The 63,589-nt window shown below is 41.7% G+C and overlaps 4 protein-coding genes across 7 annotated transcripts in view; 3 read left to right on the top strand and 1 right to left on the bottom strand.

Annotated features, from left to right (window-relative positions):
- The window catches only part of Rbbp9 (RB binding protein 9, serine hydrolase), an 8,233-nt gene extending 3,301 nt beyond the window's left edge, over positions 1-4,932 (bottom strand). Inside the window, exons 1-3 of the mRNA XM_028755505.1 lie at positions 4,760-4,932; positions 3,403-3,445; positions 2,092-2,197 (exon numbers count right to left, since the gene is read on the bottom strand). Of these exons, the coding sequence (XP_028611338.1) occupies positions 2,092-2,197; positions 3,403-3,445; positions 4,760-4,858 (248 nt within the window). The 5' untranslated portion in view covers positions 4,859-4,932. The remainder of the gene's footprint in view (positions 1-2,091; positions 2,198-3,402; positions 3,446-4,759) is intronic.
- Positions 4,933-9,457: 4,525 nt separating this feature from the next.
- Sec23b (SEC23 homolog B, coat complex II component) lies at positions 9,458-46,277 on the top strand. 4 transcript variants are annotated; one of them, XM_028754258.1, is made up of 20 exons: positions 9,458-9,553; positions 12,276-12,499; positions 14,725-14,782; positions 17,057-17,143; positions 19,375-19,611; positions 19,712-19,797; positions 20,541-20,685; positions 21,116-21,274; positions 21,592-21,707; positions 24,713-24,836; positions 26,675-26,755; positions 29,744-29,833; positions 30,702-30,808; positions 33,475-33,628; positions 36,558-36,635; positions 40,147-40,308; positions 41,786-41,872; positions 42,289-42,444; positions 42,934-42,999; positions 45,838-46,277. In XM_028754258.1, the coding sequence occupies exons 2-20, from the start codon at positions 12,279-12,281 to the stop codon at positions 45,925-45,927; spliced, it is 2,304 nt and encodes a 767-aa protein (XP_028610091.1). In that variant the 5' UTR covers positions 9,458-9,553; positions 12,276-12,278; the 3' UTR covers positions 45,928-46,277. The 4 variants fall into 4 exon arrangements, with proteins under 4 accessions (XP_028610091.1, XP_028610075.1, XP_028610099.1 ...); XM_028754242.1 differs by having other exon boundaries at positions 12,265-12,499; XM_028754266.1 differs by having other exon boundaries at positions 9,458-9,571.
- Positions 46,278-49,528: 3,251 nt separating this feature from the next.
- On the top strand, positions 49,529-51,328 carry Smim26 (small integral membrane protein 26). Its single transcript, XM_028756487.1, has 2 exons — positions 49,529-49,693; positions 50,511-51,328. The coding sequence occupies exons 1-2, from the start codon at positions 49,579-49,581 to the stop codon at positions 50,711-50,713; spliced, it is 318 nt and encodes a 105-aa protein (XP_028612320.1). The 5' UTR covers positions 49,529-49,578; the 3' UTR covers positions 50,714-51,328.
- A 4,323-nt stretch (positions 51,329-55,651) lies between these two features.
- Dtd1 (D-aminoacyl-tRNA deacylase 1) overlaps positions 55,652-63,589 on the top strand; it is a 160,340-nt gene continuing 152,402 nt past the window's right edge. The window contains exons 1-2 of the mRNA XM_028755796.1: positions 55,652-55,797; positions 59,760-59,850. Of these exons, the coding sequence (XP_028611629.1) occupies positions 55,755-55,797; positions 59,760-59,850 (134 nt within the window). The 5' untranslated portion in view covers positions 55,652-55,754. The remainder of the gene's footprint in view (positions 55,798-59,759; positions 59,851-63,589) is intronic.

Below are 63,589 nucleotides of genomic sequence, written 5' to 3'. Positions count from 1 at the left end.
GAGAGAGAGAGAGAGAGAGAGAGAGAGAGAGAGAGAGAGAGAGAGAGGGAGGAGTGAGTGAAGAGAGAATGTGAGGTGTGTGTGGAGTGAGTGGAGAGTGTGGGGAGAATGTATGGAGAGTGTGTGTGTGAGTGAAAGAGTGCATGTGTGTATGAGGTGTGTGTGAAGAGTGTAAGAGTGAAAGGAGAATTCACAGAGGTTTGTAAGAGTGGGAGTTTGAGAAAAGAAAAGTGCACAGGAGAAAAGCAGACTGCACAAGAGAATACAGAGTGTGTGTAGCCTCAAGCTGCAAGATAGAGAGAAAGAGGGAGAGCGAGAGAGAGCGCAACGCCTGGAAAATTGCCTGTCAGTTTTACCTGAAAAGTTGTCTCTGTGTGTTTACTATGCGCCTTCCAAATATCCCTGCTTCCAGTTGAGAACTCCGATCCTGTGTCGAGGCTGGTCCCCAACACCTTTCCCCCCATCTGGTTACTCAGAAACAGCAAACCCACAGAAGAAATGAAAAGCACCCAGATTCACTGTGGTAAAGGCTACCACACTTTACACTTATCTTCGTGTGGGTCTCCCATGAATAACCTTAGTGACATTATCACACTCAGTACATTTAGCGCTGCCTGTATTCTCATACAGGAGTTTAGGTCAGTTTCCTAAACTGAACTTGTTTTCTCACTATAAGACTGAGATTAAACATTTTTCCCAAGGTAGTCTTGCCGTCACTTTGGGGACACATGTTCATGTGTCCCACTATCAGTGACACTAAGTTTGATTGCTTGTTAAGGTGTTTCTAGCACTTTCTATTGAAAAGGCTCAATCTAAGTATTCCTTAATAATAAGTCAGTTAGCTGGCCCCTTATGACTTTATCAGTGTCCTCTTTCTTCATACCCTTACACTGACAGTTCAGGCTTTTTCTTTTCTTTTCCTTTTTTTCCCTCTCTTAACTTTAGGAGTCTAGTCTTAGAAGGTTGTTGACAGTCCTAATGAATTCAGAAGACTTACATAAAAAAAATACAGCTTTACCAATAGCTGGTAAACAAGGAAGACACGGACAGATCATGTTTCCACTTTTGAGGTCAGCACCGTTCCCCCTGCACATTTGTAAACATCCTTTTTGCTATTACTGCACCATTGTTTTCTGGATCTGAACTCAAATATATTATCCCCATTTCCTTGACCCTGTAGTGTAGCTATAAGGTGATAAAATCTGGCAAGATTCCATGACATACAATTCATACAGTATCTTGAATGACTGCTTGGAACAGCCTTTGTTACCAGGGTAGGACCTATGGAAAAAGCTCAACCTTAAACAGCGGGCAGCTAATTCCTTACTCAATAGGCTAATGGAGAAGACAAGAGATTTTGATAGACGCATTATTTAATGGGTGTACATGTGAACCGCAAGGATTAGGGGGTTGTGGGTAGGTAGGGAAAGCAGCCTCTATTGTCCAAGAGGTTATTTGTTGAACATGTTGGGCTTTTTCCTAGGCACTGTGATGCCTTGTCACTGAACAAGGCCCCACCTCCATGGAGCTCCTCTTCTATTAATAGGGACAGAGAAGAAATCAGTGTATGTTGGATGATAAAACGCTGCAGATAAACGAACAAAAAGCACAAAAAACCCTGTAGGTAATAAAAGACAAAGGAGATCGGAGCCAGTAGGGCAAGGCTGGTCTTTTATATGGACAGAGTATAGATCTCATCCAAAAAGGGACATGCATGCAGAGAAGGCCAGGCGGCTTGTAAGATGACGTCCCCACTAGAAGGCTGAGCAGGAGGAGGCAGGTGTGTACTTGGAATATTCCAGGAACTACAATGACATCACTATGCCTGGTTAGGAGGAGAGAAGAGGTGAGAGCTGAGAAACAGGAAGGTTCTTTGGGGCCACAGAAGCTTTTAAAGGATCACTGCACCTGGTAAGAGCAACCAGTTTCTTTCAATCCCTTAACAAACAAGGAAGAAATTAGGACAGATTATGTTACCACTTTTGAGGTCAGGTCTGTTTCCTTCCTCTGCAATGGAAACTTAAGAAACAACTATTTCCCAGGCAAGCATGTTTACAACCCACACAGGGCAGCAATTCAACAGGATCATACCTCATGGCTGCAATGGCCCCGGAACTGTGGCCTATGATGACAGTCTTCTCGTCACAGTGCAGCTCTGTCTTCATGAAGGGCAGCCAGATGCTCTCTCGAGCTGTAACTGTGGTCAGGGTAAAATAGTCTGGTACCTGGGGCAGTCTGTAAGTCTGATGCTGTCCCACCTCTCTAAGTAAAGAGCAGCTCACAGCTTTTAAATGGAGGCTGAGTCAATGAGGCTGTGTTAGCAGATTTGTCCTGTGGGTTAGTAGAGTTTTACTCTCTGCCTCTCCCTTCTACACTTACTATGTTCTTAAAAAAATTACAACTGAAGTGAAGTCTCCCTCCCACCCATTTTTCTTTTGTGAGATAGAGCCTCCTCATTGTGTACCATACACTAGTGTGGGATTTGCTGTGTAGCCCACACCAGAGTCCTCTTGCCTTGAGCTCCCAAGTGTCAGGATTAAAGGCATCATCACTGGCCTCAACTCTGATATTTTAATGTGAAAATGTAAACTTGGCAAATACCCAGCTGGAGGTATAACTCAGGGGCAGAGCACTCCGTCTAGGATGTGTGAGATCCTGGGTTCAGTCCCAGCACTGAGAAAAACAAAATGCACAAAAGAAACTCGACAACAGGGCTGGAGGGATGGCTCAGTGGTTAAGAGCACTGACTGCTCTTCTAGATGGTCCTAGTTCAATTCCCAGCAACCACATGGTGGTTCACAACCATCTGCAATGGAGTCTGATGCCCTCTTCTGGTGTGTCTGAAGATAGCAATGGTGTACTCATACATAAAAATAAATAAATAAATCTTAAAAAAAAGAAAAGAAACTCAACAACATTCCAAAATCCATATATGATTTATATTACTTCTTTCCTGAACCAAGGCACAGATGGAGCCTTCCCCACAAAATGGGCAATCTTATAATTTTAAATACATAGGAACTCAACTAGATACTGTAAAGCTTTATTTTACCTGTTTCAAATAGAACACCTGAATTTTGCCTAAAAATGTCTATGGACACTTATACATGGAAAATACAGTTGCTACCTTACAAAGTTAAAAGTTAAATTTTATCATTTCCCAGGTGATTTTCTTATTACTGAAATCTTTCGTGTGTGTGCGTGTGTGTGTGTGTGTGTGTGTGTGTGTGTGCGTGTGTAGGCTTAGACCCACCACCTCGAGCTCCTTGCTTTATTTGTTCTTAGTGTGTGTGTATTTTTGTCCTTTTTTTCTATGACATCCCTGCTTCCAAGCTCCACCCTACAAATGGTGAGCTCAAAATCTAACAGATGAGGCTTTTCAAAAACAAATTTCAAACTTACTTGGGTCAGGCATGTTTTTAGCCAAACACTGGAAACCAGGAATCTGTGATGTAAGGGAGAAGAAAAAACTATGATAAAGAGCTTAAAAACGTGACACCTGATGTGACCTCACTTAGTTCAGTAAATATTTGCTAATATTATGACGTGAAATAGATTAAGTAGTGTTATAGGATGAGTATATGGTCACACAGTTCTCTATCCAGCTTTGTAGAACTCTGCAGAGATTGGTTTCTTCACTTGCAATCTATGCTCATCTCCAAGTAATGTATCTATAGAGAAGACCTAAGTGAATGTGCTAGAGAAAGAATGACCTGAGCCGAATGGTGTGCCCCAGAAAAAACAGTCAAAAGGAACAGAGACACCACTGAGAAAGCAGGACATCCCATCCTACTGGCCATTTCCAGCTTGACTGGTGAGTTGGTAGCTTTGCCCATAGCTCTCAGCCACAACCCTGAAGTTTTATTTCAAGCAGACTTTTATTTTCTCCTGAAATTCTATTCTAGAGGCCAAAGCAGGAAACTAACTCAGGGCTATGGAAGAGGGATTTTTTTTTTCTTTTATTAAAAGTTAAGCACAAGACAACCTAGGGTGCAATGATTTTTCAATAAAGTTCACAAAGAAGCCAAATTAAACAATATGTTGTTTAAAGATTATATGCATGGTTGTAAAAGAATACATTTAAAGTTTTAAAAGGTGTAGCAAAAAGACCAGAAAAGCAGCCCAGCTGGCAAAGGCACTTGCAGTACAAGTCCGGTGACCGGAGTTCGATTCCCAGAACCCATGCAAAGGTATAAAGACCTGATTCCAAAAATGTCTTCTAACCTCCATATGACCCCTGCACAAAATAATTTAAAGAGAAGCAAAATAAACTTCAGAATGTCACACAGATGGGACGGGGGGCAGACTATTCAGAAGTTACTGACAAGGTTCTAGAGTTTAATTTGTGCTGGGAGTGTAGCTCAATTGTACAGGACACACAATCAAAGACACCTTGGGTTTAGACAGCACAGGAAAAAAATCTGAGTTTGGTAGTTTATTGTACATTATACAATTCTTTGTATATATCAAATATCATACGGTGAATTAAAAAAATTAATGAGTATAAACAAAATATTTGGAAAGTCTGGATTCTGAAGTAGTAGCAGATGGGGGTGGGGAGGGGGCATTCTCTCCAGTTGTACAACAGGTTGTCCTTTTAGTCTCAAAAGCTGAGCCCTCAGCTTTTTGAGCTGCTTCGCCAAGAAGGATACTGACCACATCTGCGGTAGGGTGGGCACAGGCGCGAGCCTCGCCCTTCGTTCTTTCTCCCTTCACTCCAAGCTAAGCTGATCGAAGAGCAGGGGCTACCATTCCTTACCTGCTCCAGCCCCTTTCTCACCCAGCCGTACCAGCCGTGGGTGGCCACATCCCCGCCTCCGTTCCCGGGAACAATCACTGCCTTGTTAGGGGACGCCATGAATGTAGACGTGGGAGACCCTTGCCCAGCTTGGACTAGCAAGTTTCAGACCAAGACTACATCCGGCCTAGAGTCCGCACTGAAGCCTTCTGGGAATTGTAGTTCTTGGATACTCGCAGGCCTATGCCTTCTCTGGCTAGAGCACAAGGAGCCAACACTCAAATTCTGTGAATTACCGTCAAATATTAATTACTTTTGATTTATCCTTTTCCAGTGTTCTCATAGTCCACATCCTTTATGAAGGACTGGCAACAGCATGCTCAGAATGTGTTATCTTTTTATTAGTTGTACCAATAGTTCTTTAAGGAAGGATTATTTTTCAAATGAACTTTCATTAATTTGTTTATGACAGTTTCTTTATGCAGCCCTTACTGGCCTGGAGCTGTCTGTGTAAACCAGACTGGCCTAGAACTCACAAAGATCTGCTTGCCTTGTCTCCTGAGTGCTGGCCTTAAAGGAGTGTCACCATATTCCGCAAGAATTACTTATGTGTATATTCATAACATATGCGGGAGTGCCCGAGGAATCCAGAGGAGAGTGTTGCGTCTTCTGGAACTGGATTACAGGCATTGGGCCAAATGCGAATGTTGGGAATTGAACTCCAGTCTTCTGAAAGAGCAGTCTCTATGTTTAATGGCTGAACCATCGCTCCAGCCCCATTATTGCTTTAAATGATCATGTGTGTACACACATGGTGTGTGTTGTGTATCTTTGAGCATAGATGAGTGTATATGCAAAGGTCCCTGACGTTGAACTCAGGTTGTCCAATCTGATTGTGGCTGGTTTCCTTCACTCTTATACACTTCAGAGCCTGCCTAGTTTCAGTGTCTAAGGCATGCAGAAGCCATGACTTCTGTGGCTCACCAGGATCTGCCTGCATCTGAGTGGCAGCAGAATTTAGGGTTATGTTCATGTTGTGTTGTGGACCAATAGATGGCCTCTACTGAATTTTGTTCAGTCAAATTTTCAGGACACAGTGAAAACACAGCCATAGCCTTGTCAGACTGCCACACCAATGATCTCTTGTTTATTTCTCAGCAGTCTTTGCTCCCATCTGAAACGCCATGAGCAGACCTTTTGGTGTTCATGTTTCTATTGACATTCCAACCTTCCAAAAATCTCATTGGGTGAGATTCATCAATGCTTACAACTCTCTAAATCTGTGGCCTACAGCTTCACATTCTTCAACACTGTTCTGTAAACACAGTTCAGAAAGGCCCAGGAAATACACTGATCATGTTCCTCACAGAATAAACTTACTTCTCAGTACAGTATTGTTTTGTATAGACTTTTATTGTTGTTGTGATGAAACATCTTGACAAAAAGCAACTTAGGGGAGGAAGGATATATTTTAACTCTGAGTTTGGAGAAACACAGTCTATTGTAGTGGGAAGGCATAAGGGCTCACAGTTCTGAATCTATTATGCTGAAAAGACATGGAGGCAGGATGGCTTAGTCTCTAGTGTCAACCACAGAGAAAGGGAAAACCAATACTCATCTGGCCATCTCTTTTCCCCACTTTATTCTGTCTGGGCCCCCACCATAGGAGATGGTGCCAGCTATTTTCGGGTGGATCTTCCTTCTTCAGTTAATCCTGTATGGAAATGTTCTCTTAGATATATCCAGAGTGATGTTTCCTAGGTGGTTCTAAAATCCAGTTTAGTTGAGAATATTAGCCATTACAATATGCTGGGAGTCTTGTAAAACATTTTGAAATAGACAAAGGAAATTATATTTCATGGACTAACTGGCATTTTATGAGATGTACTGGTGTCATCTGAGGGATGTGTACTTTTATACCTTGACTATGTCACTATACAAGTTGATAGAGACAGAGATTAACTTTAGAAAGTTGATAGGTACACACACACACACACACACAAAAAAAACTGATCCCCATAACAATGTATATAATACTGTATGGTAGAGAATATAAATTTTTATAAATGGAATTTTCTTAAAACCAATTTTAACATCCCATTTGGTCTCCTCATTAATAGGTGAGTTAAGTAAGTTATTTGGAACATCTTGTTTGTATAATATTATTTCTTTTAAAAAACTTTATTGTATTATCATTATCATTATTATTGTGTGGAGGGTGCATGTGCCATGGCATGGGTGTTGGGATCAGAGGACAACTTTGTGGAAATGGTTCTCTTCTTCAATAGTTACGTGGGTTCCAGGGATGGTCCTCAGGTCCACAGGCTTATAGGTAAGCATCTTCATCTGCTGAGCCATTTAGCCATGGTCTACACTTAATCATTTTCACTAAGATTCCAGATAGGACCTGGATTCACATTACTGAAGAGCACATTACAGGCCGTTGAGGCTAAATTGTTTCTTTCTCCCTTGGGTCCTAGAAGGCAAACGCTAAGTAGAGGGGACTGTTCTTTTAGCTTTCTTTCTAATAATTTTCAGTTCTTCTTTCTGATTGACTCATGGCTGGTTAGTTTACTCTTCTCCTACTGATTGTAACAACAATCAGAAATTTCATTTTACCAGCCATTTGGTACTCCCTTTAACTGAACTAAGGTTTACAGAGGTATTCTTCTAGGTAAGAGGTGGCAGCAAATCTAGTTTCTGACTCTCTGTCATTCTATAAGACTGCCACACCAATGGGGAAGAACAGTGTTGTCTTCTCTAGTGGACCAAACTTTTTCTGAATTTCTTTTTGACCTGGGGCTGAGACTGTAGAACTAAAGCTGTCTGTTCTTTATATGTCAACATGTCTGCCTGGGCTAGAATGAAAACAAAAAAAGACTTACATCCATTCCTGTGAGAGAACAGGGCATCTTGCCACCCTTGTGTGGAGTCAATCACGTTAAGTTGTTATATTTCTCCAATTGAAAAGATCTGTGTTACAGAAACAAGTACCTTTGGTTTTTTTTTTCTTTTTTTTTAGTTTTTCATTGTTTTGCTTTTCATGACAAGGTTTCTCTGTGTAACCCTGGCTGTTCTGGGATTAACTCTGTAGACCATGCTGGCCTTAAACCCACAGACATCTCCTTGACCCTGCCTCCTGAGTGCTGTGATTAAAGGCATGCACTGCTACTGCCCTGCAAGTATACTCTTATATAAATAAAATACTTCAAAAATTCCCCCAAGTAAGGACATTCAATCTTTTATACTTTGAACATGCAATTAAAAAAAATCCTCTCTACAGAAATTACTAGTGCAGAAATAAGCCAGGTTCAAAAATTGAAAGGGAAATCTTTGACAAATAAAATCACATTTGTACTTGTCATTTAAAAAGCTATTTCTTTTTCTCAGTGTTAGATATAATGAACATGTATATTTTACTTTACTTGGACATTTTTCCTTTGGAAGAGATAACTGCCTTCCCCAAACATATTTAAGGTTTTAAATATGCCATTAATAACATTACATTTAAGATGATGAAAAATGTAAATTTATTTTTAAAATATTTTAATGCAAATAGTAATATTTCATAGTAACAACTATTTAAATTAAGTGCTATGACTTGTAGACTTCAAAAAGTTTGATTTATCTGGGTGTGATGGCCTGTGCTTTTAATCCCAGCATTCAGGAAGCATAGGAAGACAGAGAGGAAAGCAGAGCTCTGTGAGTTCCAGGCCAGCCAAACCTACAGAGTTAGGCTCTGTTTTAAAGAAAAGTTTGCATTAATAGTAAATTGGGTTACTTAATGGATACTTTTTGAATGTCTAAACATGTCTTAGTATAAATATAAGATTTTAGAGTTTGGGGTATGAAGAGTTGGTTGAGTGGTTGAATGTATACTGCTAAGAGTTCAATTCCCAGCACACACGTTAGGGTGTACACAACAGAGGGTAACTCTAGCTCCATGGGATCTCATGTCTTCTGGCTTCTGCAAGCACCACACACACGCTGAATTTGTTTGCTTGCTTGCTTATTTATTTATTTATTTATTTATTTTTGCCACTTGTAAGAAAGTATAAAATGACTGCAGCGGTCACAAAAGTTATGTTACCCATCAAAATAGACTCTGTTATTTTCCTTAAATGCTTGAATAAGACCGTTCCCAATTACTCATTTCCTTGGTGGTGAATGGCAGGAAGATGCTCACCAGAAACAGTTTCTATTGAGCGCAAAAACCATAGCAGCAATGAGAGGGGAAAGTTTTGTAAGGCGAAGAGAGTAACTGCACCTGCTGAGCCCAAAAAAAACACCAACTAGCGGCAGAGACTGTCACCTCCTAGACCCTTCCCGGAGGCTGAGGGCCTCTTCCGGACAACTTCGGGTTCCTCTGGGGCTACGCGTCACTCTTCTCGCTTCCCGGTAGCTAGGTGATGAGGGGGACTTCCACCTGAGGCAAACAGACGTCGTGTTGTGTCAGGGCGGTCCTCTGAGAAGTTCTGGATGCGTTTGGATGATGGTTCCGTAGGCGCCGAGGTTCTGTGTAGGAAAAAATTTTAAGGATATATTCGAGAAAGTATGTATCCTAAGGAACTCTACATTCTAAAGGTTTTAGGGTGAGAAAGTACAGCCTTGCCCTATTCAAAGATGGAGGCGCAGCTTTCCTGACTGTTTCACTTTCTTGTGTCAGCCAGAGAAGCTCTCTCTGATTGGCTAGAGCATGGCGCCTAGAAATGACGTTTTGGAGCACCGACCAATCGACTGTGAGCTGAGGTGGACTTGGCGGTGGAAGCCGGAGCTGAGCGCTGGTGTCCGTGGGGCGCGGAAGGCTCTATCCAGGTGAGCGGCTCCGGACAGGTGAGCGGCTGGCTCTGCCGTGGTGAATGGGCGCTTAGGAGGAGGGCCAAAGCCAGAGATGCCAGAGCAAGGTGGGCTTGCTTATGGGAGGAATCAGAGGGAATTTGATGACCCAGAAGCCGGCTGAAAGTGACTGGTCCGCGCCATGCCTGATAGCAGACGGCTGGTTTCTGACTCTTTAGCCCTCGGAATTGGCGTGTTGGTGGTCTTGAACATCCGGAAGGACTGAATCCTCTTGAAAACTTTGAGTTTTACTTTGTGATAAGTGAAACCAGAAACCAGATCTTCAGTACAGGATTAGATATTTAACTGTGTCTACAGATGGTTACTAAGTCCTGGAAAGTTATGTCCTGGAGAGAGTATAGTGAGATTATCCACTCACTCACTCACTCACTCACTCATTCTCTCCTCATTCACTCATTCATCCATCCATTCGGCTATTTACCTCTTCAGATACCCTTACTTGTTAGAATTTGATGGGAGCAGTGGAAAATGGACATTTATCAGCACATAGAATTTAATAAAAATACATAGAACTTTAGAGGATTCATGAATTCACTGAAATCCTCTGTGGATTACGTGTCCAGGATTAAGAAACTGGTTTAGAAGGTCAAGGAAAGGAGGCAGTGGGAAGTAGGGAGTGGATGTTAATATGTAGATACGTGGGGACTTGGACATTTAAGTAAAGGACTTTATAGAGGGGTTACCGTTGTATAATGGGGTTTGCTGAAGTAACTGCTGTAAATGGTGAAGTTAGAATGTGCTGTGATCTATTTACTAGTCTCCCACCCAGGTGCCTAAGTGCTTTCTGTGTAGTCAGGGTTTCATCTTCCTGTGTTTGCCAGAACTAACTAGTACATGTGTTAAAGTTTCAGTAGGAACAGACATTTTGGGATGTTGTTGTATAGATTCTGTATGGTAGAATAACTAATTTGCTTTTCTGGGTATGTAAAATTGCCCAATTGCCCTCATCCAAATTATTTGCAGGATATATATCTATCTATCTCCAATTTTTTATTTTGAATAGGATCTCCCTATGTAACCCAGGAGGCTTTGAACTCCCTTGGTTCTTCTTGCCTCAGCCTCCCAAATATGAAAGTTACAAGAATGCTTCCATTCTCATCTCATAGGTTCTGTTTTCTTGCTTTCTTTTTTTTTAAGGTTTACTTGCTTCAACATGTGCTTTGTGTGTGTGTGCACCTGTCAAGTCACTCATGTTGGGGACAGAGGCAACTTTTGTGATATTGGGTCTTTCCTTCCATCTTTTCGTGGTATCTGAGGATCTCTCTCAGGTTATCAGACTTACGTGGCAAGCACTTTACCTCCTGGGCCATCTTGCTAGTTCTTTTTGCTTTCCTGATTGGCTTGTTCATTTGACCTTCAGTCACTCGTGTATCAATGCATTTTAGATCACAAACAGGATGCATTTGCTTAACAACATTGGGTTATCTGAGTCTGAAAGCTTAGTCTGAAAGACTAATTGTTAGAGAGTCAGAGTCTTTCAAGGATGAGCATCAGCAAACATGGTGAGGAAGGAGAACATGGTGAGACCTAATACAAAAGCAAACTTCCTTTCAGAGTTTTGGTATGCCCATTAGAAATGCTTCAGTGCCAAGCTGCTTCCTGTTAATAAACGGATTCTCAGAGCAGCATACAGTTCTTTTCTTCTTGGTTAGCAAAGTGGTGGGGGTGGCAGGGGACACAAAACGATGACGGACACACAGAACTCAAGGTTACTTGGAATGTGACATTTCGAACAGCTTTTACTTTGATTGATAAAGAAAGGAAGGGAATCAGGAAAATTGTTGGATCATGAACCAGAATTTGAGACTTACCTTTGGATACATGGTTAAAACTGGCTTGTCTGAGAAATTTAGCTCAGTGTTTGAGTGCTTGCCTAGCATGCACAAGGTCCTGGATTTGACCCTTAGCATCACAAATAAATAATTACTAGTAATATCCAACTATACCCAGTTAACAAATGTTCAACCTCTAACCTTTTTGATTAATTTTTTTTTAAGTACTACAGAGATGGTTTGAGAAAGTAGCCTGTTTATTTTATTTTTTGCCAACTTAACACAAGCCATGGTCATTTGAGAAGAGGGAACCTCAGGTGAGAAAATGTCCCTATCAGATAGGCCTGTGGGCATTTTCTTGATTGATGATTGATGTATGAGGGTCCAGCCCACTTTGAGTAGTGCTACCCCTAGACAGGTGGTCCTGAATTGTATAAGAGAGCAGGCTGAGTATGTCTTGAGGAATGAGCCAGTACACAGTGTTCTTCCATGGCCCCTGTGTTAGTTCCTGTTCTGCCTTTCCTGGAAGATGATACACACTACTCAGAAAGCATTTGGGCACCTTGGGGGTGGGGTAGTGTAAGTTAAATAAACGCTTTTCTTCTCACATTACTCTTGGTTATGGTCTTTATGATAGCAGTAGAAAACTAGGCAGAAAGGAAGAGTGATCAACTTTGGGGGTCTGAGAGAAGGTAGTTACCCAAAGATAAATCCTGTAGTGACAGGCTTTTCTAGGCTGGGTATTTGTGAAATAGCATGTTATAATACCGTTTCTTTGTTTGAGACTAAGCACTGGGATTTCTGGTCTGAACCACTGCACCTGGCTTGGAACCATCTTTTTTTTTTTTTTTGAAGATGAGCTGAGAATTTTGCATATGATTAAAACTTTATCTTTAGTTTCCTTTTAGACCATGGCAACGTATCTGGAATTCATTCAGCAGAATGAAGAAAGAGATGGTGTGCGTTTCAGTTGGAACGTGTGGCCTTCTAGCCGCCTTGAAGCCACAAGAATGGTTGTTCCCTTGGCTTGTCTCCTCACTCCTTTAAAAGAACGCCCAGACTTACCTCCTGTACAGTATGAACCTGTGCTTTGCAGTAGGCCCACCTGCAAAGCTATTCTCAATCCACTTTGGTAGGAATTCTTTTTTAAAATGGTAAAAATGATGAATATAGTAAATTGTTGTCTTTATGCAAGTCCTTTGAAAATCACTTGAGTTGGTTTTTTTTTTCCTTTTTTGTGTTTCGTTTTTTTGTTTTTTTTTGAGAAAGGGTTTTGTGTGTGTGTGTGTGTGTGTGTGTGTGTGTGTATCCCTGGCTGTTCTGGGACTTACTCTGTAGACCAGGCTGGTGTTGAACTCACAGAGATCTGCCTACCTCTGTATCCCAAGTGCATGTGCCATTTCCTCCACCTCCATACCATCCCTCCCTGGTGAGAGTCACTAGCTTCCTATAGGAGAGTTTCCAGTGTGAGATGAGAAGTAGATGGTGAGATCTTAGAGGATGAAACTTCCTTGGCAGATGTCCCAGACAAAATTGGAATCTCTTTCTTTTTTCTTTCTTTGTTTCTCTCTCTCTCTCTCTCTCTCTCTCTCTCTCTCTCTCTCTCTCTGTCTCTCCCTCCCCCCCTCCCTCCCCCCCCCCTCCTTCCTTCCTTCCTTCCTTCCTTCCTTCCTTCCTTCCTTTCTTTCTTTCTTTCTTTCTTTCTTTCTTTCTTTCTTTCTTTCTGAGTCATGTAGCCCTGGCTATCCTGGAACTTACTATGGAGACCCAGCTGGCCTCTAGCTCACAGAAATCCTCCTGTCTCTTCCTCCCAAGTACTGGGATTAAAGGCATGCCTGGAAGAAAATTGGAATTTTATGTGAACAAGGGGAGGATAGAAAGGAAGTATTTGGAGTTGTCCCTTCTTCCATCCCTTTCTTTTCTTTCCTCATTCCTTTTTCCCATCTCAGATTATCAGTTTGCTTCTGGATTGATTGTAGACTTAAAGGTGTGTCCTTTGAAGCATTAAAAAAAAAATCTAAAAACTTTGCTCTTTTTGTATATACCTTAATGATGACATAGTATGTCTAGAAGAAGTACGAGGCAGAAGAATTGGGTTTTTTTTGGCAAAGATTATTTGTGTGTGTGTGTGTGTGTGTGTATGTGTGTGTACAGACGTGCTTGCACAAGTGCACATGCATATGTGCATACCATTTGTTGTGGGTGCCTGTGGAGGCAAAAGAAGGAGTAGAACTTCTTGGTGCTAAAGTTCCAGGTGCTGTGGGCTGCCTGGCATGGATGCTAGGACTAAATTTTGTTCCTCTGGAAGAAAGAACTGTAAGTGCTGTTAGCCACGGAAGCATCTTTTTAGCCTTGGCAGAAGAAATTTTAACTCTCATCAATTTTATTGTTGAGTGTATTTTTTTTTATCTGAGATTCTATTAGTATATTTGGATACTATTGGAAATAATTTTTATCCATCATTTTTGAGATAGAGTGTGCTATGTAATTGGGTCTCACCTTCTAGTGCTGTGTGACCCTCTAGCGTCGTGGGGAGGATATAAGACTGCACCACCGGGCGTGGCTGAAGGAATTTTGAAACAAGTTGAGAGTGTCAAGATTTTTGTATGCTGGAGCACCTTCCTTAACTTCCCTTTGCTTTTATTTTTCAAGCCCATGTTAGGAATGTTTCAGCTCTGCTTGTAAAATGATAGCTGTTGGCTATGAATATTCTAGGTACAGAAAGGAGGAGGCAGCAATAGGTGCTTTATCTTGGACCATTTCTACCGTGTTTATCAATGGCCCAAGTGTGAAATGTGCTTTTATTATTGAAATTAAGGGGTTTGACATAGGGGCTGAAAATTGGTGGCTCAGTGGTTAAGAGTACTTGTTCTTCCAGCTGAGACCCAGGATCATGGTCCCAGCACCTAGGTGTTAGCTCAATTCCAGAACTAGGGGATTCTTTGCCTTCTTCTGACCTCTGCTAGGCATGTGTGAACATACTGGTAAAATCCACATGCACAGAAATAAAACTAAACATCTTTTTAAAAAAGCTTTACATTGTTGAACAATAAACATGTTGGATAAATCATTACAACCAGGTTAAAATAGAAGGCAAAAGTGAAGAAATTTTAAAACAGGATCTTGGAATCGGAAAAGACAAAACAGAGTTTACTGAGTGCAAATATTTGTGGGAACCTCTTGATGTACTTGAGAGCCAGTTTTCCCTGCAGTGCAGTTCCACGAATCCTTCTGTGTGTGCACACTCAGAAACATACGACTGTTTAGTTTATAAAACTTTAAGTCCACATTTGCTTGCTTTCTAGTTTGACAATATGTATGATACCTGTTTGTAATATTTATTTATCTATCTTACAGTCAAGTGGATTACCGAGCAAAACTTTGGGCCTGTAATTTCTGTTTTCAAAGAAATCAGGTATGTAATTTAACGAATCTGATTTTTTTTTTTTTTTTTTTTTTTGGTTTTTTTCAAGACAGGGTTTCTCTTTATAGCCCGGGCTGTCCTGGAACTCACTCTGTAGACCAGGCTATCTTGGAACTCAGAGATCTGCCTGCCTCTGCCTCCCAAGAGCTGGGATTAAAGGTGTGCGCCACCACTGCCCAGCCAGGTATGTAATTTAAAATTATATTTGTTTTTGTTGACTGCTCTGGGAAAGATTACATGAATTTAAATTTCTGTCTGTACTTGCAGTTAGCAGTCTTCGGTGCTCTCACGTCAGCTTTTGTGAGGTACATTGGTGTTGAGTCGTAGAGGATGTAGCAGTGTCCTTTCTTTATGGTTTCGATGGCAAGTGAATATGTTACCTGAAGAAAATAGATCTGTTCATATTTTACTGGATGACATTGAATTTTCATCTTCAGTGTCAGTATTGAGCTTCTTCTGCTGTAAAAGTTTGTTGTTGTTTTCTTTTGGGTTTCTCTGTGTAGCCCTGGCTGTCCTGGAACCCATTCTGTAGACCAGGCTATCCTGGAACTCAGAGTTCTGCCTGCCTCTGCCTTCCAAGCACTGGGATTAAAGGTGTGCGCTGCTATTCCCAACAGCTAAAGATTTTAAACTACTAAACTAAAAGAAAGTCGTTGAATGCCAATGGAGTGTTTGTTCTCTTTCTTTCTTTTTTTTTATTTTTTTATTTTTATTTTTTGGTGTTTAGATTAAATCTCTGACCTGTGTATACTAACTGAACAATACCCACAACTAAGACCTCCTTTTAAAAGTAGCTGCCGTAGGATAAAATTGATCTAAAACTGGATTGTAGTAATTATTGCATGACTTACTTCTTAAAACTCATAGAACTATGCACTTAAAATGGGTAACTTTTATAATTTGTAAACTATACCTAAATAAAGTTGATAACACTAATTATATTCAACAGGTATACAGAATTCAAACAGTTCCTAAGGTATTAAGGACATGTATTTACTAACTACTAATCATAACTATGATTAATTTCATTTTCAGATATAGCACATACTAGGTTCAAGGATGATAGGATGATAGTTAGTAACTGTTTTCTCTTTCCTGAGCTTGTGTGTTTTTCTTCATAGAGCATGTACATATCTTAGTTAGGGTTCTACTGCTGTGAAGAGATACTATGACCACACAACTCTTATAAAGGCAAGCATTTAATTGGGGCTGGCTTATAATTTCAGAGGTTTTGTCCACTATTATCATGGAAGGAAGCATGGCAGCCCACAGGCAGACATGGTGTTGGAAGAGCCTAGAGTTGTATATCTCCATCTGAAGGTAGCCAGGAGGAGGTTAGCATAGGCTGGGTGGAGCTTGAACATATATATAAGACCTCAAAGGACCCCCAGTAGTGACATACTTCCTCCAACAAGACCACACCTACTCTAACAAGGCCATAGCTCCTAATAGTGCCACTCCCTATGGGCCAAGCATGCAGACGTATGAGTCTATGGGGCTATAACTGCTCAAACCACCGCACTGTATTCTATTGATAATAAACCTAAATAAAGGCTTTATATCTATATATGCTTTTTTTCCTCCCAGAGCTAAGAGCCTTGTGTGTTCTGAGGAAGTTCTGTACCATTGAAGTATGTCTTCAGCTTTTTACAGACTATTGAAGACAACCTCAGAATATAATTTGCAGGGCAAAGCTTAAGCAATGTATCTTTCTTTTTTTAATGATTTATTTATTTTTATTTCATGTGCATTTATGTTTTGCCTGCATGTCCATATGAGGGTGTCAGATGGCCTGGAACTGGAGTTACAGAGTTGTGAGCTGCCATGTGGGTACTGGGAATTAAACCCAGGTCCTCTGGAAAAGCAGCCAGTGCTCTTAATCACTGCGCTATCTCTCCAGATTTTTTGAGTAGTATATTTTAAAGCCTGTGAACGTGGCTGTATGGATGGGTGAACAGGCCTTTTCTAAGTAGTAAATATTTTTTAAGGTTTTAAAATCATAGACATGTAAGAAAGTTAGAAGCTTTAAGTGCTTATATTTGTGTTTTAGCAACATGTTTTATATTTTGTGCTTTCAGAATTAACACGGTCATGAACCAGTTTTATAAATGGAAAATAAATGTACCACACATAGCTGGAGCTGAAGCTCAGAGGTGGTGCGCTTTCCTAACAAGGAAACTAGGCGTAATCCCCAGTCAGAGGAAACCGTGGAAGTCCAGTCACTTATAGCCCTAAGTAAATGTTGTTCTTCTTTCTTCTTGTCAGTTCCCCCCAGCATATACAGGCATATCTGAGGTGAATCAGCCTGCTGAATTGATGCCCCAGTTTTCCACAATTGAGTATATGATCCAGGTAATTTTGTCATGTATTTAATGAATACTGTTAGATTGAGTGTCTTTTGAAATACTCAGAGTTCTGTGTCTCTCACCTGTCCTCAAGAGGTAAAACTGGTGTCCATGGGAGCAGGATTCTAGACGGTATGTTCTAGAATATTTGTGTTACTGGCATTATTTTCAGGTCTTGACCCAGGCTTCAAAAAGGATAGACCTGACCAAATTTAAAGCCTATCCTCTATAGCCATCCACATCTCAGCTGAAGATGCTTCATATTCTAGGTGGTCAGCTTAAACAGTAGCGTCTCCCTTCCTGCCACTGGTCTGTGTATGCTAGAAGGAGAGATAGCTTTGCAAGGATCATCTTACTCTGAATTAAATCCTGCAGTCTGTTTCCTTTCCTACCTACCTGCTCTTAGCTGCAACCTCTGTTTCTCCCTAAGCATTCTGGGATGTAGGTCCCTCACCTACCCTTCCCATTGATCTCCCTTTCTTGAACATGATTTCAGTGAAATCTAACAACCAAATGCAGCTGAAGAGATGAACAGTGGTGGGAGCTAGCCTGGGCTAGAAAGGTCAGACCCTTCCTCTTAAGAGTGACTTCTTTCTTCCACATTCCCTTTCTCACTTGGATAGAACATCCTTTGACAAACTATTCAGAACATACCTAGACTCCACCCACCACTCCTCTCCCAACCCTAGCCATCCTGGGCCATGTGCCTTCTCTCACTAGATACACTGATAGTCTCTTAGTTGGTCTCCCTCAGTTTTCTTTGTTTATGTTTTATTCTTAACCCAACAGCCAGTGTAACTCTGTAGACACATATGTCCAGTCACTGATGGACTAAATGGGCCCCTCTCCACCCAAAGCAAAACCTAATCTTCAAGACCATATCTTATCTCCCCCTAGTGTCCTTGTTCAGTTCCATGAGCCTTCCTGACCCGTCAGGTGTCACACCTGCAGGAGGGTGTTTGATTTATCTTTCCCTCAGAGTCCTTGGGACTCTTTTTGCTCTGCAGTGCTCCCCATTCCCTCCCTCCTCCCCACAACCATGATTTGTTTATGTGTTTGTGTGTATGCATGCATGTGTGTTTGCATACATGTATGTGTGTATGTATATATGAGTGTGTTTATGTGTTTTTTGCATGTATGTGAGTGTGTATATATGTGAGCATGTGTATTTGTGTGTGTGCATGCATACTCGTGCGTGCATGTGCATGTATGTTTGAGTGTCCGTATGTGTTTGTGCATGTGTGTGGGTGTATATATGCATGTATGCATATACTTTTGTACGAGTGTGTATATGTGTGTGTGAGGTCAGAGGACAATTTGTGGAGCCAGTACTTATTTTTTGGGTCCTGGGGATTGAATATAGGTCATCAGGCTTGGTTTGGCCTTTATCTGCCGAGACATCTTGTCACCTCAGCTTTTACCTTCTTAACGAAGCTGCCCTCATCTCTCTTTATTTTTTTTTTATTGACTTTTTGAGACATGGTCTCACTATATAGCTCTGGCTGTCCTAGGACTCAGTATATAGACCAGGCTGACCTCAAACTCACACAGATCCATCTGCCTCTTCCTCCAAAGTCATGGGCCAGCATCCGCAGCCATGATCTCTGTTTAACAAAGGGACCTGGCCCCTTCCTCCATCTTAACTATTGCTGCTCCCTGGCTTCCTCCCCAGGGTTGTTCCTTTTTACTGGCAGGAATCTTTGTTTCTTCTGTTCAGTGATGTGTCCCAGGGTCTTCAGTAATGTCTGGCACATAGTAGGTATTTAATATTGAATACATTTTTAGATGAATGTTTGTTTTGATAGACTTTGCATGTATGTGAGTGTGTATATATGTGAGCATGTGTATTTGTGTGTGTGCATGCATGCTCGTGCGTGCATGTGCATGTATATGTGTTTGAGTGTCCGTATGTGTGTGCACATGTGTGTGGGTGGATCCTCATCATTTGATGATAGTCAATCAGTTGATGAGGTAAAGCTGATGAGATAATCAATCAGTTGATGAGGTAAGGCTGATGTAGATTCTTACCTACATAGCCCTTATCCTCCTGGATATTTACAGGCATAGAGACTTATATATTGTACCTGATTTGTCCTGTGGAATGCAGGGTTGTCCCTTACGAAGATGTTCATTATTTACTTTTTGTGTTAATGAAAATTATGGAAATTGGATCTTTCTGTGCTCGCTGATTATGTCTATGTGTATACTGATCATCACGCTGTTTTTCTTTTCTCAAAGAGAGGTGCTAGGTCCCCTCTGATCTTTCTCTATGTGGTTGACACATGTTTGGAGGAAGATGACCTTCAAGCCCTCAAAGAGTCCCTGCAGATGTCTCTGAGTCTCCTTCCTCCAGATGCCCTGGTTGGTCTTATCACTTTTGGGAGGATGGTGCAGGTTCATGAGCTAAGCTGCGAAGGAATCTCCAAGAGCTATGTCTTCCGAGGGACCAAGGATTTAACTGCAAAGCAAATACAGGTTAGTGCCTTATAAAGAAGCAGGAGCAAGGGTAGATCTGCAGTGGTATTATTTACTTTAGTGTTTATGAAAATTGGATCTTTCTGTTTTTCCCTTTCAGGAGATGCTGGGCCTGACCAAGTCAGCTATGCCTGTGCAGCAAACCAGACCTGTTCAACCTCAGGACCAACCCTTTGTTTCCAGCAGGTGAGACACCAGTATACAGTGTGCTCTGTGGTGGACATGTCTAACAGCTCAGACTAGGAAGAGCAAGCCTAGGACTTCTGGGTCCATAGTTCTAAGAGAAAAAAAATTAAAGAGTAAGCCAGTAGACATTCAGTTTCTCAGAGAGATGTTTAGACACTATTTATCCCATCTCCTCCTCATTGGCTGCTATCCTTGATCTTTAAGTAAAACTGACAAAACCTAAAACACTTCTTTGGTTATTTTTAAATTAGCCTGTGAGGAAGCACTCACTTCCTTCAGTGTATTGAAAGCTTCTGGTTGCTGGAGACAGCCTCTACTCTCTTCAGAAACCAGAGTGTTTCTTTCTATGTAGCTTCTAAGTCTCAAGGGGCATGCAGACAGAAACTTCAGCCTGAAGAAGACTGTCCATGTAAACGGACTCAGACAAACTGGAACCACACTATGTGTATCATTAGGATTCCCTTGCTGCTTAAAATTTAATTAAACTTACTTTCTTTTACCTTTTCAAAAAATTTTTTTTTATGATACATGTGTAAATGTGTGATTATTAGATTTTATGGCATATTTCGCAGTAAAATTGCTTGGAATTGCTTCTATATTTATAGAGATAATTTTGAAGGAAAAAGTTTTGTGTTTTTCTTATTGGATAATTGTTTTAAAGAGTGGTTAATTGTGTGACCTAGGGTTGCAGGTCAAGGTACTTTATTAAATCACAGCTGATGTTCCCTTTTGAAATCATACAGATTTCTACAGCCCATTCACAAGATTGACATGAACCTCACAGATCTTCTTGGGGAGCTGCAGAGGGACCCATGGCCAGTAACTCAGGGGAAGAGACCACTGCGATCCACTGGTGTTGCTTTGTCCATTGCTGTTGGCTTGTTGGAGGTAACTCAGATTTTTATAGAGACCTATCCAGCCATTCAGGCTGTTCTTGTTAGGTTTGTTGGAAATTTTCTTGTGCCTTAAGTCAGCCCTTTGTTTATGGATCAGAAAATGTTTTGGTTATTATTATCTACATTGATGAGGACCTCAGTATTTGCAAATACCAAGAAGTTTTTATGAAAAAAATGAGGGAATTGGAGCAGTGGAGAGTGCTTTCACCGAAGTAATAGAAGTCGAAACCGTCTGGTTGGGAGAGAGTAAGAGCCGCTCCTCTCCCACCCCTCGTGTGTGTTACTCCGCAGCAGCACTAGGGTCAAGAACCTGTGAGGTGGCCAGAGAAGAGTTGTCTTTAGACAACTTGAATATAGAAACTGCAGCCGTGCTCAGAGGTGGAGCTGTGTGTTTCTGCTACAGTCTTTAACTCTAATTTTAGGGTACTTTCCCAAATACTGGAGCCAGGATCATGCTGTTCACTGGTGGGCCCCCGACCCAAGGGCCTGGCATGGTGGTTGGAGATGAATTGAAGACTCCCATTCGTTCCTGGCACGATATTGAGAAAGATAATGCTCGGTTCATGAAAAAGGCAACCAAGGTAGGTACCCTCGGGTTCCAGCTGTAATTACAGAGACTCAGGATCAATGATGGCCACCTGCTGAGGTCAGTGGGATGCTTGTGTAGTGACACTCTTCCAGACCTTGCCTCCTTTGAACTTTCTGAGCTACCTGACTAGTTAGAGTGAATGGCTTTAGAGTGTTTAAGGAGTTTTGACTCTAAAGCTGCATTTTGATGTTACACGGCTGTATTAGAGGCAGTGAACTCCATGCTTCTGTTGTTGATTACATCCTTAGGTGTGGTAAGACGAGCCTTGGGAGCTATGCTTCTGCTCCTAATAGTTTCTTTTCTTTACAGCATTATGAGATGCTTGCTAATCGGACTGCTGCAAATGGTCACTGCATTGATATTTATGCTTGTGCCCTTGATCAAACTGGACTTCTGGAGATGAAGTGTTGTCCAAATCTTACAGGGTATGTTGACATTGAACAACTGGGAAATAAGAAGGAATGAATGATGGCGTTACAGGGGTGAGTGAATGAATGATGGAGTTACGGGGTGAATGAATGAATGATGGAGTTACAGGGGTGAGTGAGGCCAGCTTTGGAGTTTTCAGGTCACTACAAGATTTGGATTCATTGACTGGAAAGGGACTGTAGGCCCTGGTGAGGAAGAAGCAGTACTTAGAAAGGGTCTCAGGATTTCACTGGGAACAAGTCGCATCCAAGTAACTTTGTTTCTTCTTTGGAGTTGTTAGACTTGTCTGCAGACTAGGTCATCAATCAAGTGTGGAGTACCTGGCCTTCAGTAGTACACTTCCTTGCCATAATGAGTAAATGCCGTCTGAGTGTCAGTGTTAAGTAATTAGAAGAAACTTGACAAGGGTAATGACTCTGTGACTAGTGCCAGTCACTGTCTCCTTATGGGGTACACTTGTCACGAAGTCATATTGTCCTCAAGTGAAAATGTAGAATGGATTCTCAGCTTGCAGTGATGGTTTGACCAGGAACCTTAGGGGTTTATGGGAATTGATTAGGAATGGTCTTTGGGTTTCCTCAGACCTTCTGCCTCAGAAGCTCTTGGGGAGCGGCGGTCTAGATTTGGGTGCTCATGAAAGTGCAAGAAGCACTGAGGTGGAGCGCTGGATCTGAAGCTCAGCTGCACACTCGTGTCTCCTAGGGCACTTTAAAGGCTCTAGTCAGAGGACAACAAAACAAGCTGCTTTGTCACGTTCCCCATCCCCAGTCCCCAACAGCCTAACATAAAGAACTCGGGGTGTGGCTTGGGTGTCAGCATTCTTCAGGTTCCCTCCTGTGATTCTAACTAGAACAAAGTTTGAGCACACACAGCCTTGGTTTCTCTGGGAGCTCATGAGAAGTGCAGCCTCTTAGACCTCATTTCCCACTTGCTGAATCAGAACCTGCCTACATTTGCCCAGGAGCCCATGACTGGAATACATGGCACAGTCTGAGGAGCAGCATCTACAGAGAGCCAGCCGTGTGTAGGGGGCTGGAGATCCTGCATATCTCTTCTCTCTAATTTAACATTTATTTATTTGTTTGTTTATTTGTTTATGTGTGTATGTGTGTCACATACACACACACAAGTTGTGTGCACATGAGTCAGTGTACACATGTAGAGGTCAGAATCAGGCTTAGTGGTACCGTTACCCACCGGGGCACCTTCTCAACCCCCTAGCACTGTTCTAAGGGTTCTTTAATGTTTTTGAGATAGTTTCTTCTCCAAGTACAAACTGAACTGAACTTGTTTTTCATTTAAGTTAATTAGTAACACCTGTGTGGACATGGTAACATATTCTCTCTCTCTCTCTCTCTCTCTCTCTCTCTCTCCATAAATTGGTTTTTGTTTTTTTGTTTCAGATGTTATTCTCTTTCCCCCATTTCCCTCCCCACCGAAACCTCCTATCCCATTCCCCCTCCTCCTGCTTCTATGAGGGTGTGCTCCCACCCATCCACCCACTCCCATCTCCCTGCCCTCAAATTCCCCATACAGTGGGGCATCCAGCCTCCATGGAACCAAAGACTTCCTTTCCCACTTCCCACTGATGCCCGACAAGGCCATCCTCCTCTACATATACAGCCGGAGCCATAGGTCCCTCCCTGTATGCTCCCAGGCTGGCGGTTTAGACCCTTGGAACTGTGGTTGGTTGGTATTATTGTTCTCCTCATGAGGTCGCAAACCCCTTCAGCTCCCTCAGTCTTCTCTCTAACTTCTTCATTGGGAACTCCATGATCAGTTCAATGGTTAGCTGTGAGCATCCGCCTCTGTATATGTCAGGCTCTGGCAGAGCCTCTCAGGAGACAGCTATATCAGGCTCCTGTCAGCATGCACTTCCTGACATCCACGACTAAGTCTGCCTTTGGTGACTGCACGTGGCATAGATACCCAGGTGGGGTACTCTCTGGACGGCCCCTCCTTCAGTCTCTTCTCCATACTCCATATTTGCTCCCGTGAGTTGTTACTCCTTCTAAGAAGGACTGAAGCACCCACACATTGTCTTCCTTCTTCATGAGCTTCATGTTGTCTGTGAGTTATATCTTGGGTATTGCAAGCTTCTGGGCTAATATCCACTTATCAAGCGAGTGAATACCATGTGTGTTTTTTTGTGATTGGCTTACCTCACTCAGGATGATATTTTCTAATTCCATCCATTTCTCTAAGAATTCATTGTTTTTAATAGCTGAGCAATATTCCACTGTGTAAATGTACCACATTTTCTGTATCCATTCCTCTGTTGAAGGACATCTGAGTTCTTTCCAGCTTCTGGCTATTATAAATAAGGCTGCTATGAACATAGTGAAGCATGTGTCCTTGTTATATGTTGGAGCATCTTCTGGGTATATGCCCAGGAGTAGTATAGCTGGGTCCTCAGGCAATACTATGTCCAATTTTTTGAGGAACCGCCAGACTGATTTCCAGAGTGGTTGTATCAGCTTGTAATCCCACCAACAATGGAGAAGTGTTCCTCTTTCTCCAAGAACACATCAAAACAGTCATCCATCATGATCAAGTAGGCCTTATCCAAGAAATGCAGGGATGGTTCAATATATAAAAATCCATCAATGTAATCTACTATATAAACAAACTAAAAGAAAAACCCTACATGATCATCTCACTAGATGCTGAGAAAGCATTTGACAAAATTCAACACCCCTTCATGGTAAAAGTCCTGGGAAGATCAGGAATTCAAGGCGCATACCTAATCATAGTAAAAGCAATATACAGCAAACCAGTAGCCAACATCAAACTAAATGGTGAGAAACTTGAAGCAATCCCACTAAAATCAAGGACTAGACAAGGCTGCCCACTCTCTCCCTACCTATTCAGTATAGTACTCGAAGTCCAAGCCAGAGCAATTAGACAACAAAAGAAGGTGTAAATTGTTTGTGAATCTTAAGGGAACAACCAAATGGCTTCCAATCATTTTAAATGTATACTTTCCTCCTTTCTTATCTAGAGGCCACATGGTGATGGGAGATTCTTTCAACACTTCTCTTTTCAAGCAGACATTCCAAAGAATTTTTAGTAAAGACTTCAACGGAAATTTCAGAATGGCGTTTGGTGCTACATTGGAAGTAAAGGTGCAGTAGGCTTTTAGAAAAGTTTTATTTTAAATTAGCTTATATAATTAGCTTATAGAATTTTCATATGTACATGATAAATATTTAATTATTTATTATTTATCTGAGGCAGGTTCTCACTGTGTGTATCCTCAGCTGTCTTGGAACTCAGTATATAGACCAGGCTTGCCTCAGATTCTTAGATCTGCCTGCCTCTCCCTCCTGTGTGCTGCACTGTACTCAGCCATATTACAGACTTTAGAAACTTTACTGGGATTAGTGTGTTTCAGTTTAGACACTGTAGCTTCAGCTGCTAGACATAAGCTTTAGTGACCAGTTAAAAGGATCCAATAAGATGGTTATCACAAAGTATTTGCCCACCGCATTCCTTTGCTTCTCAAGGATTACCCATGTGTTTATTAAAGCTCTAAATGTAAAGTTTCTCTTTCCTCTCAGGCCCTGCTGTGTTGCACTCTGGTTTAGCATAGGCAGAGTCAGTGAGTGGGGTTTGGGGTGGGCGTGGGTTGCTGTGCTGGGGCTTGATTACAGGCAAGTCATACATGGTCAGTATCCACCCAGCCATCGATGTGAGTCACTGCTCGAAGTGGGGTTTATATTTAAGAAGAATCCAGGTGTTCTAATACTGTGTAGGAAATCAGAGTCCTAGACAACTGAGTCTTAAGTCATTGAGACATCATTAAAAGGGGCTGTTAGAAACATCATTAGAGAATTAGAGAAAAGCATTAAATTATCTAGGATAAGCTTGAAACATCGTTTTACATGTTTAAGGGGTTTGCTTGATTGCTTATTTAGCAGAGTTGGAGGTTGTTAAAAAAGAGATAGGAGGCTGGCTCAGTGGATGTAGTAGTGCCTGTGTGTAAGGATGCGAGCCTTGAGTTAGTACCTCAGCATCTGTGTAAAGCAGGAGTGGACTGAGCACACGCCTTTAATCCCAGCACTATGGAGGCAGAGGCAGGTGGATCTCTGAGTTTGAGGTCAGCCTGGTCTACACAGCAAGTTCTAGGACAGCTAGGGATACACAGAGAAACCCTGTCTCAAACCACCCCTGCCCCAAAAGAAAAAGAGGTATGGACTGAATTTATTTTATTGAAATGAACTCAGATTTCAAAATATTTATTTATTTATTTAAAAAAAAATCCAGAGGCAGAAGAATCTGTGAGTTCAAGGCCAGCCTGGTCTATGTAGGGAGTTCCAGAACAGCCAGGACTACATAGAGATAGATGCCCTGCCTCAAAAGAAAAGAAAGAAGAAAAGAAAAGAAAAGAAGAGAGAAAAGAAAAAGATCTCCATTGATCTTGTCATTATGTTACAGTTTGTGAGAGTTGTTACCTTTCACATATATAATAGTTTCAAAGGTTGAAAATGCCATCTGACCAGGTATGGTGGTGCCAATCTGTATCCCAGCATTTCAGCAGAGGTAGGAGGATTGTGAGCACAAGTTCACTTGGGCTGTCTATGGATTTCCAGGTTAGTCTCAGCTTCTTCTTGGGGATCCTGCTTCAAATCAAACAAATGAATTTTGTCCTTTTTGTTTTGATTTTGAGACAGTCTCATGAACTCAATGTGGCCACAAATACAGTGAGGCTGGCCTTGAACTCTTCCTCTTTTGCCTCAGCCTGCTAAGTATTGTACCATTACACCTGGTCTTCTTGATGTATTTTCTAAGGTGGATTTTGTTGAAACTTTAATGAGCAACTAGTGTTCTTGGAAAAGCCTGAGTGGGCATTTAGATAGTGTAATTCATTAGCGATTTTCTCTGTGGGAATTTTCCTCCGAGCTTTTATTGTCATTGTGGTGGCAGTAGGCTGGCTCTTAACTAATTGTGTGATCTGTTTTAGACCTCTCGGGAGCTGAAGATTGCAGGGGCCATTGGTCCATGCGTATCTCTGAATGTGAAAGGACCATGCGTGTCAGAAAATGTAAGGAAGCCCTGAGTAAACTCATTAGCTAAGTTAAACCCTGGTGATGTTGCTTTGTGTTACCTGGAAGGTGTATTTGTATGAGAGGAGCTCTAACCCTCAGTGATGACAACTCCAAGAGGTAGTATCATCTATCCTTCTGCCCATTGATCTGTCTTTGACCAGAGAAGAAAATGTGGAGTCAGGGAGGTTAAGTTAACCCTTGCTCAGGGTTGAAGCTGATCCAGAGGACCCAGATCTCGGATTCCTCCCACTACATCTGATATGTGGATGCTATCTCACTGAGAGAAAAAAGCAATTCCCTACAGCAAAGACAGACATTCAGAATTCTTCCAGAGTAACCTGTGTACTTCATAACTTAGAGTTAGTACCCTGTCTCACTCAGCTGATAGTGAGCTTGGGACAAGGGACCACTTAGTTGGTCAGACAGTGGATGTTACAAATGCCTATGTTTTGTTAGTATATGAGGGCAAAGTGCAGACATCCCTTTGGATGAGTGGCTTTGCTGATGGCCCATATGCTGTGAGTATGCTTTAGCTGCCAACAGACACAGCATCTGATTGATGAGATCTCTTTTGCATTGGTTACATGCACTAAGTATAACAGAGTATGCAAATGCATCAGTGAGTGTTGCATCAGGGATGAAATCACAGACTTCCTCTTGGATTCAATTGACCCAGAGCAAGCCAGAGTTTGAGTTCTTCACTTCTCTCTCTGTCTTCTGTCTGTCCATAGTTACTGGCCTATTTGTAATCTCCATGGGTATCTGTGTCTGCCTGTCTGAATGCTGTCTGATGTCTCACTTTCCCTTTGTCTGTCTCTGTTCTGTATTTATTCAACACCACAGAAAGGATCCTGTGGAAAAGGAATGGGGTTTCTTTACAGAAATCGCTAACAGTTTTACAAGCGGGAGCGGTCATTTTATGACCCCAAGTAACACAGAAGCACTCAGTACTGCAAACAAGCTATGTCTATATGTTGTTTCTAAGATGTATGGTGAATATTTGTTGTATAAGGTTGTTTCTAACATGCTGGCAGTTGTTAGCAACATGTACATATATGCACATGTATATATTACTGTGAGTAAGGGCATGGAAGAATATGTATGTTAAGATTAAATCTATGCATTAACTTATGTTAAGTTATATTAAGCTGATTCATGGGCTAGCCAAGGCAAGTAAGGTTAATTGTTACATTGTTATTTTAAGGTTGGATTTCAACAGACTGATTACACAATAGGATAGCCTGTGGTCAAGAGGTGTATTGGGTCCAGTAAAAGTTCAGTCCTTTTGAATGTAAGAGTTTTTTTTTCCCCCATAAAATTGTCTCAGTGCAGCCTCTGAGGTAACCTGGGATGTAGTTACACAGGTGGACTACATAGCTGTTGTGGATTTAGGGTGCATAGCTACTACTTGCTAGCTGAGTGGCCTGGGTACAATTCTTAAACCTCTTTAATTCAGTGCTTTTAGAAAATGGGAAAATAGCAGTACTTACTTAATGTTAGGATTAAATGAGGTTGGTTAGGTGACACACTTCGGACAAGGACACACTGGAACCCTATACAAGTTGCTCATTATCTCTTGTATGTCAGAGCAGACGTTGACAGGGACTATATAAATGAAAGTTTTGCCTAGCTTGGCAGGGGGTTACTATTTGTATACACGCCTCTGTAGTCCTTGGATAGGGCAGTTTCTGCCCCAAAGCCCATCTGACTTAGCACACGACTTGCACCACTCCTGTTTGCATGGGAGGGCTTTGGAAAGCTGCCCCATGCAGAATACTTTCTGTGAGCTTTAAAGTCTCTCTGACAAAGCTTCGTGCAGTAGTTTTACAAAGATACTTTAAAAAATTGCACCACACTAATTAGTCTTCCATTTGAATTCAGCATTGAAAGTTTTGGTTGGAAGGTGAGGGTGTTCTCAGGGTTAAGGCAAGCACAGCTTCAAGCATACAGTGGTCTTAGGAAGAGTACAGTGTGTTCCTGTATACCCACCCTCTAGCACCACTGGGTGGTACTTGCGGCATTCCACAGCTGTTGGTGCCGCATTCCCCCCCACTCTACTACCCCCCCCCCCCAGTGTAGTTAAGATCTCCTAGCATGTTTGCTTTACCAACATTATTTACAGAAACCTTGGGAAATAATTCTCAGATGTCATGACACTTGGTTCTTAAGTAATACAATGTGTGTGTCCTAAAAATAAGGATGTTGTGCCATTTCCTCATTGTCAAATCTGAGAAAATACTACACCTAGCCTGTGTTTTCTCCCCAGTTGCCTCCTAATTGCTCTCTGTGGCGGTTGCCCATCCCACCAGCATCACTTTCAGTTCCACAGCCTTCATTTCTCAAACCCTAGCCTTGTCCTCACCTTTTGGTCTCTTCTTTCTGTTTCTTTGCTTTTATGTTTCCAGACACTGATGTTGAAGGCAGTGCTGAATATCTTCTCTAGAGGAATCTACGATCTTGGGGCATCTGCTTCTGCACAGTGGTATTTAAGCTGTTACTCTCCTCCCTGTGCTTGGGTGAATGGAAGTTAGGTTTAAAGATAAAGCCAGAATCTGCTTAAAGCTTCTGTCTGTCCATATGGTTTCCAGTTGATCTGCAGCTCTCTGTTTTTTTATTGTAATAGTGATGGAGAAAGCAAATGCAGCTTTCAAACCAATTCTTTCTCAGTGTTCTTCCCTAACATTGACATAATTCTTTGTTGATTTCAGTAATATATGCTGTATATATGTTATATGTATGATGTATTAGAATGATTTAGAGTGCCAGTGTAAAAAGGTTATTTTAAAAGTACTGTAAATGTAAACTTTAAGATTCCTTCTGGTAATTACACATTTTTCTAGATGTTTTTACTAGAATTTAAAGTTTAGCTTGGACCAAATGTTCAAATGTGACCTACCCTGCTCATTGGTGCGTTTAAGTCCTAGTTTCCCTCGGGGTTTATTTTTATATGTATGTGTCTTTTTGAAATTCCTGTCTCATCCTAGGAGCTTGGTGTTGGTGGTACAAGTCAGTGGAAGATCTGTGGCCTGGATCCCTCTTCTACTCTTGGCATCTACTTTGAAGTTGTCAATCAGGTATGTAGCAATTTTCTTCATGTTAGAATCTCTTCTGATTTATTAGGAGGTACTTTCTCCCCACCCTGGTACATCTTTGCTATCATGTTAGGTATTGTGTTCATTTGGTATGCTCTTTTAAAATTCCCTCCAGCATTTAGTTAGAATCAAGCAGCAAATTACTGTGTTCCTTTACTGTTGATGTGACAAGGCCCTGAGATGACTACTGACTTTTCTTAGGCATCATAACTCATGAATTTTTGAGGGAATCAGTCTTTTCCCAATATATTGTTATAAAAAATTACAAATATACAGAATAGTTGATAGACTTGTACACCTAACACCTGCATAACTATTATTTAGATTCTATAATCTATTTTTCTATAGTTATGTTATTAAATGTTTCCATTTTATTTTGTATGCTTTTGTGGATGGAGGGGAGATGAGACAGGGTGTCTTGTAGACCAGGGTGGCTTTGCGCTTCTGATGGGATCACAGGTATGCTTATTTTTGATGTTTCAGAGCAACTTGCAGTCATCTGTGGTTTTCATCTCTAAATAGTTCAGCAGCAATTCATTAACTAGAGTTTACTTTTATTCCTTCTGATACTGGGGACTGAACCCAAGGCCTCATGTATTACATGCACATGATCTCTCACTGAGCTACATACCCAGCTCCAGTTCATTTGAATGTGCTAATGTTTCTCCTCCTCCCCCTCCCCTCTGCCTTTTAGATAAGAGTTATTATATACAATGATACCATAGGACATGCAGGTCCTAAGTGTGCCATTGAAAATGTACCGAGAACCTTACCTCAGTGCTTTAGAAGGTAGAGCATATTTAAGTCATGCCTCAGACAGTAACCAGATGTGTGGCCTCTCACCCTGCAGCACAATGCCCCGATTCCCCAGGGAGGCAGAGGTGCCATCCAGTTTGTCACACAGTATCAGCATTCCAGCACTCAGAAGCGCATCCGAGTGACCACCATTGCCCGAAAGTGAGTGTCTTGTCCCTTTCTTCTTGACCAAGGCCGATGGGTTTCCTGTGAGCATTTTGACTACTTTGAGTTTATCCTTAGATGGTTCTTCCAGTACCTCACTCACTCATGGATCAACCATTCTTGATTAACCCAAGTGAACCTTTACACACTTACCAAAAAGAATCAGCTTTCAGTAGGAATATATTTCATTAAATATTATTTTTTATTGTTTTATTTGCTAGATAAATAAATCATGCATCCTGTTAAAGATGTAAACAGAACATAAGTACAGTTGCCCCTCTGTATCCATCTGTTTCATAACCTTTAAATTTAGCCAAACCGGAATGGAAAATACTGTTTGACATTACATCTGTATTGAAAATGTAGGGACTTTAAAAAAAATTCCATAAACAATATAGTATAATAGCTATTTATAAGGCATTTACATTGTCAATGGTAATGTAGAGATGAGTGAGTGTATGTAGTACAGTCTATTGAGATATTTACAAATACCATGACATTATATCTATATTTATTTATTTAATTTTAGAGATAGGATCTTACTATGTAACCCTGGCTGGCCTGGAACTTACTATGTAGACCAGGCTGGCCTTGAAATCACAGAGCTCTGCCTGTCTCTGCCTCCTGAGTGGTGGGACTAAAGATATGCTCTACCATGCCCAGGTGAACTATGCCACTTTATATCAGTGACATTATGTCTGAGGGAGGGTGGTCCTGGAATCTGTCCCCAGTAGATAGTGAGAAATAGCTACTTACTTATGTGTGTCTTTACTTACCCTTCCCAGAGTTAAGTCTATGTAATTTTACTGCACACTCCCACGTCTGTGTTGTTTCTACCATATGTGTATGACAGCTTATTTCTTATGTCTGTGTACTTATATCTGTGTGTGTTTATCTCTGGTGTGTGTGGCTCACCTTGTTTATTTCAGGGGTCACATACTATTGCACAGTTTATATGAGCTGCTGCTGTTGTTAAAGGGACTGCAGGTGCTTCTCCAGTAGTGCTGCTTTTTATATTTTATTTTTAGGTATTTGTACATGCAGATATACCCAGCCCCCTCTCTGGTGATATTATCTTCCACATTGTTAGAGACTGAACCAGGGCCCAGCTCTCATGCTCTCTCACTTTACCATGGAGCTACAGCTTCAGCCCCAAACATATTTCTTGTCATTCATTTCATAGAGTTGAAATTTTAGATACTGCAAAACTGCTATCCTAAGTGATTTGTTCTCCTCTCAGTATGGTAAGGAGAATACTTGCTACCTCATTAATAGTGGATGATATTAATATTTAAATACAATAGTAATGTCTAATTTTCATTTAAATTTCCCCATTTATCAATGAGTTGCTATTTCACACTATCTCTTCTGTGATTGAGCCTGTTCTGGTTCATTTCTTGGGCTGTGATAAAGTACCCCTACTAAAAGCAATGTAGGGGAGAAAGGGTTTATTTTAGCTTACAAGTCCAGGTTATAGTTCATTATAGAGGGGAAGTCTTGGTGGTAGAAGCTTGAGAGAGCTGATCACATCTGCAGTTGATCCTAGAGTGAGAATAACTATGTGCCTACTCTTCAACCATGTCTTCCACTCTTCCACAGTCTAGGACCCAAACCCAGGGAATGCTATCACCCACAGTCGGCTGGGCCTTCCCGCCCCAGTGAAGAAAAAAATGTAGCTTAGAGCGATGAGATAGCTGAGAGACACTCTGTAGTTAATACCACTTGCCTCTTGCGGAGGGCTGGAGTTGGGTTCCTAGCACCCGTGCTGCTTGCTCCACAACTGCCTGTAACAGTGTCAGACACCCAACTCCCTTTTCTTAATTTGAAAGGACACTTGCACACACACGTAAACATAATAAATCTTTAAAAAAAAGAAAAAGGAGGAAAAGATATATAAAAAAAAATCCCTCATAGCATGGATGCCCTCAGCATGGCAACCTGCTCTAAGCCGTCCCTGGATGATACTCTCTTCCTAGCTGATTCTAAGTGTGTCACGTTGACAGAGCTGATCTTCTCAGAGTCTTTGCTGTTGTTTATAAAACCTTTTCTTTCTTTTTCTTCCCTCCCTTCCTTCTCCACCCCCCACCATCTCCTTAGGCTGACCTTGAACTCACTGTGTAGCTGAGTATGACCTGGAAGTCCTTATCTTTCTGCCTCCACCTCTAAAGTTCTGGGCTTACATGCATGTGCCTCCGTGTCTAGATATGTAAAGTGAGAGCACTTTTCTTCATTGGTTTGCAGGATAATTATGTCTTTTGGATCTGCTTTTCTTCCCTGATGATCTTTTAGCTCTTTCCATTTTTACTCACCTGAAAAACTCTTAGACATGGTCTTAACTCATTTTTCCAAGGAGGTGGATACTAGGAAGTAATTTTGTAAAGTTGTAAATGCTTAGATTTTTATAAGAATTGACTTGGAAGAAGGCAGTCTGAATTAAGGCTTACCTTTTGGGTGTCTACTGTTGCATCTGGTGGATTATGGGAAAGTTCTTCTGTTGTGCTTTTAGCCTTCAGCCAGCACCTGTGGGTGGCTGAAATGACTGTCAGACTTCCTTAACAAAAATACAGGGCAACCTTTTCTTGGACAAGGGAATGGGATCTCTGTGCTGAGGTCTCGCCTTGGTAGTTCCTAGTCAGAAGTGTGGTGCTAACTCTGGTTGTCAGTTGGGCAGATGCACAGAGTCAGCTGAGGCACATAGAAGCAGCATTTGACCAGGAGGCTGCAGCAGTCTTGATGGCACGGCTTGGAGTGTTCCGCGCAGAGTCAGAGGAGGGGCCTGACGTGCTCCGGTGGCTGGACCGACAGCTCATCAGACTGGTAAGATGGGAACAATGCATTGAGTTTAGTCTGTGTCTCTTCTACCTTTGAAAAGAAAACTCCCACTTAAGCCTATTACAGTTTACGTTTTACAAGTATTTATTTACTTACTTGTATGTGCACATGCTAGAATGCATGTGTGAGCACCAAGTGTGTGTAGGGACCTGTGGAGGTAAGAAGAGGGTTGGATCCCCTTGGAACTGAAGTTCAGGGAGGTTGTGAACTGCTGTGTTGGTGCTGGGAAATGCACCCAGGCCTCTGCAAGGATACTTGACCACTGAGACCTCTTTCCAGTCCAAACCCTATTACTTTAAGTAGTCAAACAGCAAGAATTTAACAGTTGCTCACTTTAGGCCAAACACTAGTTATGAAAGAAGTGTTAAAGATACATTTTCATTTGAGGGCTGACTACAGCGTGTAAGAAACAACGTGGACATTTGGGGAGTGGCACAAATCTGTGTGCTAACAGCTAATAGAGGTTGCTGCTGGTTGCTATGTCCCTGTATTCTAGGAGATCGAGTCCAGGCACACCGAGGTCAGAGAAATACTTTATATATTTATCCAGGTCTGATTAGGAAAGAGAAAACAGACAGAAGAAGCCAAGTGTGGCTGTGTCAGACTACAGTCTCTGAACTGGGGAGGTAGAGGCAGGAAGGGCCACTAGCTTGAGACCAGTATGAACTACATATTGAGACCTTGTTGAGTCTGAAAAACAAAACATTAACCCAAGTAAGCCCAAATAATCATTTAAAAGGGAGAAAGTTATATTAAATCCCAGAGGGGTTGAGGGTCTAGATCAGTGGTGCAGAGCTTGTCTAGCAAATGTAAAGCCCTGGGTTCCAGGAAAGGCAGGCAGGCAGGCTGTTGACTAAAGAAGGATTGACTGTCAAGTGAGGAGTGCTGGCTGTGGTGGCGCATGCCGTTAGTCCCACCACTCAGGAGGCAGAGGCAGGCAGATCTCTGTGAGTTCAAGGCTAGCCTGGTCTACAAAGCAAGTTCCAGGACAGCCAGAGCTACATAGATAACTAGCAAATAGAAGACATGGCTTCTACTTCTAGGGCTGAGACAGAGAACAAAAGGACGAGGCCCTCTCCCGCAGGGCTGATCAGACCTAGCTAGAACATAGCCATAGCTCAGTGAGTCTTTGACAGATTGTAATGGTGTTGTACCCAAGGAATGTGCTAGAAACTCATTAGAATTAGATGAAATCTACCATCCTGGGAGCTGGGAAAAGCTGTTCCCAAGGGAAATTTTCACCTGAAGCATACAAGGGCTGGGATCTCAATTGCCTGGGTGTGCTCTAGCATCTCAGCCCCATGGAATCCACAAGCACACTAGGACCCTGCAGCTCACCTTAACTCTATTGTCCTCTGTTGGCAAAGCTCTGTGTCACAGGAGCTGGCCAAGCAGTTTAAGGACTGCATCCATGTCATAGACAAAGGGCGAGTTGGAGCCAAATGGGCAATAAATAGCTAACTGACCCACCATGTAACCTTCCCTTCTTGCAGATTCTCAGCTTGTGTTTATGATCCAAAGCCTGGGAAGGAGGTGTGTTAAATGTCTCAGTTCCACATTTGCCCTTATCTGCATCTTATAAACTTACTAATCTGGGAGTGTCAGTGTTTCAGACAATGTGTTCTCAGATGACCAATTTTAAGGGCTGGCAAAGGCTTCATGTGGGAAGTTGGTCTTGAATTAGATCCTCTTATAAATGGCATAATAGGAGAGAAGGCAAAGTCTGGTCAGTAGGGCCCAGCATGAGGCAGCTCGTGGAGGCGGCAGCAGCTCTGACCTTCTGCTATGGTGAGAGGAAGGTGCCGTCACAGGAGAGCAGGCTGGGAGCTGGAAGCAGAGGCAGGGGAGAGCCTTGAGTATATTTCTCTCTTAACTTTAAGGAGAGACTTACATGTAATTTTTTTTCTTAAAATTTTTTCTTTTAGATTTATATGTATATATATTTTCCTTTCCTTAGATTTTTATGTATGAATATTTCCACCACATGTGTGCCTTGTGCCTGTGGACATCAGAAGAAGGGTTGGATTTCACAAAACTGGACTTAATGGATGAATGATTGTTAGCCACCTTCTGCATACTAGGAACTGAACCCTGGTCGTCTGCAAGAGCAACGGGTGCTCTTAACTCCTGTGCCGTCTCTTGAGCGCCTTGCATGTAATTCTTAAGAAGGGAATAAGATAGGCATGGTGCTTGTGTTTGCAAGTAGCATCATTGTGTAAGGAGATTACAGGGGAAAGGTTTCTAGCATGACGGCAGTAGCTGAGACAGGGCAGTGCTAATAGGAATGGAGTGACTATTTTGGAAGAAGGAAAGAAAGAGCTGAAGGAACTGCTGAAACCCTATGAAACAAATATATAAAATCAAAATAAAAAAGTATGATGGGAGAGATTGCTCAATAGCTAGGAGTATGTATTGGTCTTCCAGTGGACCTGAGTTCAGTTCCAACGCAGGGACCCTGGAGGGTGGTGGCTCTGGTGGAATCCAGTGGATCCAGGTGTTGGACACACCCAGAGAAGACCTAACCCCTTCAAACTCTGGGGATAAGTTCAGGGCCTTGAGCATGCAAAATCTGTGTTTTAACAAGACCTGGTGATATGTCTACTCTTTGTGCCTGAGAGCTAGTCTAGAATTCATGAGAAGTAGCATACTACATAGCTCTTTTGTCTGAGACTTTTCTTATAGTTTATTTTATTTGCATCTGTGTTTTACCTGCATGTATGTTTGTGTGATAATGTTGGAGCCCTTGGAAATGAAATTACAGACAGTTGTCAGCTGCCATGTGGGTGCTGAATTGAACCTAGGTCTGCTGGAAGAGCAGCCAGTGCTCTTAACCTCTCAGCCATTTTTCCAGCCTTGGTCTGGGACTTTTCTAGGTGACACTAACTTAGACTCTTTCTTTCTTTTCTTTCAACAGTGTCAGAAGTTTGGGCAGTATAACAAAGAAGACCCCACGTCTTTCAGATTGTCAGACTCCTTTTCTCTGTATCCTCAGGTAAGAAATATGCTTTTAAAGATAATTACAGAAGAATGAAACATTAAAACTTAACTTTTCATGTTAGGTAGAAAAGGAAGACTTATGGTTCGAGACTGAATATAGAAACAGGCTATCCCATCTCTCTGAACCTCTGTTAATGCCAACCAAGTAGTGCTTTGTATGTGTAAGCAGCCAATATCTGGGTCCTGGGACTTTCAGGTGCTTGTATCTGGGCAGTTGGTGATTAGTGTGGAAGAGCTCTGGGCTGGCCAGTCAGGGTGGAGAGTCAGCACAGGCTCTGCTGCTGCTGCTCTTAGGTGATGTCTGAGACCTCTGTGAGTCTTTGTTACCTCATCTTTAGAAGGGAAGAGTTGGAAGAGTAGTGATTTGAAATTTCTTTAAAGCTGTGAAATCCTTTCCTTCCGTAGACTACTCTCCCTCAAAAGCCAATCTGAAAAGCAGACAGATCTATCTGAAGCTTCTCTGGGTATTCCCACCACCTGGATCCACTGGATTCCACCAGAATCTCCACCCTCCAGGGTCCCAGTGCTGGAGAGGTCCTGTACTCTCCAGGGACTTACTCAAGAGAAAGAATATCTGTTCCCAAAGAAAATAGGTCTGGGGAAAAAAAAAAGCCCAGTTGAGGCTTGGAGGTTTGAGGCACAGTGTAAGGGAGTCCCACTGTATTCGGAGAGGAGGATGAAGCTGTGGGGTTTGAGAGACAGGAGGACCACAGGAAAAGGAGAAGAGGAGCAGCAGGCGTGTCTGGGAGAGAGCTCAGGACATGCTTGCAGGGTAGAATAAGGGTCAGATCTGCAGAGAGGACAACAGTGATGACCCTGATGGCAGGGCAGACAACTCTAAAATGTCTCTAGAAGTAGACGCATCCTAAGAGTCCAAATATTAAATTAAAGTTTTTAGTAATAAACCATGACAGCCATTCCCATTTGCAGAATAAGCACTTGAGAATAAACCTAACTCTATAGTTTACAGGTAAGGAAACTGAAGCACCAAAAAGAAAGTAGCTTCCCCAAAGTCACCTCCACTGCTGACTGGCTGAGTAGGACTCTGACCTAGGCTCTTTGGCTCCTGACTGCTGCCTTAGAATGCTTCATAGACGAAGTCGTAAAAACCTTCACAACCAGTGTCTTCCAGATTGTGCTCCTTCATGTGGGAGCTCTTTAAAAACCAAACCAAACACAAACAAAATAATTTTAGCTGGGGCTGGATAAATGGCTCAGAAATAGAGTGGTTGCTGCTCTTTCAAAGATCTAAATTGGGTTCCCAGAACCTATACTTAGTGGCTCAAACCACCTGTAGCTTTAACCCTAAGACCCAACATCTTACTGTAGCCTAATTGTGTGCCCACATGTGACATAAAATCACACAGGCACACACACATAAAATAAAAATAAAATAAATCTTAAAAATTTTATCTGGGCCAGGAGTTGGTGGTACGACTTTGATCCCAGCATTTGGGAAGCAGAGGCAGGCAGATCTCTGTGAGTTCGAAGCCAGCTTGGTCTGTAGAGCTAGTTCTAGGACAGCCAAGACTACACACACACAAAACTGTCTTAAAAAATAAAACAAAGAAAAAAAGCCTTGCCTGGAAGGGCTAGGGAGATGGCCAGTTGTTAAGAGTGTATACTATTATACTATTCTTTGCAGAGGGTCTGAGTTCAGTTCTCAGGACTATGCCAGGTTGCTCACAATTACTGGTAACTCCAGCTTCAGGAGATCTGACGCCTGGCCTCTGAGTGCACCTGCACTCTCATGATCATCCCCTGCTCCCCTAGTCAAATATAAATCTTTAAGGGGTTGAAGAGATGGCCAAGCAGTTAAGAGTACTGACTGCTCTTCCAGAGGACCCAGATTCAGTTTCCAACATCCACATGACACCCTGTCTGTAACTCCAGTTCCAGAGGATCTGACTCCTTGACAACAAACATGCAGGCAAAACACCAACCAGTGCACATGAAATAAAAAATAAAAAAATAAATTAAAAACAAAAGGAAATCTCAGTGCTCCAGAGTCAGAGACAGGATCTCCAGGACAAGCTGGCTAACTAGGGTAGCCTGTTGGCAAGTTCTTGGTTCAAATGAGAGACCCTGCCTCAGTAAGTAAAAACAGAGAGTGCCAACAGAGAAAGACACAGGACATAACTTGAGGTTTCCACATCTATATAACACAGGTACATATACACAATTGTTTGTCCACACATATGGGTATACACATATACCACATGCAGGCCAAAACTTACTTTAAAAAAAAAAAAACAAAAAGATTTAGGGACTGGAGAGATGGCTCAGTGGTTAAGAGCACTGGCTTCTTTTCCAGAGGTCCTGGGTTCAATTCAGCAACCACGTGGTGGTTCACAACCATCTATAATGGGATCCGATGCCCTCTTCTGGTGTGTCTGAAGACAGCTACAGGGTACTCATATACATAAAATTAAATAATAAGTAACTCAAAAAAAAAGATTTAACTTTGTGTGGAAGCTTATGTGTAGTTATGGACATAGAGTACAGTGCTTTCAGGGAGGGCAGTGGATCCCCTGGAGCTGGAATTATGGGTAGTTGTAAGCCCCTTGATTTGGGTGCTGGGAGCTGAATTTACATCCTTTGCAGGAGCAGCAACTCTGTAGCCTCAAATTTGTCCTCTTAACCCGTTTGAAATACTTATAATTGTGTGGTATTAAATACATTCACATTCTTGGGCACCAGATTTCTATAATTTTTTTTATCTAACTGACCTATAACGAGAGTTTTTTGGGACTGTCAGCTCCCAAATAATGACATGGACACATATTTATTTATGCATGTCTAGGCCTTATAGCTAGGCTGGTTCCTCGCTAGCTCAGATAACTTAACTCCTCTGTTCTATTTAAGTTCTGCCATGTGGCTCGTTAGTTACCTCTCCTTAAGTCCAGGCCTGCTTCTTCCTTATGTCTATCTTGAATCCTCCCTTCCCAAGCCGGACTCTCTCCCAGAGTTCCTCTCTTACCAGAAGTCCCACCTTCCTTTGCTATGGGCCATCAGCTTTTTATTAAATCAATCAGAATGTGAGAGATGGATTGTTTACAAACTATGATATAGCCATATGAATAACAATACTAAAGACCACTCTGTACTCAACTCTCTAGGGCACATAAATCAGCATTTGGGTAATACAGAGACAATCTTTACACAGTGCACAGTATTGTTATCACAACACTGAGCCCAGTGTGGTGACACACACTTTTAGTTCCAACACTTGGACTAAAAAGGCAGGAGGGTCTCAGATTTGAGGCCAGATACACAAGATCATTATGTCACAAAGCAAGCAAAACCCACCTTGTATTGTGTGCCCAGTAAAAGGCATTATTTCCCTCTTCTGCCAGCTCTGCTGCACCTTCTTTGTGTCTCTGTGAACCCACAGATTTTTTTCTGAGTTCATGCTCATGTTTTAGAGATCCAGAGCAGATTGGTTCCGAGTGTCCAGCATCACAGATGTATTCATTTGACTCTTTCTTTTGTTTTTGCAAATGCAGTTCATGTTCCATCTGAGAAGATCTCCATTTCTTCAAGTGTTTAACAACAGTCCTGATGAGTCTTCCTATTATAGACACCATTTTGCCCGGCAGGATCTGACTCAGTCCCTTATCATGATCCAGCCCATTCTCTATTCTTACTCCTTCCATGGACCACCAGAGGTAAGGCCAGACATACATACTTTTCTCAGAATGTCATGACCTAATCACGAGGGGTTTTGGTTTTGTATTTTTCCTTTATCAAATGTAGTCTTAGGGCAGAATGGTAAACAAAATGTTGAGTTTTTAGTAACTTTATATTGTTTATGAAAATTTAAAAAAAATAGGAAAAGTCAAAAGATAAAGCATTTTGTGTGGCTGTGTGGAAAGTAAGAATAAACAACAACAACAAAAATCCCAAACCAAACTCAGTCAAAACAAAACAAAAAAAAACCCTTAAAAACCACAGTGTTATGAGTTTGCATGCTTTGCACAGTAATTTCAACCCATGTGAAGTATCTGAGAGAAATATAACTATGAATACAAAAAAAGTTTATAGGAAGAAACAGAAAATGAACTACTACAAGAGAATTCGGGGTTGGTAGAGAGCTGGCCTTGGATGCATGAGGCGCAGGTTCTAACACTGGAAGAGAAAAGGAATCATTGTAAATCCTCATCCTCAGTAGAAGGAAGATAGTTAAGTATTCTAAGAAATAGTCACATAACTTACATAAAACAGTAAAATGTTAAAATGTTACATGGTAAAAATAAATCAAAGTAGGAACTTTTTAGTATAGTAAAGACTACTCTGTGACAGTCTGGAGAAAGACAACAGCCTTAAAACCGAACAGAGCAGTGTTTGAGCAGGAGAAGTAAAACTTACCATCAGAGACAGGTACAAGAGTGGAATTCAGTAACAGAGAGGAGGAAGTGAAAAGATGCTTGAGGGGTGAGTCGCTGGCACACAGTGAGACAGATTGCTCTGGCTCTAGCAGGCTCCACTCAGAGCTGTGGGTGAGGCAAGTGGACCAGAGAAAACACCGTAAACCTTACGGATTGCAGTGTTGCCCAACTTGCAAATAAAGCCAATAAAGGTTTTAAACTGAAAAGAGATAACATCAGAATAAATTCTAAGCTACATATACTAGAAGCCTATAAAAATAAAGAGTATGGAAATGAACCAGAAGATGAGCATTTCTTGTTTTCAGCTACAGAATTTCTGAAATGAGTACAAGTTACTTTTTATTATTGAAATAAAAAATCACAATGAAATATGTTTTGTGGTAAACTTTAAAAAGTTGCATTAAATTCTGTGTTTCAGATAGCCTTCCCTGTAGCTGCATGAAACTTGAGAGATGGTTAAGAGTAGTTCTTGCACAAAACAGAGAAAGCTCAGGATGATGTTCTAGTTTTTGGGCCACAGATAGCATCAGTTTCTATTCCCAGTAGATGGAGTGTAGTGGCTTGTTTCTTTTACAAAACAGATTTAGAGCTACTAGTTACCAGTTTGGGGGGTGGAAGGTAGCAGTGTGTGAAGAGGGGAAGCCTGTGCTGGAACCATTTGCAAATGGCTTCCTAGCTGTTTTGTAGGCTTGTACATATGGGGTTGGAGGGACAGCTGTGTAGAGGGAAGACCAGTGCTGTTTGTCTATTTCCATAGCCTGTACTCCTGGACAGCAGTAGCATTCTAGCTGACAGAATTCTGCTGATGGATACTTTCTTCCAAATTGTCATTTACCTTGGTGAGGTAAGATGATGTCATCAGTTTATTATTTTTTTTCCTGCTATTTACTTCATTTTATTGTGTGTGTATGTTTGTGAATCTATATGACTATGGTACAGCTTGGGGGACTCATTTCTGTCTTTCCACCATCTTGGTCCTGGAGCAGTTACATTCCAAGTGAACATGGTCAGAGGACACCTTGTAGCAGGCTGTTTTCTTCATCCACCACTGAGTCCTGGTGTCAAATTTCAGTCATCAGGCTTGATGCCTAGAGGCCAGTCTTCAGATGATCCTAGAATTAGTCAGGTGGACAGTTAATGCCAACTGTTACAGACTTTTTCACCTGCTTTGGATGGTGCTAGTGGAAAAATGTCTCAAGTGTTAGTGAAGTCTGTTCTCAGTGCCTCAACAGCAGTTTTGGTTGATTTGTTTTGATGTAGACCATAGCCCAGTGGCGGAAAGCTGGATACCAGGACATGCCTGAGTATGAAAACTTCAAGCACCTTCTGCAGGCACCACTGGATGATGCCCAAGAAATCCTGCAAGCACGCTTCCCAATGCCACGGTATATCAACACAGAGCATGGTGGCAGTCAGGTGGGTGAGGCCTGTAATGGATTTTTTTTGTTGTTGTTTCATGACCTATTTTGTGTCTATTAATGTAAATAGGCTAGTTACGGTTTTATGTGTTGGTATACATTTCCATACAGGTTGTCTTTCAGCTATGAGTTTGGTCTCAGCTGTTTGTTTCACTCCCAGGCTGCCCTGAGGCTCACGGTGTAGTGCAGGGTGGTCTCCGACTTGCGATCCTCATGCGTCTACCTCTGACATGCGCCTTTTCATGCCTAGTGGTGACTTGTTAAATTAACGTACTAATAAAAAAGTATAAGATTATCAATATTTCTGGATCATTTGTAGGTGGGGAACCTGGGCTTAAGATAGAAGCAATAGATTTCTTAAAAACAAACAAAGAAACCAAAAAACAAAAACAAAAACAAAATCCCGAATTTAAATAAAGAAATATAAAATCTTGACTTTTTTGAACACTAATACTATTTTTAATTTTTGAAATTTTTTCTTTTAAAGGCTCGATTCCTGTTGTCTAAAGTTAACCCATCTCAGACACACAATAACCTGTATGCTTGGGGACAGGTAAGACTTGTTGGGTATTTGGGGAGAAGGCCCATCTACTCTTCTTTAAGGCCTATAAATTGGACCTGTTTCGGTTCAGGGACAGAATGACTTGGAGTTTTGTAGGGGATGTGGGCTTTAAGTAACATACTTGTGTTGCGAGTGGGGTACTACGTATGTGGGTCTCCTGCAAGCAGCTGAGTATGCTAGGGGTAAAAGGCACCGCCATGGCCTCTATGCAGCTCTCCTTGTGCACACGGAGCATGGCCTCACGCTCTGTCTCCTGTCTATGCAGCATCTCCTACTCCCTATGATCTACCTTCTTCTGGTCACAGTCAGCCTGACTCCGTTCCTTAATTCCCCACATTTCTTTCTTTTTCATTTCTTTAAAATGTTTTTAAATTAAAGTCGGCTTTTGAGATAATTGTAATTTTATCTGCAGTTACAAGAAATAATACGAAAACTTGAACATGGTTGGCACATGTTTTTAATCCCAGCACTCTGCAGGCAGGGGCAAGTAGATCTCTGAGTTCTAGGCCAGCCAGGGCTACAAACTGAGACTCCGTCTAAAAACAAAAAAGAAAAATCAGATCATAATTATACAAAGAGATCCCCTGAAACTAATTTTTAAACTAATAGCTACTTTCTGGAAAAAAAAAAAAAAAAAAAAAAAAAAAGAATTCAGTATCATGGTCAGGATATCATCAATGATGTAGACATTTCCATCACTAAGGTGATTTCTCATATTGTCTTTCATAACCATTGCTACCTGCCACATCTTAACATTTGCCACTTAGTAATCTGCTCAGTGTTCCTGTGAGTCAAGTCATGTGCCATCATGCTGGGGCTAACTCCTGAGAAATTTACTAGAATTTTGCAGTAAAACCATCAAAACTTAGAGATATCTTTTAGATTCCTAATTCACTTTCTGTAATAGTGACAGGGCCTTCAAATTATATTGTCCATATTGAGTAATTTGGCAGTTGTATGCTTTGAGGAATCATTTTTGTTAGGCTGTCAAACACACACATGCACACACACACCACACCACACACCACACACACACACACACACACACACATTATTCTTTAGTTGTCCATAGACTCTGTGGCCATATTCCAGCTTCATTCATTACTTTAGTCACCTTTGCCTCCTTCCCCTGGCCTGCTAGCGTTTGGAAGTTTACTTTTCTTTAAAGGTACCAGTGCTTCATTTCCCTGATTTTCTCCATCATCCCTGTTTTCAGCCTAGCTGACTTGTGTTCTGCTGCTGTCTTCTGTTTCCTTTAGAGTTCTTTTCTTCTGGTGATAGAGTTCTTTTCTTCTGGTGATAGGTGTGTGGGCCTGGAGAGGCGGCTCAGTGGTGAAGAGCACTGGCTGCCCTTCAGGAGAATCCCAGTTGGTTCCTAGCACCCATATGGTGGTCACAACTATCCTTAACTCCAGTCCTATGGGATCCAGTGCCCTCTTCTGGCCTCCAAAGGCACTGCATGCACAAGGCACACAGACATGCATGCAGGTAAAACACCTATACACCGGAAAATAAACAAACAAATAAGTAGGTGATTAGTGAATGAATAAATAGGTGGCTGCCAGTGTGACGCTCTTCTCCTTTCTTGTGTCTGCTGCTCCCTGTCAGCACTGCGGCTGCTGTGTCTTGCTGTGTTGCTTGCTTTCCAACTATGCAGAGTTTTCCTTGTTACTTGTTACTGATTTCTGTGTAGATTCCATTTTGGTTGGAAACATACTTTGTTTGATTTAAGTTCTTTTACATTTGTTGAAGTTTGTTTTATGATCTGGGGACATAATCCGTTTTGTATTACATTCCAGAGTCACTTGAAAAGAACGTGTGTTGTGCAGCTATTTAGCATATTCTGTCACTGTTAGTTCAGTCTGGTCACAGTTGGTGTGGCATCGCTGCGTTCTCATATATCCTTACCAGCTATTTGTCATTCTGCTAGTGTGTGGATGGGCTTTCTAGCTCCAGCTTTCCCTTTATCTCCTCCTCCTCCGTGCTTTCATTAGTTCCTTCCTCATGTGCCTTATGGCCCTGTTTGCTGTGTACATACTTAGAATTATGTTTTCATAGTGGGTTGTCCTTCTGTGTATCTAATAACTTTCTCTGTAATAACATTTACCTTACCTGACATTAATAAAGCCATTGCTTTTTAGAAATATGTTCTTTGGCTCTTCTGTGACTTTGGCTTTGTAATTGTTTGGACCTTTGAGATTGTCATACTTCTGTCACCATACTTTTGTGCTCATGGTTACTGAATTTTAGGAAAGAGATAAATTACCCATATCACTATTTCTAGTACCTTCTAGGTACTAGAATATTTTAGGCATGTACATATGTTAGTTCTTTATAAATTTGATATCTTCCTACAAACTGTGATTTTCCCCAGTCTTTTCCCTTGGAACTTTAGTTAATTCATAAACATGTTCTGATATTACAAATAGCATCTGATGTTGTATCATTCACTTGCCTGTGACACCTTTCTGTTAGAGCACTTCAGAGATAGGTGTGGTGCTGGCCTTGATATGCTCCATGAGGGGCTGGTTACAGGGTTGGAGGTTTCACAACTGGAGAGGAGCTTCATATGATTTCAAACAGGTCTGTAGGACTCAGAGAGGGGATGAAGTACAAAGTTATATACTTACCCTCTCAGCAGTGGGCAGATCTCAGGAAAGGGTTTAAAGGAAAGCATGCTTCTGATGAGTAGTGTTAGCTAGGCACACCACAGGTGAAAGACAAAGGTGATGCCTGTGAATGTTTCTGGGCAGAAGGCACTGAGCAGCTTGGGACTCGTTAAGTGGCTGTTGAGTTCTTTGTCAGTAAGCCTTTCTGGTTATATTTCAGGAAACTGGAGCGCCCATCCTGACAGACGATGTCAGCCTGCAGGTGTTCATGGATCACTTGAAGAAGCTGGCTGTGACCAGTGCCTCTTAAGCTGGTAGCACAGCCTGGAAGTGGAAGACCATGCTGTCAGATTGTGCTCACATTGTTGATAACGTCCTAGCAACATTCACCTTTCTGGGAGATTCTAATAAATAACCCAAGGAATTTTTTATATGTATGTCTTCAGGTTATAATTTATTTGTATTTCTCTCTGCCTGTTTTCCTATACATGAAGTTATATGTCATACATGTTCTGCTGATTGTAGATGTTTGCTTACTTTTGTACCTTGATGTCTTAGAGTCTATAAAGTCAGAGTTTCTGTACTTTTGGCTGCTTGTTGAAGTCTTAAAGATCATAAAGGAAATAAATCTGGGTGAGGATGGTACTGGCCAAAATATTACTAGTGCAGATTTTGTCTCTTTTGTGTGTGCACGTGTGCTTGCATGTGTGTGTGTCTGTATGTCCGTGTGTGTGTGTGTGCATGCGTGTGTGCATGCGTGTGTGCTTGTGTGCCTGTGTGTGTGTTATGAGTGAGATATGGAGGGAGAAAGAGAGAGCATGCACACATTCATGCTCATGGCGGTCAGGGACAGCATGCTGACGGTGGTTCTCTCCTTCTATGTTGTGGGTCCCAGGAATAAAACTCAGACCATCAAGACTTGGCATGTGACTCTATCTACTGAGCAGTCTCACCAGCCCCAAAGGGAAGAAAAGGAGTCCTTAGTTAAGCCTGAAAGAGAATTGTGAATTGGATGTCTGAACTTATGATAGTTGTCCACCTTCAGAGTTCATATTTGTTCTGTAGAAACATTTACTATGCAACAGTTACATGTTAGGTGTCAAGAATTTATAGAATATTTCCCTTTTCTGGAGGATTTTTTTATGTAATTTACAGTTGGGAGACACATCTTATAGAGGAGTACATGAAACTGTAAATAGATCGGAGCTAAAATTTCCTCATTGAACCTATTATCTGTTACAAATTAACAGAAGAAAGCATATGGTGTTCTCTCTTGTCTTGTCCAGGCATTCTCTCAGTAAAATGAGGTGAGAGCGCCTCCAAGTGGTACAGCAGACAGTGGCCATACAGTCCCACTTCTGGGTTCCTGTGGGGGTGCAGAGTTAAATACTTGCTAAGTGGGTACCCTTGAGTCCAGTGTACCTCAGGAAGACTCTGAACTCTGAAATCAAGGCATGTCTCTTCACTTACCTCAGGCAGGGGTTTAAACTGTCAGTTCTGGAGGGAAAAACTAGGACTTGAGTGGTGGGAAGGATGGGAGAGAAAAGTTGAGCAGGGTGTTCAGAGGTGGTATGGAAATGACAGGTGAGGATGGGTCAGTATTTCTGGGGGAGAGGGCTAGTTTTGCAATCATTGCCTTAATTAGGGAACAGGAAGAGAAAGTTTGTTTCTTGAGTGTAGCATTCATAAGTTCAATACTGTACGTTTTAGGGAACTTGGGTGATGCAGACACTAAAAGTACTGAGCAGGCCGACTCGACAGTCTGGATTTGTATACAACAGAGACTCTAGAGAGACTAACAAGTTGTTAAAGGTAACGAACAGTTGATGAGAGTAGGAAGAGAGGCAAGTGTGAAATAATACAATTATTCTGCTCCTTACAGCTTCATTGAGATAGATTTTACATACATTATCTTCACCCAGTTAAGGATATAATTCAATCAGTTTTGCTAGGTGAAACCTGTGTGTTGGCTGTAGACTACTGACTACTTTTTTCCATATATATATATATATATATATAAAATATATTTATTTATAAATATATTTTTAGTTTATTTTTAGGGTTTTTATCTTGTTTGTTTTTCATTCAGCCTAATCCATCTGAGATTCTTACATATTGTCAAGTGGTATGCTACTTATTAATCTAATTTTTACTCAAATATTTGAATAGTTTGTCCTTTTGTTACTGTGAATAAAATGTATCTGAACACTGTACATAGGTCTCCTGGATGCAGCTTTTCCTTTTTCTTGAGGAAGTAACTAGGAGTGGAGTAGAATGGAATAGATTGTAAGATTGTTCTATGTTCAACCTTAGGGGCTGGAGGAAGAGCTTAGAGGTCAAGAGTGCTTGTTATTCCTCTAAAACTTTGGGTTCAGATCCCAGTACCCATGTCAGAATACTCACAGCCACCTGTAAGTCCAGCTCCATGGGATCTGATGCCTTTTTCTAGTCTCCACATACACCCACATATATGTGGCATACAGTCTCACACACCTATACACATAAAAAGAAAAATCTTGAAAAAAAAAAAACCCTGTCAGCTTTTAAAGAGGATAGATCGTCTGATCTCATCAGTAAGGCTTCCAGCCTCTCAGCTGGGCTGTGGAGACGGCTTAGTAGGTAAAGAGCTTGATGTACAATTAGGAGGACCTGAGCTCTGATCCTCAGCACCCATATGAAAACCAGGCACAGAGGTGAGCGCCTGTAATCCCAGTACTTGGGAGTGGAGACACAGGATCCCTGGGGCTTGCTCGCTGGTCAGCCAGTCTAGCTGAGTCAGTGAGATACAGGTGAGAGATCCTGTCACAAAATTAGGTGGAATGTGAGTAAGGAAGACACCTGATGTCAACCTCTGACTTCAAAAATTTTCATTTTCCTTAACTGTGACTCTAAGGTTCAGTTAATCAGCTTTCACTATATGGTTCATGTTTCTTGTATCCTAAGAAATCTTTGCCCTTGCCTTTAATCCCAGCACTGGGAGGCAGAGGCAGGCGGATTTCTGAGTTCAAGAGTTCGAGGCTAGCCTGGTCTACAGAGTGAGTTCCAGGACAGCTCGGGCTACACAGAGAAACCCTGTCTTGAAAAAAAAAAAAAAAAAAGAAAAAAGAAAAAGAAATCTTTGCCCATTCCGGATGGCAAAGATTTTTAAGTGTGTGTGTGGTTGCTTTTAGGTTTATAATTTTTGCATTTATATTTAAACACATAGTCCCTTTTGAGTTAAATGTTATACAGGTATATATTTCTATAGGGTAAACATGGATAACAGAAAATGTTTTGAAGCCACTAGAGAAGTATGCAGGGTCAGTAGTGTCAGCTGCTTTAGAAGTCAAGTTTGAGGAGCTTGAGATAGTCAAAGTAGGTTAGCCAGCCCGCTCCTGAAAAACACCTCAGGCTTGCTCTCAGATTGTTTAGTTTACTGGTGTGTAGACAAATTATTCTTCGAAGAAGTGTATGAATAAGACAAGCAGTCGATGGAATCTAAGGCTTTTAGTTTTTTAAAGATGCGTGCACCTTTGTGTGAGGGAGAATAAAAGCCAATGGAGTGATAAGCCGGAATGGTGAGCTACAGGATATAATTGGGAGAGGACCAAGGAAGCCTCAAAGAATTGGACCTAGAGTTCCAGATAGGTATACAGGAAAGAGGCAAGTTGTAAACACCATTTCAAATACTGTTTGACATTTGGAGGGCAGGCATTACAACTTTGCAAGTGAGGAAGTTTCAATCACTTCCGGGTGCTGCTTTCCATCACATAGTACACAGTGCAGTTGCCAGCTGCTTGCTGAGCGGCTAACCTGTGGTCTCCTTAACTAAAATCTCTGGTCTAGCTAGGATTAACCGTGGACTACGAGTCCCAAAATGCATCGCGGCCCGAGCAGGAAGTGGTTTAGGACCTATTGGTGGCGGCTACGGACACCTGGAAAGACTTCCTCCTCGCGAACCCTGGGGCTCTCCTATGGAGCCATGCCTGTTAAGAATGCTACGGCCTGGTACCGGCGGATGTCTATTCTCTACGCAGTCGGCGCCTGGTCGGTGCTGGGCTCGGTGTTTTTCATTACACGGAAACAGAAGCGATCAGGTAGGGTTCTCCGGCAAGATCGGCCTTGTAGCCACAGCTTCCCACCCGTTGCTCCGGTCACCGAAGCGACCTTCTGTACTTGAACCCCGGGGTACTAAACAAAACTGCTACAAGCGGGTACTTAGATAATTTGTGGTGATGGAATCTGCAAAGATTCCAGGATCTGATAAGTATTATCATCTGGACCTTACTTATTGATAAAGACTATCCCCGTGTGAATTCACCTATGTAGTGCTAGGTGGATTCCAGAGGCTGGGACAGTAGCCCGGGTGCTGCTCATTTCCTTGAGACTCTGTCGCATGCGGAGAGGAAGCAGTTTCAGGCCTTAACAGCAACCAAGGAGTATTGAAACCATCCCAGTTGTTGTGTGAAACTCCCTGATCCTTCAAATAACTTGGTGGAAATCCAAGAAACCGGAAAGTCAGTTGGTGTAATCGCTTGAGACCGGAGTGATAGAGAGGATGGAAGGTAACTCTGAGTGGCTAAAAGTCCTCTAAAATCGGATGCGGTGCTGGTTGCCCAAGCCAAATAGACTAAAAACCACTGAATTGTGCCTTGTAATAGGAGTCTGAATGGTATGTTAGGTGTATCTCAATAAAGCCATTGTGTAACAACTGCTGGAAATTCTTGGTCATGAAGGTGGTTTGTGGTTCACACAGTTATCATGGTTGCCCTTTTTGTCTCTGCCTTTTCTTTTTGGAGAAAGATAACGACAATAGACATCTGATGGCATAATCATACTTTGGTTTATTATGTCCAAGGCTTTAATGACTGATGTCTAAGTTAATAATTTCAGGTTCTTTTCTTTTTCTTTAAGGCTGTGAAGATCAAGATGGCTCAAGGAATGAAACACCTCTTTCTACAAGTGAAGATTCTGATTTAGCAACAGAAAGGACCGAGCCTGCTAAAGGGTTTTATATGGAAACAGTTATAAAGTATTCAGAAAGTCCTGTTCCAGTCACTCAAATGATCCTGACCTATCTGAAGTCATGGACTGGTGGACCTGGCCCACAAGGATGAACAGCTGCTGAATTCTGGAAACAAGGACTTGGCTCAGTATTTGGAGAGATGCCTTGATTTCCGTTTCATGTTTGTGGAGAGAATGTATTTAATTTAGTTTTATAAACTATAAGCATTAATAATGTGCAACAAATGTTTTCTTGAAGGTACTGAACACACAATTCAAGAGGTAAAATTCTCTTATGTTTCCATGGCTGAAAGGTTGATCTAAAGCCATTAAATTTTAAAAAATATGTGTGTGAGCACAGGCATGTATGCGTGTTGTACGTGTGTGTGTAGGTCAGAGGACAGTTTGTAGGAGTTGGTTGTCTCCTTCCACTGTGTGGATCAAACTCAAGTCATCAGGCACCTGCTGAATCCTCTCACTGCCTCTGAAATTTCAGTTTTTAAAAATCTACTTATGGGGCTGGAGAAATAGCTCAGCAGTTCAGAGTACTTGCTGCTCTTCCAGAGGACCAGAGTTCAGCACCCTCATCCAGCACATTCACAGACTCTAGTTCCAGGGGTTCTGATGCCATTGGCCCTAGTGGGCACCTGCACTCAAGTGCACGTTTCTGCTTGAAGATGTACACACCTGAATATAATTTAAAACAATAAAAACAAATCTTAAAAATATTACTGTGGGCACACGTTTGTACCTGAGGGTAGGCACATGCCACGCTTGGGTATTGAGGTCAGGACAACTTTAAATGTTAGTCCTGGTCTTAACCTTCCACCTTGTTTGAAAGAGGATCTCTCTTTGTTGCTGTCCTGTGTACTCCAGGCTAATTGTACTGCAAGCTTTCAGGAGATTCTCTTTGTCTCTGCTGTAGGAATGCTGGGATTAATACATGCCTCTGCATCAGACTTTTTATGTGGGATCCAAACTCATGTTGTCAAACATCAAACACAGTGACTTACTGAATGATCTCTCTGGCCCTGATAATGAAAATTACATTCAGCTTCTATAAATTAAATTTTTGGCAAATAGTTTATGTACCATTTTTCATGCTACTATTAGACAGTACTTATTTGTCCCACTAAGGTTAGATTGAGTACAGTCTCATGTGGCATTCAAAGCCAAAGCAGTCCACTACCTGACACCAGTAGGTACTGGATAACTTATGAATTAGAATATAACTTATAAGTTAGATAGACTTCACCTGTTCTTTGGGATTTCTGCCTGAACAAGTATGTATGTGCTCTCCATGATTGACTGGTGTCCAAAGAGGTCAGAAGAGGGTGTCAAATCCTCTGGAACTAGAATCACAGACAGCTGTGAGCTGCCCTGTGAGCGCTGGGAATTGAACCTCTGAACCATCTCTCTACCCTTGTGAAATGTTTTTGCTTGTTTGTTTTTTTGTTATGTTTTGTTTTTTGGTGCCTTTGAGATAGATTCTTCCCTATGTAGCCCTGGCTATCCTGGAACTCTATATGTATGTAGATCAGGCTGGCTTCAAATAGCTCTCCTTGCTTCTCTTCTAAGTGCTGGGATTAAAGGCATGTGCCACCACACCCGGACTCCTGGGTAGTGTTAGCTATTTGAGACCCTGCAAGGCATAGGGAGGATGGTAGGATAAGAGTCACAACTGTTGAGATATCCTTCCCAGGCCAAGAGCCAGTTGGTACTAATTGAATATATTTATAAGAACAGTGTGGTAGGCATTGAACTGAATGGGCAAGAATCAGCCTAAACAGGAAGGGGTGGGTGAGCTGAGGGCACCTTTGGTAGACTGCTTTCTTAGTGCAAACAAAGCACTGGTTAAGTCCTTAGCACTCAGGAAACCAACAGCAGGTACCTTACAAAACCTCTCCCATCTTTAGATGTTTCCAGAAAAAATAAGGAAGGGCGGGAGGTAAGGGAATGTGGCACCTAGCAGGACAGAGCGGATAGAGCATGATGGGCTGGAGAGATGACTCGATGCTGGAGAATGCTGGCTACTCTTCTAGAGGACCTGGGTTCAATTCCCAGCACCCACATGGGGGCTCACAACCATCTGTAACTTGAGTCCCAGGGGATTTGATTCCCTTTTCTGGTAGACAGTACTGGCAGCAAGCTAGATTTTTTTTTTTTTTTAATTTGGAAGACCCAAAATAATATTTGTAGATCAGTTATTCAGAGAAAGGTCTTTAATCTGATACAAATCATTTGTAATGAAACCACAATTATAAACCGTGCTTCCTGGATCAGTGGGCTCATACCAACTCTAAGGGAGTTATTGGGAGTTAGTTATTGTTATTCTAATAATAACTTTCTCCCTTTTCTTTTTTTCCTGGCCAGGATGTACCAAAGTTCATGCATAATACAGCCTTCTCAAATTTTATTTATTTTGTGTGCATGTCTGTGAACATGCATTTCCATGTGACATAGGGTGCATTTGGAGCTCAGAGGACATCTAGTGATGTCAGGGAAGGGCCTGGGGATAAAACTCAGGCCATTAAAGGCAGCGAGTGCCGTTTGTTTGTTTGTTTGTTTGTTTGTTTGTTTTTTTGAGACAGGGTTTCTCTGTGTAGTCCTGGCTGTCCTGGAACTCATTCTGTAGTTTTAAAGATGTATTTATTTTATGTATATGAATACACTGTAGCAGTCTTCAGACACACTAGAAGAGGACATGGGATCCCATTACAAATGGTTGTGAGCCACCATGTGGTTGCTGGAAATTGAACTCAGAACCTCTGGAAGAGCAGCCAGTGCTCTTAACTACTGAGCCATCTCTCCAGACCCCAGCAAGTACCTTTATCCATTGAGCCAGACTTTTCCCCTGGATGTGAAAAATTGACTACTTGATAGAATGTTCCTAATTTAGATTTTTTAAAAAAAACAATTAGATACAGAGTGTCTCATGCAATTCACCCTGCATTTCAATTGTATAGTTCCACCATTGAATTGATCCTCCTGCCTCTCTACCTCCTGAGTGCTGGGATTCCAGGTAAGCACTACCATCCCTGGTTTACATGATACTGAAGATTGAACCTAGGGCTTCCTGCATGGTAGGAAAGTACTATACCTACTGAACTTCACTTCTAGCTCCAGGTTAAGTTTTGTTGTTGCAGAATTACCACTGTGTCCTTCAATATCTGGAAACGTGTGAAGTCCATTAATCTTATTGCTGCTGCTGCTGGTGGTATCTTCGACAATTTAACTCATGCAATTTTGCAGTCACTATTTAATATTTAAACCTAATGTAACAGGCCCCCAGACCTTAGCACAACTGACTCCATGGTAGAAGTACCATTCAGGCCATAAAACTTAGCATGTAAATAGCATCACTTGCCAAAATGAAAAGGAAGACCCAGTCCATGAAATTCCATAGTTGTAGGAAAGTCCTTAAATGTACTAACCTTGCTTTTTGACTTCTGTAATTCTGCTGTTGCCTAACTGCTAGTTAACTGAAGTATATCAACCAAGGATTTTTTTTTTTTTTTTTTGTGCTTAAATGCTCACTCTGGCTGGGCAGTGGTGGCGCATGCCTTTAATCCCAGCACTTGGGAGGCAGAGGCAGGTGGATTTTTGAGTTTGAGGCCAGCCTGGTCTCCAGAGTGAGTTCCAGGATAGCCAGGGCTACACAGAGAAACCCTGTCTCCAAAAACAAAACAAAACAAACAAAACAAAACAAAACAAAACAAAACAAAAGAAAATGCTCACTCTGAAGAAGTCTGGGTTATAATGGAATCCTGAACACCCAGTGTAGTTGCCGGCTGGCTAATAAACACGTTGTACTGGCTTAAACACCTCTTTGAGTAGTCTGCTCTGGTGGATACCCCACAACACACATTTCTAGGCCTTTTGTTGTTGTTGTGTTTTTTTTTTTTTTAAGACACTGTTTTACTCTGTATCCCATGCTGGCCTTGAACTTCAGTGTGATCCTCACATTGCAGCTCCCAGAATGCTTGGATCACAGATGTGAGACCACCATTCCTTGGAGTATTCGGGCCAAATAACAACTCTGTCAAACTGCTTTCTATCTGATACTTTTCTGAATCTGCTAATCCTGGAAGAGGCTTTCAAAGCAAAGACATTCTGAAATGGGTGAACTTTTTCTGATATTCCCATTTCTTTTTAAAGGGAAAGTCTCATTACATTGCCCGAATTGGTGGTCTTGAACTCATGGACTTAAAACATTTTCCTGCTTCATCTCAAGTAGCTGGGACAGTCTCCCCCACCCCCTCCTTCCTTGTTGTTTTAATTATAAACACATGCACTACCGCTGGAATACGAAGATGTTATTAATTACTACTTTTTTATTTTTTATTTTTCGAGACAGGGTTTCTCTGTGTAGCCTTGGCTGTCCTGGAACTCACTCTGTAGACCAGGCTGGCCGCGAACTCAGAAATCTGCCTGCCTCTGCTTCCCAAGTGCCTGGTGAAGATGTTATTTTTTAGTGGTGAAAACTTGCTACAGTAGTAGCTATACAGTTCTTTGTAGCCTTCTAAGCATTCTTGCAGCCCATTCAAAGTTCTCAACAACCCTATAAAAGGCCTAAGTATTAGATTTGTATAAGGAAGGAATTAGAATCCTAGACTGATATACGTATTTACTATCGTGATATGTCTAAGGTAAATCAATAGTTATGTATTTCAGTGACTATTTTAGCAGCAAGTCCTTTTGTATTTAGCAACAGGCTTGCTGCTGATACTATAGAACAAGAGAAAATTTTGGAAAATCTGACTGGAGGATTGGAAAAGAGGGAGAAAAGCAGGAAAAAGACTAAGGGTAAAACTGAAAGAGAAAGAAACTGGAGCAGAAATTTATGTGTGTCTGGACATAGTGTAGTCTAGGCTGGCAGTTTCGGACTATACTGCTTAAGGAGGAGCTCGGGGTGGATAGGACAGGACCTACCACGGATGGGCTAGGTTATGAATAGGTGACAGGTGAGCGTGATTGACATGGGCGGGGCCAATTGGTGGATGGGTGTGGCCGACGTGGGCGGGACGCCGTTCTGTGGAATGGGTCCTCGAGGAGCATTTCCGGTGTTGCCGGTAGAGGGCGCCGGCCGAGGAGCCACTGGCGGAGTCGCAAGGTCTGACCACACGGCGAGTCCCAGTCGCTACAGCCGCCGCCATGAAGGCCGTGGTGCAGCGCGTCACCCGGGCTAGCGTCACAGGTCAGTCGGGCGGGCCCGGGAGGAGCAGCCTCTGACCCCCGTGACCCGCTGTTCCGTGTGAGGGTTCCCCGCAGCCCCGAGTTGCCGGGCAGCTCCGGGGCAGCGCCGTGGCCGTGAAGATCCGGCACGTGCCTGGCCGCTCACGGGTTCAGGCTCCGTGCTTTCGTTGCTACATAAAACCTCATCTCCGTCGTCATCACCATTATACTCATCATCATTATCTTTGTGTGTGTGTGTGTGTGTGTGTGTGTGTGTGTGTGTGTGTGTTCGTTCCCCACAGACAAGGTGCCCGAACCTGTGAGCATCCCCAGGGCCCGTTGTTGAATGCACTGTTGCACAAACAACACATAGGGAGCATTTCCGGAGCGGTCTCCCTCGTTTTCCACCGTTCTGTCTGAAATGTTGCATTTTAACACCTTCCTTTTGCATATCTTTTCTTTTTTAAATGGAACTCGGCTCCTGATAAAATGCACAGATGAGTGATTGCTAATTGTTTGAGTGCTGACAGCTGTGAGCAAATGCGTGCATCCATCCTAACTAGGTGCAGAACATCCCTTGCAGCTGAATGTCGGTCTCTGAAGCTTCTGCCACGGGTCAGAACCACGGAATTCAAGATGACGTGTTTCTCTTTCCCATTAATTAATATGAACCAGGATGTTCAGCCATTAGCCATCAGTTGAATGTGGGAGTCTAGCTGAAATATTCAGGATCCAGCTACTGTAGTGTAGTTATTTGAAGAGTGTTAAAGAATAGAAACGTCCGGTGCCATTCTTTTATTTTTTTAAGTTAAAAAAATAAATACATTTATTTATTTGGCGTGTGTGTTTCTGTGTGTCACAAGACACTGGTGTCCAGGCCAGAGACCAATTTAGATGTGTCACCAGTTTAGATGGGTCCTTGGGATTCAACTCAGGGCATTAGGCCTGGCAGCAAGTGCCTTCACCTGCTGAGCCATCACCTATCTAGTGGGGTTTTCTTTTGTTTTTTGTTTTTTTGTTTTGTTTTTTTGAGACAGAGTTTCTCTGTGTAGCCTTGTCTGGCCTGGAACTCACTCTAGACTAGGCTGGCCTTGAATTTAAAGGTCCACCTGCCTCTGCCTCCCAAGTGCTGGGATTAAAGGTGTCTGCCACCACTGCCCAGCTGTGTTTTAAGTTTATATTGGCAGACCTACATTTTTAGGTCAGTTGCCATGGTGAGCACATGTAGTCACAGCTGCTTTGGGGCCTGGGAAAAGAGATTCGTTGAGCCCAGGAATTCAAAGCAGATTGGACAACAAAAGAAGACCCTATGATACCCTCCCCACCAAAGTTTCAGCTCAAGTAATATGGATATCTTTTTCTTCAAGCCATTTTAGACCAAATACATGTTTTTGAGTTTAAGTCTAGACCCAAGACGACTCCCCAACCAAGTAGCCAAACCACACATTTAGACCCGAGAGTCCACCTTTTAATCCTGCTTAGTGATTCGCAAGCTGTTTGTTATCTTTGGTTTTAGAAATCATCCTGGATTAATAAGGAGCAGAATTGGACTGGAGTTTATGGGACTCTAATAACATTCCAGTAAATACTGAGCACATGAAAACTGGGAAAATTCATTGATGAAAGATGGCTTTGCTTTTTGGGGGGAGAATCTTGATGTGGTCATCACCAACAGATTTAAATTTTGAGCTTTGGTTCCTTAAGCTCTCTATCCTGCTGATCTGGAGTTTGGAAAATACCTTTGGTTGTATATGGTGGCCTATTCCTATCATCCCAGCACCTTGGGGGCAGAGGTAGGAGTTCTCTGGTTTGACTCCAGCATAGGGTACCTGGTGAGTTGAAGGGCAGACTGAAGCTACATAGTGAAACCCTGTCCTGCCAAACCAAGGTTTGGCATGTGCGTGGCCCTGGGCTGGTACTTGCATGAAGTGTCTAACAGTCTTGAGGTTTCCCTAGGGAGCCCTTTGATCATATGTGAGCTTAAGGTAATGAGGCAGTTCAGGATAAGAGCGAAGGAGTGACTTGAATGACGGTCAAGTGTCTAGAGTAGATGGGCCATTGTCTGTAGTTTCCAGATGTGTTCCAGGATGTGTTTGAGTAGTAATGGGACATTATCAAGAAGTTGCCAAGGAGAACAACATATTTCCATTGATTGAAGCGAATATATAGGGCCTATGTGATGGCTTAGCCAGTTAAAAGCATTTGCCACCAAGCCTGAGGACCTGAAGAGAGAAGAACCAACTCCTACAAGTTGTCCTCTGACCTCCACATTCAGTGGCACAAGTATATGCACACATCCATGTCACATGAGTAGATGAGTCAACATAAAAATTCAGCCAGGTGTAATAATGTAAATAAATAACCCAAATTAATGTAATGACAGAGAATGTAAATGAGACCGACCCCAGGTGTACATGCAGTGTATGCAGGTGGGGTCCTAGGCTGCTAAGAGCTTGCTAGGTACAATGCTCAGAGAAGAATGCAAAGTCCAATCCAAGTGGAGTTCCAGTTTGCTAAACTGTTCCCTATGCTTGCCTGCCTCATTACTTTGATACTTATGTGCTAAAGAATAATAGTAGGAACTATTAAAAGCCATTCTTTTTTATAAGCCATGATGTTTCTGAGCATAAAGAGCATAAAACTTGATGTGTACTATAAAAACATTGCAATTGAGACATGGGAGAGTATCAAATCTGAGTAGAGTTGTTTCCGGCAGTGTTTGTTGGTGTTGTGTGGATGTGTGTATGTTCTGTGTTCAGAACCAAGGCTACATTGAAGTGGCATTGTGAAGTGTCATGAATGAGCACTTGCAGAGCACCTTGGACACATTATGTGTTTGGTTTTGCCTTAAGTTTTGGTGTTTGTGTACTCAGACACCTTTTATTTTTGCCAGTTTTTTTTTTCTTGCAACCCTTGTCTTTGGTCATGTGATTCCATATATAATTACATTAGAAAGTTGAGGAAGCTGGGGCTTAGTATGTGCTCCCATGTTAGGAATACTTGCAGATATCAGTGCACAGCAGAAGCCACACACGCACACTCGATGGCAGAGTTCATTCTAGTGCACAGTGCACAGCAGAAGCAGCTACCATCCTCCCCCCCCCCCCCCCACACACACACAATGGCAGAGTTTATTCCTCTGTTCCTGCCTGGAACATTAGGTCAGTACAAAATGAAATAAAAAAGAAAAACAACACTAGTAATATAATGAGACTGGGCAAAAGAGGGAAATTATCAAGGTTGCCACTTAAAATATGAGTTTAACTTCCCCGCCATAATGATGAACGTTAGTCTAAATACTGTGCCAAAATTTTGAGATATTGGCTAAAAGAAATAGGGAGTACATTTGACTATAAATACATACACAGATATTAGCATGGTGTTCTTAGAGATTTTGTTTTTTATGGACACACTGCATGATTCAAAAAGATTTAGATGCTATTGGCTTAGAATGTCACTTTAGAAATACACTGGGAGATGCCAGCAATTTCTGAGGTGAGGCTTACCACATAAGTCATAGTGTTTGTGGGTAATGAATTTGCCTTTGTAGTAAGCAGGAAAAACATATTTGTTTTTATGCCATGAACATTTTCCATTCTATGCCGTCTATGTTTTGAGTTACTAGCTTTGCTGATTTACAAGAAAAGCAGGGATCTCCTTTCTGAGAATTAATCTTGCTGAACTTGAGTCTCTGGTATTCAGATGCATATATGGGACTGGAAAGTTCTAGGCAATGTACCCAAAGTTGCAAATAAGTTCTGGTGCTAACGCCCAGCTTATTATTATTAAGGTGATTATTCACCTTACAGCTCCCATGGGTTCCAGATAAGAAACCAGAGTGGATGGGCTCACACACTCACCAACTTTAGCCAAAGAAGTGGTAAGAAGGATGTGTGATGTTAAGGATGGTTATAAAGTGACTGAAAAGACGCTTCATGATGCCTGATTCTACCTAAGTCTTTCCTCTACTTTGGTTCCTTGTAGTTGGTGGAGAGCAGATAAGCGCCATCGGACGGGGCATCTGTGTCTTGCTGGGTATTTCCATGGAAGACTCACAGAAGGAACTGGAGCACATGTAAGATCTGGATTCTAAAGTAATTCTAAGTCATGGGCTGTGTGCTGGCCATTCTGGCAGCTTCTGTAATATTTTGTGCTTATAAACTGAGCCTGTGTCGCTTTCAAGCATTGTTCATGCAGATAAGGCAAAACAAGAGCCGTGTGCCCAATCTCAGTCTCTGTCAGCAGTGGAATAGGATCCCATGCTCATGTGCCATCACCTCTGCAAACAGTGTTGGGCATCTTCTTTAAAATGGGGCATTGTGACTTGAGTACTGTTTAAGCAAAATGCCAAGTTGTTCATCAGTTACGTGAGAATCTGGAGCTCAGAGAGGCTCATTTCCTTGCTCCAGGCCTTGGACATACTCAACTCAGTGAAAACCAGACCCTGAATTAGAATCTGGCCTGGTACCCTGGGCTGCTGCTCTTTTCCAGGCAGGCTGTCTTAATGGAGTGAATCTTCATCTGCCCCTGCTTCTCCCCTAGTACTTGCTACATTCAGTTCAGACGCTGCCCCTTGATGCCCAGAGCCCCAGTATAGTTATTACATTCAAAGTCAAGCCCAGAATATATTTTTTGCTAAGGTGCTGATGACTAATCAAGGCAGTTTGATATCACTTTGAGGATGCTGGTATTGATGGAGTGAGTCCCTTAAGAGCTCAAATGGAGTAAAGTGGGAAAGTGGGAAGTACTTGGTTCTGGATCTGGATCTCTTTAAAGCTGTGATGACTAATCTTGATCATCTATTTATTTGGATTGAGATTAGTAAGGCTCACCTCTGGGTATGTGTGTGAGGGTCTTTTCCAGAGATGAGTAAGTAAGGGAAAGGCCTCTTAGTAAATATAGATAGCAGCATCCCATAGGCTGGGGTGCAGATGGAATAAGAGAATATTCTAACCATGTTAGGAGCTACCATACTCTGCCATGCTCTCCATGACATAGAAGACTGAAATGCCCGAAACTCTGAGCCATCAGAAACTTTTCCTCTATGCACGTTTGTTCTGTTAGACATTTGGTTGCAGCGAAGATCAAATTGACTGACAATTTGACTCGGACCTACTGCTGATGATTAAGGGATAGAACTCATCATAAAACAAATCTTGTTCTTGAAGCAGGGGTAATGAACAGCACCCTTCACCAAAGACACCCATGTAATTAGTCACCAGCTGATATTGTTTTTGCCTTCAGCATCAAAGGGTGACTCTTAGAATTGGGATTTTGAGTTTTCATACAAGTGGTTCTTTTGTGGCTCTTAAGTTGGGCTTACAACCATTACCTGATCCACTTCCTTGCCAAAGTGTTACCTTTTGTCATCTGTAAGTGTGAGGGAAACCTCCTTAGGCAAGCTCACCAAAAAAACTCTCTGTCATATGTATCTATCTCTATCTCTATCTATTTATATATCTATGTATATCTATATCTATCTATAGCTATATATCTATCTACTTCCTGGAATGTAGTTGATATACCCAATTAGAGAAGAGAAGATTTTTCCTTTCCCAGCAGATATCAGTTGCAAATAGCCTCTTGAATAGGGGCGGGACTGCTTGTTCACTTTCCCGTCTCCATGGTGGGACTTTGTCGTGTTTGAACCCATGCAGGCCCTGTTCATGTTGTCACAGTCTCTGAGTTCATATGTGCATCAGTCCTGCTGTGTCTAGAAGACACTGTTTCTTGGAGCTAACTCTTAAAACCTTTCTACCTGCTCTTCTGTAGCCTTGAGGGGAAGGATTTGATAAAGACATCCATTTTAGGAATGAGTCCTCTAAAGTCTCTCACTTTCTGTACGTTGTCCAGTTGTGAATCTGTACCTTGATAGACACCTCTTTCTTTAGATGGGGGAAATTTCCTTCTATGATTAAAAAAAATATTTTCTGTGATTTTGACCTATGTTTCTTCTCTTTCCTCTATAAGTAGGTATAACATTAATAATGCCTCAGATATCCTGGATGTTTTTTGTCAGGGTTAGTTTAAGATTTAACATTTTCTTTGACTGAACTATCCATATCTTCTACCTTGTCTTCGAGACTTGAAATTCTTTCTTCTGTGTCTTTTAATCTGCTGGTGAGGCTTACCTCTGAGGCTTTTGTTTGACATACTGAATCTTTCCTTTCAAGGTTTATTTCAGATTGTGTTTTCTTTAGTGATTTAATTTCTTTGTTATGTCTTGAATTTTTTTCATTATTTTATATAGCTATTTCTTTAGATCTGCACAGTCTTCATTAAGGCATTTATTCATAGCCCCCTACGGTGTCTGAACATAGTCATAATTGCTATTTTGAGGTTCTTGTTTTATGCCTCAACTAAATTGCTTTTCTAATAGCCTGTTATAACAGGGTGCTGGGTTCTGGAAGAGGCATACTGGCCTGGTTATTCATATTTGTGTCTTGGGATCAGGACATCCAGAGTTGACATTTGAAGAGTTAGAGTTATGCACTGCCTGATGTGGGTGCTTGGGACCAAACTCAGATTTTCTGGAAGAACAGCAAACACTCTTAACTGCTGGGCCATCTCTCCAGCCTCTTAATTATATTTTTACTTGGCTTACAAAGTAATAGGCTTCCATAAGGGTTTTTCAAATATCTTTAGTTTTGTTAATCAACTTCCCATTGTCCTTCTCCCCTACCCCCTTCACTTAACCTTTAACCCGTAGTATTTTCATCCTTTTCTTTTACATCAAATGTGTTCTATTCCTTGCCCATTAAGGTCTTTTCCCTGTCACCTCTCATGGGCCATTTCTAGCTTCCTAACCTCTATAGACATGATGGAATTTTATTCAGCTATTAATAAAAAGTGCAGAAAATGGATGGAACTGGACTAAGTGAGATAACCTAGGCTCAGAAATACAAATGTTGAGTGTTGTCTCTAATACGTGAATACTAGTTTCGAGTTTGTAGATCTGTGTTTTAACTTTGCGTTGTCTGAAAGCCGCTGTGGAGCAGTGCTGTTTTTGCTCAGGATTGCTTTGGCTGTTGGGGAATTTTGTTTTTTGTTTTCTTTGCTTCCGCATGAATTTTAATGTATTTTATTTCTATTTCAGTGAAAAATATCTCTGCAGTTTTGATTGAGATCGTATTCATTCTGTAGATTGTTTTTGATATGATGGCCATTTTTACAATATTACTCCTACTAAGCCATGAAACTAAGAGACCTTTTCATCTTCGACCGTCTTCATGAATTCTTTCTTCAGTGTTTTAAGTTTCATCATGGAGGTATTCCATATGCTTGGTATCTTAGTCAGTGTTCTATTGCTGAGAAGAGATGCTATGACTTATCTATCTATCTATCTATTTATCTATCTATCTATCTATCTATCTATCTATCTATCTTTCAGGCTATTATGAATGAGATTATTTTGCTGATTTCTTCTTCAGTATGCTTGTATAGGAAGGCTGCTGATTTTTATATGCCAATTTTGTATCTTGTCACCTTGTTGAAAGTATCTATTCTAAATGTTTTCTGGTGAAATATTTAAGGTCTCTTGTGTACAGAATCATATCATCTGCAAGTAGATTCTTTGACATTGTTCTTTCCTACTTGTAAGCCTTTCATCTCCTTCACTTGTCTTACTGCTGTAGACAAGCCTTCCAGTGTTGTATTGACTAGGAGGGGAGATAGAGATGGTTGACTCCTTTGTCCTCTTCATGGTTTCAGTGGAAAGTTTTTCCTCACTTAATATAATGTTGACTCTAGCCTTTATGTTGATGTATGGTTCTTCTTCTTCTTCTTCTTCTTCTTCTTCTTCTTCTTCTTCTTCT

The sequence above is a fragment of the Grammomys surdaster genome, unplaced genomic scaffold (genome assembly GCF_004785775.1).
Source record: "Grammomys surdaster isolate TR1022 unplaced genomic scaffold, NIH_TR_1.0 129, whole genome shotgun sequence".
Taxonomy (NCBI): Eukaryota; Metazoa; Chordata; class Mammalia; order Rodentia; family Muridae; genus Grammomys; species Grammomys surdaster.
This window is presented reverse-complemented; position numbering and strand designations above follow the sequence as displayed.

Coding starts and splice junctions, on each gene's coding strand:
- Smim26 (XM_028756487.1), top strand. CDS start 49,579: ATGCCTGTTAAGAATGCTACGGCCTGGTACCGGCGGATGTCTATTCTC. Junction 49,694..50,510: donor ACGGAAACAGAAGCGATCAG/GTAGGGTTCTCC, acceptor TTTTTCTTTAAG/GCTGTGAAGATCAAGATGGC.
- Sec23b (XM_028754258.1), top strand. CDS start 12,279: ATGGCAACGTATCTGGAATTCATTCAGCAGAATGAAGAAAGAGATGGT. Junction 29,834..30,701: donor ACTTTGAAGTTGTCAATCAG/GTATGTAGCAAT, acceptor CTCACCCTGCAG/CACAATGCCCCGATTCCCCA. Junction 42,445..42,933: donor CAGAGCATGGTGGCAGTCAG/GTGGGTGAGGCC, acceptor TTTCTTTTAAAG/GCTCGATTCCTGTTGTCTAA.